Raw genomic sequence first — 71117 nt, forward strand, 5'->3', positions numbered from 1 at the left:
TGTACTGTACTTCTAGTCTAGTCTAGTATAGTGCACCAGTTTTGAACTCTTGAATCTCAGGGCCAACGAGCTACAGTTGGAAGTGGAGGGTACTACTGTTCTCTAGAACCATCGTTGTACTATCAATGCAGGGGAAGTACACCTGCGTAGTGGCCTAGTGGGTACTCTCGGTGCTCTATTCAGCCGCTCCTCTCACGTAGCTGGCCTACTCAGCCGCTCCTCTCACGCACACACTAGCAGCCTGTTTATCAGCGACGGTTACTGCGGGGGCAGAACATTTGAGTTATTTGATACAGCGAGACTAGGCTTTTCGCTTCCATTTGTGGAGGTGTAATGGATCTCATCGAACTTTGTTAGTAGTTCCTTCTTTATGAATGAGATGAAGCAAAGCTTTTGCCTCCATTTCAAAAAACAAAAAACACGTCAAGAGGAATTTCTTTTATAGCAGAGCCGATAATGGAGTGAAGTCCATGCGTGCAACGCCACAAGCTAGAGAGTAGTAGTAGAGCACTTTACGTACAGAGCCATATTGCACAGTTCTCAATGCCCCGCCAGGCTTTTCCGGCTCCTCGGGCTTAATTGGGAGGCGCTAGTTTAAATATGCTACTAGCTGATGAGGAAGCTGCAAGCGAGGTGCGGCTAGGGCGAGCACGCGAGCCAGGGATGCTGGGAAGGAAAACCCGTTCACGTGGCTAGGCTGTCCAGTGCACCCAGATTGTGGGGCCACACGTCCGTTTGACTTCAAAACTCAAACTACCCGTGTAAAATATTGGCTCGCAGCGAAGTATGGTAGTACTATTTTAAAAAAAATCCGCCGTGCGTTCGGCCGGGATCGAACCCACAAAACGAGGTATACACTCCCGCGACCACTAGTAGTACTCGTTGGAGTACAACACAACCTAGAAACGCCTTTTGTTGCTAGTAGTACATACATTGTTCCTTACAAGAAACCCCTAAGAGCATGGTTAATAGTATAGCCAGCTGTTGGCTATAAGCCAGTGCCATGTCATCTACAGCCCATCTTATAGCCAACATGTACAATAATAGATCAAAAGAGTGTACTACTTTTTTATTATGTGGCCCACTTCTCATTCTCACAAAGTGCCTAGGAGCACGTGCTAGAGCTGGCTCTTCAGGCTGCCCGTAATGGGAGTATCATAAGTAGTATCATGCATGCCAACTAAGCAATGTTGATGAGGTGGCATTGAATTAAATGAAGAAAGAGATGGTTGAGTATCATATCATGATACCGTATCATATTAAATGATGTGCTACTTTGTGTCATGCATGGTAATAAATGTAGTCATGCATGATACCAATATATGATACTAGGCATTACGGATGTAGTATCATACACTAGTATCATATGCATGATACTAGTACATGATACTCTCCATTACAATCAGCCTCACAAAGAGCCCGGTTACCTTGTCTCTCCTCTTCTCTTTCCTCCAACTAAGCAGAAATATACTAGTTTATTTCTTATAGCCCGCTGACTCAGCTCTATTGTACTTGCTCTAATAATGCAAGAAACCACTAAAATGCCAAGAAACTACTACCACTTGCATACGTGGCAGACTTAAGATAAGACTAACTTATCAACCATTGTACATGCTCTTACCAACAAAAATCCTCGAGTGACCTCCTACCTCCGGCCCGTCCACCTAGTCATCCTCGGCCATGGGACGCAGCTACCGCCGCCGGGAGAAGGCGAGGTTAAAACCGCAGGCGGTGCAGAGCCCATGTTGCGATAGCCCGGATGCCAGCTCCGTCCGGCGCTCGCGGCTGCTAGCTAGCCAAGATAGCTCCATCCAGCTGCTTGTCTGCAAGGTTTGCTAGCTAGATTGGCACGGCAGCGCGGCGGCTTGCTCGCGCGCGCCGCGCTAAGGCCAGCCATCTGGCCCGAGCGAAGGCTAGCGTGGCGGCTTGCTCGCTCGTGAGTCACGCTTGGGCCAGCATGCCAACCCGTGCGGAGGCCAGCGCGGCGTCCCGCCCGTCTGGCGGAGCGGCGGCCAACTCGCTCATCACCGGCGCCACCAACGAACACGCATCAGTACTGTTTGAAGTAATGTTCAGGAAAAATAATGATTTGAGAAGGAATAACAGGATAGAAGGTCAGATGTGGGTCCCTCGTGTCAACAGTCAAACAAAATGTGTTAGTTTAAGCCGCCTCATCAGCACGGATGTGTGGGCCAACCTTGTCATAAATGGGTTTAAACGAACCTAATCGGTAGGAGTACTAGGTAGTTTTTGGCATGGATTAAGAAATTTTGGGTATGTTTTTGCTATTTTTTGTACAATAGATTCTTCCTAGGGCTGGTTGAAAGTGGTAGTTTTTTGTTAAATACTCTACATGTTGTAAGTAGGAGTGAAAGTTAAGCTTTGGAAGCCAATAAGCAAGGCTAGTTACATAGTGCATATGTGTACATGATTGAAAGTAAATATCAACCATGAGTGACTAATATCTTGATGGAAAACTCGAAACTATGGAATACTAGGAAAAAATGCATGGTTGGAAATACTAGCAATGTTCATGTCCGTTGCAACGAATCATAATTAGAATAATACTTATTCACAAACTTGGTACAAAACACTCTAATTTTGATATACATATGTCACTAGAGATATATTATGTTTCAATTAGAATATATTCCTTGGGCTGTTTTGGTGAGGTCAGGGAGGGATGTGGTTGGTTTTAAGATACTAATTATGGGTTTTTCTGCAAATTGTAGACAAGTGGGATGTTGGTGAGAAAAGGCAACAACTTACCTCACAATCGTTAGATGTAGATCTAATGGTCAGAAACGATGGACGGCAGACACACCAGCATCACCAACTTAGTCTTGTGTAGGAGTACTAGCAAGATCCGTGCATTGCACGGAACATCAAGATGCATTTTTTTTATAAAAAACTTGTTGTGATTGACCCTTGCGGGAGTAATCCCATGTGTAAAAACTAATGATATCTCAAGAAATATGAGATAAGGTGAAGAGGAGTGGGGTGTGGTGGTGGTTGGTGGTCAGACTGAGCGGAGGCATGGGGATTGACGACGCCGGGAGTGGCCACCAGGCCAGTTTGTTCCAGAGGCTTCCTTTCTTAATTGCTCAACAATGAGGTTTGTTGGAGATAAGGATGAACGAGGGAAGGCCTTGTCTGCAAATGTGGAGAGGGGTGCGGGTATCTTTTAGTTTAATTTCCATCAGTCAGATATAAATCGGACGGTCTATATTGCAAGATGGCACACGTACCATCATCACCAACTCAGTTTTTTATAAGAGAAGAAATATAAGTATGGAGATACAAACGTATTATCGATACTTGCTTCCGTAAACTAGCATCTACATTCTATTCAACGCCTCGGCATGTGGGGCCTTAGCACAATGACTTCTCGACTGTGTAAAACAAAGATTTTCCCGTCGCCGATAAGGAGGGGGTGACGGCGGCGCACTTTTTGGCTTGCTCTAGTCCTAGTAATCATACTAGGTGGTCTAAGCACGTGTAGATTTATTCTTTTTCACGTCTCGTGTTCGCCGTACTGCCACGACTGTTGATGAATAGACGGTAAGTTTTTCACGGGGAAACCCTTGTTGAGCGTGTTTGCGAGAGAGAGAAACAATGTGCGTGTGTGATATGTTAGAGATTGAGGCAATGATAACAGATTCTTTGTGTCTATGTGTGTGGAGGATAGAGAGAGACATGTACATGGGGCTTTGTGTTGTGTAACATGGATACACATATACATAATTAGAGAGTGAGTGTGTGAGATACACATGCGGACATGAGGAGAGATGAGGATCCAGATAAATGGGTGTTTGTGCATGTCTATGTGTGTTTGTGCACGCGTTTGTGTGTGAGAGGGAGAGAGTGTATGTGGAGTAGAGAGACCACTGATGATGTAAACCTAGTATAAGGGAAGGGGGAATGGTGTGACATGTGTAGTAGCGAGATAGCACGGGTGCGGGCGGGGGGAGCAGACTATTTGGAAGAGACATCGAGTGTGTGTGTGGGAGAGGGGTGTGAGAGCGAGAGAAAGAGAGAGCTAGCGACGGAGAGAGAGAGAGAGAGAGGGAGAGAGAGAGAGAGAGGAAGAGAGGGGCGAGAGGGGTCGTTTGTGTTCATAAATGGCGTATAGATAGGGAGACAATGTTGATGTTGTCCAAAATTGGCCTATGAACGGAGACGCAAGGGAAGCGAGTCATCGTGTGTGTGATAGGGACTTCATGAGATATCTAAAATAGATGGTGTAGAGAACAATGTGCGAAATCGAGAACGATTATACATTAGGGAGCTATGCAAAGAGTCACGACATATATGTATACAGGGAAGGAGCTGGGGCGGGTCTACATGTGGGAGAGATAGAAAGAGGAGAGTGGTGCACCAGGAGACAAAGTGTGCTTGTCTGCAGTGGAGGTGGTGTGTGAGGTGAGTGTGCGAGAACCACATAACTAGGGAGATAGACGTTTGGGGCGACGTTTTGTGTGTATGGGAAATATACACTCTACATAGTGCGTGTGCTTGGGTAAGAGAGATAGAGAGAGACCTAGAGAGTGAGGGAAGAGATGTGTGCATGCCCGAGAGACAAAGTGATAGAGACCTATGTTGGGGTCCGGACTTTACAAGAGAGAGGGGTGTTAATGTGCTCGTGTGTTGGTGTTTGGGGGAGAGAACGACTTCTCTATGTGTGTGTGTGGTGGTGGGGGGGGTTGACTTCAGATAAAGAGTGAGGTGTCTATATTTGAGGGACTTTAGCGTAATTGACATATTGTGCACTCATGGTTGATCAATTTGTTTCACAGTTTGTACTACGAGATAATGATACTTTTGAACATGCGTGATATACCTTGATGTACCAGAATTACAAACCTAAGATTGGAATTTTGAAATTCGAATCCATCATTAGCTTTTGTAATTCATTTAAACGGAGGTACATTTTTTAAGCCGGGATTTCGTGATTTCAAATTCATATATCAAACCTAGAGATATACACATACGGGCATGTTCAAACTTTATAATCATCCACTTTATTCATACACATACACATTTTTGCTTTTGTCATCATATTTAGGATAAACACATTTGGAATTTCATTTGAATTGGACCGTATGATGGTATTTGCTTGTAGTAGCTCAATGATCCATATTTGAATTGAATGGACAATCTAAGTTTCGAGTTGGAGACATTGATTTTCAAAAATTGCACATTTTTTTTGCATGCAAAACAAACAAATTGTCGGCCATGATATCATAGTCGGCCATACGAGAGCAGAATACTTATAATTTTAGGCACCAAAAGCTTTCAAACTTCCCGCTCACATCGAAATATCACGCGCCCGAAAGTTTAGCCCTGCGATATTCCTGTTTTACCCCTGCCACATGAACGGAAAAGGGCTGCTTTGGTAACTCCATTGTTTTCCCCTCTTTGCCCCCAACATTCTTCCCTAGAGCCCCTCCCCTTCCCCTTCCCGACCCCCCAACCACGGCAAGCCGCCGAATCTAGTCCTCCGCTGCAGCGGTGGACCTCACACCCCGCCGGATCTACCTTCCGCACCTTGGAACCCCCAACTGCCAACTCACCACTTCACCGGAGCCGCTTCAGCGATTAGCTTGTCCACCGCTCTAGATCTCCTTGACCGCCATCATGGTCCACCGCACCGGATCTGCTTAACCGGCGCCCTCATCCACCACAGCATAGGCCCTTCACTGACTCCCTCTTCCGCCCCTTCGCTGGCCCTTCATACAAGCCCTCGTCCGCCGCAACAGATCCGCCTCACCGAAAGCACTGTACAACGCGCCCGCTGAAGCCTTCGTCCACTGCACCGGACCCGCTCCATGGACGCCATATTCAACTCCATCGGCCCTGCTTTACCGACGCCGCAGCCGCATCAGGTTATTTTGATTTGTACTCCTTCGGTTTTTCTCTTTATCGTGCAACTGTTCACTTACCACAGATGAGCTTTCTTGTATGTCGACAGGCGCCGCAACTGTAGCACCGGAGCCGCTTCAGCGACGGCGACAGCCGGCCCAAACTCAACCGCAACATGAGCACCATTGATGATCCTTAGCTATCAAGTATGACAATGATACCCATACGCCGCCGAGAATCCGGTACTATTATCCAACGGCCGGCGCCTACGTTCACTTTCCTAGCATAAGCACCGCACCTTTGAATTTCTTCAGGGCATCATTCAGTTTTTCATGAGAGGCGTTATTCTGCTTGCACCTGTAGGGCCGTACTTCTGACAGTGAACATGTTACATGTGCTAAATTACATACCAGTGCACATATAGTTAATATGCTTTAGTTTTGTTCTGATGCCACCTGTTGGTTCCATCAGACTGCTTAATGTTCTCTATGCTTAATTACACATCAGCAAACTAGCATGTGGTTCCGCTGCTTTTTGTTTGTTTTACCCTACATTTTCTGATGCTAGCTATTACATCACTGCTCCGAGCCTCTGTTCATTACTTGTTTGTGGTGGTGCAGAAACTACAACAACTAGATTTGCAACCAACCACGGGATGCTGACGATATCTTCAAAGAACATTGCAACAGCAGCTAGGCTTCACAGCAACATATGGTAAGCCAGTGTGTTTAAGTACATGTGAAATGTAATGCGAGTGGGCTGCTTTCTTGGCTTGTGCCCTGAACGTGCAATCCTACCGAATTACAAATAGTTCAGCTGTCTGCTTTGCTGTATTGCTTGATTCGAATGCTTATTTGTTGTTATGTTATACCTGAGTTGGCCAATATGTCAGTAGTGCATGCTGTACTATTGTAAAGAAATGCATGCCTATTTCATTTGAGTCCTTAACTTTTCCTCTCAACTTCATCACAAGACTGTCTTCGTAGTTTATATGAGGCCACACTGTTAAGTGCTTTCTCGGATTATTTCAAGTGCTTAGATGCCACGACAACTTAAATATAGTGGTTGTACAGTCCCTTTCAACTAGGGATGTCAACTGGGTCCCGTTTAATCCTGATTAAAGTCCACTAGTGGTATGATAGTTCAAAAGAGTTTTTGTTTTTTTGAGGAAAATGAACTAGGGAGGTAGCAAAAACTAACTAGATGGGACTGATGAATGCCATTTATTTGCCACTTACATCCCTAGTTTCATCTTACCATTTTAATTTCTTTTCGGCTCAAGCTGCTTCAAACCATTTAAATATAGTTTGCCATGCTCGGCAATAATTCGTCTGTCATTTAACATGTAAGCTTACTGCCTGGATCATACGATAACTATCTCTTACTGATGTCCAGCGGAAACCTTTCAGGATGCCGTTCACACTAGGACACAATGTACAACCCCAGAATCTATTTGTGGAAGCAGTGCGCCATCCATGTTACCAGATGGTAGCAGTGCGCCATCCATGTTACCAGATGGTAGCAGTTCAGAGGCAACACCACCGGAGAGCAGTCTGAGCATAGATATTATAGTGCTTGAGGCTCTACTAGAGGCAGAAAGAGATGGTGTGGCTGTCATGAATGAGGTAATCTTTATCTTGAGGCTGGAAATTACGGAATTAGCGGCACGCATTATGCAAGCAACCCAAGAATTGGAGGAAGTAAGAATGTTGCATTTGAAGACGGAGGAGGTCCTGCTGTTTCTGCTATCTAAAGCCCAAGGTAATCTCGGTTCTTCTTTAGATACCAGTTGAAATTGTCATTAGATTTTTGTACTTGCATGTTGTGTCATGTCTCTAAATAGATTATGTTGCAAGACCACCTATGTTCTCCACGTGTTGTAATGATCCGAATTTTTTAGGCGAGGTAATCCTCAGTACTTGTATGATTGACATAAGGTGAACTGTTTTTCGTGTGAGCATACTGTATTGGATGAAATAACTGTTTGACTCAGAGTGTATCCAACCTACTGAATTCGAAGATCATGGCATTTCTAAATCATAATCATATATAAAGGTGGAATAAATCTTTGTTGTGGTTTTGAAGAAATAAATAACAAAACATATAATTATCTGTGGATATTCATAATCTAATACGAATTGGATTTGAATTTAGTTTGCCAGGTCCCAGGGCAAACGTGAATGTTAATTCTCCCAAGTTTTGAACGAAGCGGCTAAACACCCACTATAAATTGTGGGCTGCCCGAAGCAAGTGTTTGCGAGATGGAAATTACTGTCTACCCCTGACACTTGACATCCTTATCGACCGAATTTACACTGCTGTCGATAGGGGTAGACTAGTAACTTCAATCAGACGTGACACAGCGGCCTCTGAGCCCATTCAGACACGGTGGGCGCCAAACGTGGGCGGCAAAACACATTTGATTCAAGCTCGTCCGAAAGACATGTGTCTCTTCCTCCATTTCCCCATTCATACACGGTGGGCGGCAAAACAAATTCTCCTCGTCCGAAATCGATGTAGGCTAATATTTTAAATAGGGGCAGATGTGTAACTTCCATTAGACGTGACACAACCGCCCTACCTGTCAGCCCCGTTCATACACCGTGGGCGCCAACCGTGGGCGGCAAAACACCCTCTCCTCGCCCGAAATAGTTACCGGCAAATATTTGGGAGATGCGAGATTACCGTCCTATCCCCAACCGACGCGATGTCCGAAATTTTAAACGGGGGATAAGTTCGTAATTTTCCCCCATTTCAGAGAAGTGCGTCCCAAAGTTTGAGATCCCCCCTCCCCTCCATTTCCCCATTCATACACCGTCGGCGGCACGACAACCTCCGCACTGCGGCCAGCCTCCTCCGTCCGCCACCCCATCCTCCACCTTGCCGGAGCCGCTACCCCTACCCCGTCGTCCACTGCAAGAGATGGACGTCTCTGATCCACGATGCTGGACCAGGATCCTTTCATTGCCTCCTCTCGCTTCATCGGCGCCGTCGTCCACCTTGTCATTGCCGCTCCTACGACCGCCTCGTCCACGGCAACATGATATATCCCCGACCTGGCCTTCTGCCGTCTAAAGTCTTCTTCCCCGCCGCCGACAGCCATCGCACCCGCAACACCCTCAACGTATCAGCACGGGCCTACACGGCGTCGCAAGAGAGGTGGTACTCTTTCATATGTGCTTAAGTTATTGATCTCACCCGGAAAATAGATCGTAATTTGTTTACTGTACTTTTCTTGTCCGTACCAAATCGTAGTGGCTAGTTGAAAGCAAACATTGGTTGCGAAGTAGCTTTGTCCAGTTTGCACCTTTAGATCCGCCATGGCACAAGCACTATACTCGTAAAGCTTATGGTTTCCCCCCTTTATATTCACTACCATCATCGTAGGTGCTTCGTGTCGTGCTAGCACTGCTCCTCAAGACCTCAACCCAAAGCTTACATGTTGAAATACGAATCTGATATGATGCTCATATCACTAAAACAGAGAACGTTTAATTGGTCACCTAATGTTCCTATATTCGTTTCGAAAAGCATGTGTGCCACCCACTGGTCCAGCTAGTTCCACTTTCCTGATTTTTCTCTTGATGCTTAGGGTTATCCCCTTTTATCTACTCTACTATGATCTGCGTAGGTGCTTTCTATCGTACTAGCATTACTCCACCCTTCAAGCTAAACAACACAACACTCAGAATTCGAAAGCTTAGTTGTTCAAATATGATTGTGATATGATATTGATATTAGTTAACCGACACATTTAATCGGTTACCTAAAGGTCCCACTTGAGTTTCCAAATGCATGTCGCGACATATAGAGAGACAGCATAATTGCATTTCTTTGTCACTTGTTGACCGTACTTTCTTGTCCATACCAAATCTTAGTTGTTATTTCAAAGCAAACATCGGTTGCTAACTACCCTTTGCGCGGTTTGCAGCTTCAGATCTGCCATCCCACTGCGACAGTCAACACTGTACTCATCATGCTCATGTTTTCCCCATTTTACGATGACCACAATCAGCCTACGTGGTTCGTGTCGTAATAGCACTGCTCCACCCATCGAGCTAAACAAGCTTAGTTGTACAAATTCATATCTGATATTAGTAAAACTGAGAGATGTTTAATTGGTTAGCTAAATGTTTCTACTTTAGCTTCGAAATGCATGTGAGACACATATGGAGAGACCGGAAAGAATAGTATTTCTCTGTGCGCTCTGGTTCATCATGGGTGGCCAACCGACATTGTATTGAAAGACTTGAATATCTTCAATCTGCTTGCTCTTCTACTCCTCTTTAAGATGATACTCTTCTCTTGCGGTCGACTGGTCAGGTCGAGTTGTTCTCCCTTAGTATATTTTGAATCTGTCAGGTCAGGTCGACTTGTTCTTCTTTACTATATGTTGAAGCTATCATCTGCGAAGTGTCATCACTTCTGGAGCTCTCATATTTTGAGTAGTAGGCCACATTATATTAATGCACACAACAAATTACAGCATGCATGGCATCTTTTAAAAGAATTGCAGAGATAGCACAAAGGGGTTTACAGGGAGGCAGTATTGGATTAGAATCACTTCTGCATTACAAAGAAAATCTCACTTGTTTTTATGTTTTCATGCATGTCAGATATTGAACATTATCAAAATGAATATGAGAATGGGCGCACGAGAGGAATATTGCGGACAATCCACTGGCTAACAAACTTGGCATGGTGGAGGATGGCCTATCTTATTCACCCATCAAGGTGCTTGCTCTAACTTTGCAAAGTTGTATTGGTCGCACATATTTTGCATCTGACCTCTTGCATTACTTCTACTTTGTTACACCATCTGCTTAGTTTAAGCATCATATATGAGTATATGCCATACCTATCCATTTTCTGTACCTATTTCATGTGTCGTCACACTATGTTTTTCCAGTCAAATGTTGTTCTTTCGTAATAGATGTCCAAAAGGAAGAGGGTGAGTGCAGGTCCTCAAGGAGTACAAACTAGGTATTTGGAAAAGGTAGTGATACCTGTTAAATCAGATAGATCAGCAGCCACAGAAAACACAGGCCCAACTGTACCACACTTTACCCCTACTCCAGTGGCCAAACCCCTATTAGAACTGCTGGGAGCCCAACGTCAGGTATTGTCTATGATATCAATTCAAAATTTGAACTCCTAAATTTCTGCTTGTGACTTACCTTCTCTCTTGTATGAAAACTAATTTCAGATGAATCTCCTTGCTCAAAGGATCATACGATCTCAAAACAATAATGGGCTCTGCATTGCTCTTGTCAGTACCTCTCTCCCTTTTGCCTTGTAACGCTGTACTTAATTAATTGCTATTTGATTATGTATCATCAGTCTGCACCTGAGCTTCATTATCCTCTGTTTCTTCCAATATTATTTGATCTATATTTACTCTTTGCAAAATGTAGAATAATGGCAACACTTATAAAGAATTTTCTTTGGGGAATTTATTGAATTATCCTTCCATCAACATGGAGAAGGGCTTTGTCCAGCCCGTGTTAACATGTAATGTAAGTTCATCCTTCTCAAGCCTTCAAACTTTGTTCTAGTATAGATTTGGATAGGCATCATTTCCTCCACTGCTATTTGCTTTGCTGTTTACATCTGATTGGATGTTTGCAACAACTACCAGTTTCAAATTGTAGTTGTAAAAACATGTTCCTTATGCAGAACAGATCCATTTATTTGCTTATATAATTGTGAAACCTGTTACGTGTCTCCTTGTTTCTCTTTCAGACTCGTATCTCTTACGCTAGGCAGAACTTTAGGGAAGATAGTGAGCCAAACCATCTTGAGGACAGCGAGATGACCCCAAGGTTCTGTCTTGATGAAGACAGTGAGTTGAAGCTACTCACCAGAAGGTGTGAGACAACCTCTGTGCAGTCGCTGCCTCAATCAGTTCGACTTCTTCAGTCTCAACTTAAAGCGGAAAGGCTTGCTTCAGCTCAGCTCCGACTTGAAGTCAAAGATGCAATGAAGATGTCAGAGGACTGCCGTGCGCACCATCATGCCTTAAATCTAGTGTTGATGCATCTATCGTTGACACAACTGAGGTCTACTCAGCTTCTTCAGCTGTTTGGGGGGCCCGACCTGGCCAGGCCTAGTGCCTTCTGAAGTGCTCTCAGTTTTGTATATTCTTTTGTCGGTGCGTTTATTTGCACTGGTGGCGAACTTTGATGCCCAGTGGACGTAATATGTGTGATAGCCGTGATAGCCTAGCGTAAGTTGCTTGCTTATTTATTTCCTTGTTGTCTTGTTTATTTGTTTGCTTGTAGTCATTGCAGCTCTTTTTCCGCGGTTTGCTAGTGGCTGCAATAACCTATTTTTTAAAACTAGGCCACAATAACCATGGGCTAATATTTACTATAGTGACACTGGGCCTCCTACGGGCCGTAGAAATAGTGGGCCTTCTACGGGCCGTAGAAACAGTGGGCCTTCTACGGGCCGTAGAAACAATGGGCCTTATACGGGTTGTAGAAACAATGGGCCTTCTACGGGCTGTATCATCAATGGGCCTTATACGGGCAGTATGATCGATTGGCCAAACATGGGCCAGTAACAAGCCGCATTATGGCCGTAAACGGGCTAGAGTTGGAATCGTCCGTTCATGGGCCGACCATAACGGCCATCGTTAATAGGCCGTATTTGATGACGCTATGAAAACGGCCCAACGTATTAACGGACAACAAACGGGCCGACTGTAACCATGGGCTGAATTTGGCCCACAAGCAGAAAATGATAGTAACGGGCCGTAAGTAAACAGGCTTTACATGGGCCGGCCCGCCACTTTTTGACCAAGTCAAACGGGCCGGCCTTTTCACAGGAATGGGCCTCTATTGGGTCGTGCCACCTGTCGACGTATCATAGGCGCCTTCTGTCCAATGAGTGGATGACATCTGTCCCAACGATGAGCCGACACGTGTTTCCTCCAGCCAATGATGATTTTACACGTGAAAAATCCCCATTGGTCGGGGCTGTTAATGGGTTATCGGATCCAAAACCCAACCCGATAGCTTAACGGTGTTCCGTTATGGTGGATGTCACGTGTCGGTCACCCTTGACGAAAGTACTCCTGTGACGCGCGATTTATCGTCATGGAAGTGGACACTTCCGTGATGATAATTTTGGTAATGTCATGGAACACTTCTACGACAACACAGGTATGACTATCTTGATTTTGTCATAAATTTGTCATGGATGTACATGCATGACAAAAAACGCGACCTACTATGACAAACACGTATCATCACGGAAGTGTATTTTTTTGTAGTGGTGACAGCTTTTAATTAGGTTCCACTGTACTCTAACTTTTTTCTTCAGTTATTGATTGAGCTCAGTGACTTTAAAAAGTTGTACAAAAGCCTTATTTGGGCCTTTCCGGTGTCGCTAAATGTGGGCTGAGTAGCCATGTAAGGTTGTACTGTACTGCACAGGCCTTTTTTTCAACATCAACAATGCAACTGGGCCGACAGTTGTACACACAATCCGGGTAAACTTGTTATTCTCCGCCCCGCTGGGCTGCAAATCTTTCCTAGGAGGGATGCATTAGGCTTAACAATAAAATGAGATTTAAGAAATAATAAATGGGATGTAATATAAAGACTGGACAGTAACTATAAAAAAATGCACCAAACACGTAATTAGTTTATAAAATATTACTTTTGGATTTTGAAAATTTTAATTTCATTAATTGTTGTGCGCGCAATGTTTCGTTGAATTTTTACGTAATACAAATTTATATTGTAATCGTATTTAATCTGACTATAAGTTTCGGGACAAAAATATTTTGGATCCTATCAAAATGTGGGAAATTTTATTGAATTCTGTTTTGAACGGTATTGAAATTATTAATCGTTGTCCTAGCTAGAAAATGGGCTGTACTTTTAACAAACTGTGCTATAAGTTCTCTGCCACACATTTGTGGTCCTACTAAGTTGACGCGTATGCAAGGCTTTGTCAACTTATAGTCAACACATGGTTCTAGCAGCAGTGTCCATTGGATGTCCATCCAACGGATGTCGTGCTTCTTCTTCAATCTCGGATATTCTAGCTTCAGCCGCCCAAAAAATGATTCCTCCCCCTGACATCTGGGGCGCACCATTTCGGAGGCTGACCTGTGGGCCTACTAAGTTGACGCATACCAAGGGCTTTGTCAACTTAGTCAGTATAAACGATTCTAGCTGCAGTGGTCGTACGATGTCCATCCAACGGCCGTTGTGATTCTTAAACCTCTGGTCTTCTTGCTCCAGCCGCCCAAAGCAGCGCCGCTCGTGCCGCCTGCTCCTGCCTCCCGTGGCTGGTTGTGCTGTCGCGGAGACCTCACAGCCCCTACTAGTCCCACCGCATGCCAGGCCCTGCGATGAGGGCATCCTCACACCGCAGCCAAACCAGTGAACCCTCGTACTCCCCTCCGCGTGGGCATCCATTGCCGCATCTTCCCGGCTCCGCGTCGTCCCCTTCCTAGGCCTCGCCGCCGTCCACCGCCTTGGTGCTCTCGGCGCGGTGTGGTCAATGTGGTCAATGATCAACTTCCATCTGAAGAGTACTATACGTGGAGAGGCTGACAGCTGGGTCCACGGCCGCAGCAAGGAAGTGCCTCCTTATTACGCGGAAAATAATTATTCCTCCACCTGACAGCAGGGACCCACCGGACGGGCCACCGTATTTCATGAAAAAATGTTTCCCCCCTGACTGCTGGGACCCACCAGCTACATCTTTGCACGCAAGGCAGTGCCTCCATATTACGGGCAAAAAAATGATTCGCCCCCTGACTGCTGGGACCCACCAGCTACATCTACGCACGCAAGGAAGTGCGTCCATATTACGGGCAAAAAAACGATTCGCCCCCTGACTGCTGGGACCCACCAGCTACATCTTCGCATTCAAGGAAGTGCCTGACAGTTGGGACCCACCTGGTCGAAGCATACGTAGCGTTGTCATTCTGGTCGCGAACGTGTATGTACATACTGGTCGATCGGTCTGTCTGCAGGCTGCGGCGATGAACCGTGGCCGTGCAAGGAAGTGCACATGTCGTAGTAGAGGCGCGCACGTGTCGTAGTAGAGGCGCGCACGTAGCATGTACATGTACGTACATCGGCCAGGGTGCAAGAAAGAAAATACGGACACGCACGTACGTACGGGCGGGGTCTCGAATGCCTACTCGCGCATACGTACGGCCAGGGCTCGTGTACATGGCTGGGTCGGAACGGAGAAACTGCGTCATCATCGTATTCATGGGGAGCCAACCGGCTGGGTCGGAACGGAATGCGTCGTCGTGTTCATCGGGAGCCAACTGGCTTGGACGGAACAACCGATGGAAACGAGGCCTGGTATACCGCAGAATGGAGGAAACGGCCTTGTGTTTGACCGGCCACGGTGGAAACGGGATCCTGTTCATCGGGAGGGGTCTGGCATACCGTAAAACAGAGGAAACGGACCTCCTACGGTCGAAATGGGGGTCCTGTTAATCGAGAGGGGTGTGGCGTACCGCAAAATGGAGGAAACGGACTTGTGTTGGAGCGCTACGGTCGAAACGGGGGTCCTGTTCATCGGGAAGGGTGTGGCGTACCACAAAACGGGACTCCACGGGATACTGTTCATCTCCACCGTCGACTGCCTCCACGGGCTACTGTTCATCCACCGTCGACTGCCTCCACGGGCTCCTGTTCATCCACTGTCGACCTCCTCCAGCCTCCACCTGCGACTGTTCATCCACGGGCTCCTGTTCATCCAGCCTCCACCACTCCTCCACCGGCTAATGTTCAACCAGCCCTCTCCACGGGGTCCTGTTCAACCACCCCTCCACGGGCTACTGTTCATCCAACCCTCCACCGGCTACTGTTCAACCAGCCCTCCATGAGGTCCTGTTCATCCAGCCCTCCACGGGGTCCTGTTCATCCACCGGCTCGATCGATCGGGGTATTGTTCATCCAGCAGCAATGACCTCTACTACCACGAGGTCCAGTTCATCCAACCCCCCACCGGGAACTATTCATCCAAACCCCCCCAACAAAGATCACTGTTCATCCAGAGGCAGCATCGATCGGCTTCAGTTAGCAGCAGCAGTAAAGGAATCACTCGGCTTCAATTAACAGCAAGGGATCGATCGATCGCTCGGGTTCAGTAACGCGCGCGTAGCCTGTAGTGCAATCGCTCGGGTTCAGTTAGAGCCCAACGCCTCGCTCGGGTTCAGTTAGAGCGCAACGCCTCGCACACATGCGCGTACGTACGAGAGAAACGCGCATCGCTCGGCCCGCGACCACCCACCGTAACCGGGAACTCCCCCGATATTTTCCTCGCCCTCGCTTCTACCACGGTTTTCTCTGTCATGGACGGCCCAAAGAATGTTATGCAACTGCGTAGCCCATTTTCTGTCATGATTTTTTGTCATAGAAGTAGGACCCCACCACATCTATGATGATACCGAGTTTTGTCACAATTATTGTCATAGAAGTGTCATAAGTATGACAAAAAAATTTCGTTCGGCCCAAAATGTCACGAATGTGTCTTTTTTGTAGTGCTCTGGGCCCTCTCGGTAATGCACATCATGATAAGCCTTGCAAGCAATGTGACTAATGAGTTAGTTATGGGATGATGCATTGCGAAACGAGTAAAGAGACTTGACGGTAACGGGATTGAACTAGGTATGAAGATACCGGCGATTGAATCTCAGGCAAGTAACATACCGATGACAAAGGGAATGACGTATGTTGTCATTGCGGTTCGACCGATAAAGATCTTCGTAGAATATGTAGGAACCAATATGAGCATCCAGGTTCCGCTGTTGGTTATTGATCAGAGATGTGTCTCGGTCATGTCTTGAACCCGTAGGGTCCGTGCGCTTAACGTTCGATGACGATTTGTATTATGAGTTATGTGTTTTGGTGACCGAAGATTGTTCGGAGTCCAGGATGAGATCACGGACATGACGAGGAGTCTCGAAATGGTCGAGAGGTAAATATTGATATATTGGACGATGGTATTCAGACACCGGAATGGTTTCAGAGTGGTTCGGGTATTTATCGGAGTACCGAGGGGTTACCGGAACCCCCCGGGGAAAGTAATGGGCCACTATGGGCCATAGGGGAGAGAAGACGCGGCCCACAAGGGGTGGCCGCCCCCCCCCCCCATGGGAGTCCGAATTGGACTAGGGGAGGGGCGGCGCCCCCCTTTCCATCTCCTCCCCCCTTTTCCCCCTCCATGAGAAGGAATAAGAGGGGGTCGAATCCTACTAGGACTGGGAGTCCTAGTAGGACCCCCCCCCCTCTATGGCGCGCCCCCGGCCGGCCTCCTCCATCTCCCTCCTTTATATACGTGGGCAGGGCACCCCTTGGAGACACAACAAACATTGTTAGCCGTGTGCGGCGCCCCCTCCATAGTTTACGCCTCCGGTCATATTCACGTAGTGCTTAGGCGAAGCCCTGCGTGGATCACTTCACCATCACCGTCACCACGCCGTCGTGATGACGAAACTCTCCCATTGTAGGTCAATAAATCTCTCCCATTTACCTTAAAAGAATATATAAATTTTGCGGGGTGCCTTATGAGCATGGTTAATCGTATAGCAACAATCGGCTATATGAAGTTGCCACATCATCTATAGCCAATCTAATAGCCAACATGTATAGTAGCTATTTACTACTAAGTAGTACTACTTCATTAATAGATGTCCCACCTTACAATCTCACATTGTTTCTTGAATCACGTGTTGCAGCCGGATGTTAATCTACATCCCACTTTCCTTCTCTCTCCTCTTCTTTTTCATCCAACTCAGCAAGCATACAATATTGTAATCCTTACAGCCTGCTGACTGTATCTTACTCCCTCCGTTCCTAAATATAAGTCTTTTAAGAGATTCCACTATAGAGACTATATTCAGACGTATATAGACGTCTTTTAGAGTATACATTCACTCATTTTGCTCCGTATGTAGTCTATAGTGAAATTCTTAAAAGACTTATATTTAGGAATAGAGGGAGTATTATACTTGCTCTTAAAAGAATTTGGGAATCGTTTGGGTTCGGCGCGCCGGCCCAACGCTCGGCCGGTCGCTTTCCCAGCTATGCTCATGGGGCCACACGCACAACTCATCGCTCACCCACCGCTTCCTTTCGAAAGTCTATCCTCCACGCACTTCTCTTTCCTCATGCCTCGCATCTCTCCTCCCCAATCCTAGTTCCCCATGAAATCCCTCCCTCTTTTTTTCTCTGACTCCACGCCAGCAAGCAAGCCACTCCGGTTAGCCAGGGCCACCCCTTGAACCTTCCCCTTAGTCTATCCCCCACGATCCATGGCCACAGACGGCGGCGCTCTGGACCTGACGATGTGTCGTGTTGCAAGGGGGCAGGTTCCCGTGCTGGAATCGTCGCCGTGCTAACCATCGACGCGCCGTACTGGAAGCTCTACGGCCGCCGTGCTGGAATCCGGCCACGCCCGTGCTGGAACCAGTGAAGAAAATTGCTGGAACCGGCTACTCGATTTGTTACAACCGAGGATTCAAGTCGCTGCATCCATGGCGGTGGAGGTATTCTTTTGCTGGAACCCCCGAGCTGATTTGCTGGAACCGGCTACTGGATTTGCTGGATCTGGCAAAGTTTTTTGTTGCGGCCGTCAGCAGCGACGCATGTGTTTTTGTTGTAACCGGTGTATGTTTTTCCTGCCATCGGTGATTTGATTTGCTACAACCGTTTCATTTTTTGCTACATTTATTTACAGCTGAGCTACGTCCTGCGACGGCGGCAACCTTTTTTGCTGCAACCATTGTAGTTTTTGCTACGTCCGTCGAAGATTTTTGCTACATCATTTTTTCATGGTGGAGCTGCAGGCTCGACGGCGGCGAAGATGATTTTGTGTTGCAACTGTCATTTCTTTTTGCTACGACCTATGGAGTTTTTGCTACATACATTCATTTTTTTTCTTTTTTTTGAGATGGCGTGCTTCATCTGATGACAGAAGACGGCGTGTGCGGGAGACCAACGCGAGCGCGGCGGTGTGGGGGAGGACGTGGGTGCTGCCGGGCCTCGCCGGGGGTGCACGCACGCGGTGGCTGGGGCAGAGACATCTCACATCGGACAAGTGGATCTGAAACTGAAGGAGACGGGGGAAGAAGACGATGACGTGGGGGTGAGGGGGCAAATCGAACGGTTGTTTAGCTGCTGGATCGCACGGCTGGGCAGCGACCAGCCCAAATTTGGGCCGGTGCACCGGCGCCTATCAGGCCCCAAAGAATTTAGCCACATTTTCCCTCTAAAACATCTGGCGCAATGTCCACCGACGTGTTGTCGAAGCCAACAACCCCTAACACGAACAACGTGCACCCCATCTCTCTTGTGTTGTTTATCTTTCTTTTATATTTTTTTTTTTGCGTATTGTGCAATACCGCACAACCCGTCGCCATCAGACCCATTTTGGTGTGCTCCGTTAGGGCACTAACTAATGCCAACACGCCCAAAGATTACAGCCACACTAAAACTAAACAAAGCAAAGAAGCGATCGAAAAAAAATATGTTGACCACACTTCTCTTCAGCGCAGAAAACAAACACGGTTTGCTCCTTTGACAATTGCGCTCTCCACAGACGCGCGCGCGCGAAGCTGCGGGGCAACGGCCGTGCGCGCGCGTGCCAGCGAGGTGGTGCGATCGCGCCGCGCTTCCGGAGACAGCGAGAATCCGAGGAGCACCACCAAGTGGCCAGCGGCCTAATGGCTTGCCTCGCGGCGCGGTCGTCGGCTCATGATGCGCCGCGGCCCGCGGTGGGCGGCTCCGCATTTCCCACCAGCTACGACCTCCGAGTTAGGCGCCACAGCAGCATCATCTTCGAGCACTATTCAACTGCAGATATTTCCCTTCCTTCCTTCCTTCACTTGCAAACCAAACCAAACCAAGCACCCGCTGCTGCTTCCTTTCCCGTGGCATTTAAAAGCGCCCCTCGCCCGCTCCTCCACCCCACACCGTCAACCCTGCCCCGCCTCCGACCCCAGACCAAACGCGGCAGCTCCACCGACAGCAACCCTTCCCAAGATGCAGCGGCAGCTCAACCTCTCGCCGGCGCCGAAGCAGCAGCAGCACGACGACGGCGACGGCGGCGACGCGGTGGAGGCGGTGCCGCTGTGGGTGCCCGAGCAGTCCGCGGAGGCCAAGGCCGACAAGGCGCCCGGCGGCCGCCCGGAGAGGTCCATCCACCTCATCCCGCTGCTCACCTTCCTCTGCTTCCTCCTCCTCTTCCTCTGCTCCCACGCCCCTTCCTCCTCCGGTAAGCATCATCGTCCATGGCCACAGATCCAGATTCATGTGAATAAATAGTCGTCGCGTGCTTTCCCTTCTCACAATTCGCGTTTTGACTTGGTCTTTCTTAGATATGTCGAGCTTCGGCGGTGGCGGCGGCGGCGCCGGCGGACGGAAGGCTGGCAACCGGAGGCTGATGATGCTATAAGCTTCTCGCATCAGCTAGTATACCAGACCTTAAATTTTTGTGGCTCCTTCCTTTGCCAGTTTCAATCCAACAGCGCGATGTAATTTGCACTCAGCTATGCAGCTGCGTATACTGTACTTGTGCAGCAGCAGTAATGAAATCTTGAATTGTATGCTTGCCTTGCCTCCTTGCTTCCAGGATTCTTGGTCGTTTGAGTTGCTTCTCAACAAAATTGATATGATAGTAGCATATCTGCTTATACATTGTCATGTTTGTCTGGTCCACACTTCAACTATTAGCACAATGCATGGTGTGGATGTTGCATATTCAAATGGTTTCAGAGAAACCAGAATTTGGATGCAGAATCCCATTTGTGGCAAGGCTCGGAAAAGAACAAATGAAAATACACCGCGCAGTAGGAATCTACGAGTAGAAAATAAACAGACACCATGGTTACTTTGTACAGACAATAAAGCTTATGGCACCACTTTCCTTCCGCAATAAAACAACAACACATCGACAACGCAAACTATAGAAGACAATATAATTCAGTTGCAGCTGCACTATCAAATAAATCATCAAATGCATCCCTAGGCAGGTCCGGGCTTCTTTGGGGAATTGCTAGAATTTGCATCATCAGTGGCCATGCAGACGGGGATGGTTACAGGGCTGCTTGGAATATCGCTGTTTGCAACTTCAGTGACCGGTTGCTTGTGTTCCTGCTCAGTTTGCTCAGTCATCAGAAAACTTTCAGGCGTGCTGGCCTTCGGTAACTCAGCCTCCCGATGCTTATGCTCCTCGGCTGTTATTCCAGTGTTTTCTTGAGTTTGGGCCTTTGCGATTTCAGCATCTTGACCTTTCTGCTCACCATTACCCATTTCAGTATCTTCTGGTTTGTTGGTCTTTGGACATTCGCCCTCCTGATCAGCCATTTGGCCCGTTTCAGTATTTTCTGGAACAGGCACCTTAGCTGGATCACTTTCCTGACACTTGCTCTCTTGTCCTGCCTCTTCAGAACTCTTCGCGAGTTCATCTTCCTGCTCAGCCATCGCCCTTTCCTTGTTGTAGGCCTCAGTCGCAGTCGTCGCAACTTTGCTGTAGGCACCAGTTACCCATGCTGCGCCGGTAAGGATATATCTGTGTCTCATGATCTTGGAACCAGCAGTAGAAACGGTCTGCTCCGCAGCTACCAATGCAGACTTGGTCTTCTCTGCAACCTGGTATTTCTCATCCATTTCCTTCATTTTCTCATTCACCACTATGGTGCTAGTGCTGATCTTCTCACTGAGGCCCAGACTCTTATCAATGGAAGATACTTTAGCACTTGCAGTCGACGTGAGCTGATGTGTTTCATCAAAAGTCTTTGCCTTTTCAACGGCGTCCTTGCCAAGAATAAATCCTTTGGCCAACATGGAACCAGCAACATCCTCTGCCTTTCGAAGGGCAGCTTCTATGCTACTAGGACTTTTTGACTGGGAGTGCAAAGAGTGTCAGGAGTTCCGAGACTACTGAAAGGAGTTGAGAAATCATAGATAAATGTAGAATTAGCATGGTCGTAGACTCCTACCTCTAAATCAGCTAAAACGGCTGCTGGCAGCTGGTAATTTGTGGCTGGGGTGATGATGATAGCCATATCCACTATAGTCGCGCCCTGCAGCAAAAAATGGATATTCACACAGCGAATAAATAGCTACAATGATTGTGTTAAGAGGTAGAGAAATCGTACTGTCAAAAGCATTGCCCTCTCCGCTTCTTGCTCATCTCTGAAGGTGATGTAGGCGAACTGAGAACGCTTATCACCACTGCAGAGCATCGCTAAGTTAACATAACACATGTTATGTATAAATCTAAATGATAACAGATATATAATGGAGATCATGTGGCACTAGCCTTTGCATTTCGACATGTACGATGTCACCAGAAAAGCTAAAGAACTCCTTGATAACTCGTTCTGATGCTTGAAGTGAGACATTGTGGACCTTTACTGTGCTAAACATGCTTGTCTTGAAAAATGGAATGAACATGAAGGAATTAATTAGCATAATATTTCAGCTTTAACATTCTTCACCAGTAAAACAAAAAGGTGTCGAATATACTTCTTTCAGCCAAATAAAGAACAAATAGCGAGATATTGTCCGGGGTTTTCTAAACGGAGTCCAGAAATGAACTTTATGCCAAATAGTTAGTGGAAGAAATATCTAGGAGTATACATGTTTCATTATCAGATATAGATGCATTTTAAATAACCATGTGTTCCAAGACCTCATCCAATTTCGCAAACTCTACGAGAAACAAGCATAACAGTCAAAAGACAGCCAGTTGCGAAGTTTAAAAACGGGGAACCGAATATAAAAGAAACAAAGGGTCCTAAGCTAGCCAAAGGAAAAGGCGAAACAGAAACTGAAGCTCAAAACAGAGAAACTGAAACTGGACACCAAGCTAGCCAAAGTCTACAGCCTACAGAGTCAGTTTTAAAATGCACTCTCGGGCGATGTTTACTGCTCATGTGAGCATATGATAGTATGGACTAAACAGGCATATATGAGAGCAAAATGGAAGCATGAAACATCACGTGATGCTTTTTATGCTTATAGTTATACAAATTGCACGATTTTCTAATGGTTGTTCATGTGAGCACATGCTTGAATGTTACACAAACATTACTTTGAAGTTTGAAGTAGGTCAAACACCACCGTTCCATATATGGTTCATATCCTGATAAGTGAAAGATCCGGATCCATATACAAAAATGATTCCAATGACCATTTGCCAGAATAAAGAACTTTCATTAGACTACGAAACTGTTAATGCCGAAATGGGTCAAAATTAATGAAATGTAAACCGGAAGAATTCTTCCTCTTGGAAGTATGCGAACCCAGACAAACGTTCAATAAATTACATATTCTCAGCAGTTCAAGCCATCGTGCATCATATTTATCGGCAAGAATACACATTGATCCTCTGGCAAAGGGAAATTTCGAGGATTCAGGCGTTTCAGATTTTCTCCAATGGCGATGGCAGCTCCGAAATACTAGTTAGACAAATACCACCGGGGACACAGCAAGCACGACGTGTAATGCCATCATCATGCAACCAAATAGAACAAGATTTCCTAAATACCAATGGATAGCCGAAAAGAAAAGGAACATTCCGATCTGGAATCCTCACATTACTCCAGGCCCATAAGAATGGAGGGACCTGGGGAGTGGAAGAAGAGGAACTGATTCTCACCTCCGGCGGCACGATCCACACGGCTCCCGACTCCGACGACGAGCTCGAGTTGGGGACGGGAAATGGGGAAGAGGCGACGGGGGTGGATCCACCGCGCGCATTTTGCCGCCGGTTTCGTCGGAGCAGGGGGTGGTGACTGGTGACGCGGAAACTTGGAGGGTGGCTGGCGACGGGGCTACGTTTTTTTTCTCTCTCTGAGGGAAGCGACGTGGCTTTGTGGCCCGCCTCTCCGGCCTTAAAGCCCAGTGACGGGCCCGCCGAAGCCCAGTTAGTTAGCCTTTCTCTCTCGCTGCTCCTCCCTTCCGCCTCCATCCTCCAGCCGCGACAGCGCGCGTCGGCGTCTCTCGTTCCAGCGCGATACAGCGGGGGCGCTCGGCGAGGCGAGGCCGTGGCGGAGGATGGCGAAGGCCGGCGGGGGCCTGATCTGGGCGACGGCGGAGGACCTGGCGCGGAACCGGCCGGTGGTGCTGTCCATGTACCGGCAGATCCTGCGGGCGCTCAACTCGCCGGCGCTGCCGCTGGGCCACGCGGCGCGGCTGGCCAAGAAGGCCGAGTGCCGCGCCATCTTCATCTTCGGCGCCGAGGAGAGGTCGCTGCACAACATCCAGGACCTCCTCGACGCCGCGCGCCATACCCTCGGCCTCCTCAACCGCGGCCGCCTCCCCTAGAGAGCAAGGAAGGCGCCTAGCCCTAACCTCGCGGGTACCTCGCCTCTTCCCTGTTCCCTTTAGCCTATGCTTGAGTCGATTGTAATGTAGTACGGGATTAATCTGGTGCCATTTAGTTCAATTGAAACAATCTGTTGCCTAGTCGTTCCTCTATGTATGCACTGCAAATCATAAATATGTTGTGAAGCCAATAAGAAACGAAGAATGTCGCCATGACCTCAAGTTGTGCGTTTGAATTTGCTATCACTGAATGCTGTTGATGAGCAGCTTGTGTTACTGTTCTCCAATTCAATTGAGATGCACAGTATACTGCTCTAAAAGGTATTTTTTTGCAACAAGTGTCAAAGTTTATAGGATTCCAGAACTAGCATGCATTTGTGTTCCCAAATGACTGATTGTCGCACATTGCGGCTGATAGTTATTGTCTTTTCTCTTTTGCGTGGACGACTACGGCCTTTACAGTTTACACGCATCTAGAAGCTTTGCTCTCTCTCTTTTGGTGGAGAAGTACAACAGAAATCTATGATCATGCTATTACACTCACACGACTGGAATGGATCATGACTAATCTTGTAGCTGTACCGTGAGGGTGAAAGAGTTTTAGCTTAGAACACAGGGCACACACTATCCGGGCCCAAGTCCACCCCTTTAGCAGTGGGGCATGAGGCCAGAGGACAGTGCTCACCTGCCGTGCCCCACCAGTTGACTGTCCGGTTCTCCATGGTCAGTGTGAAGTACAGCAGCACTGCCATGAACGCGACGCCTGCATCGAGCGCGGCAGAGAGGATGTAGTTGTACCTCTGCCACCACTTCTTCCGGTACCGGAACACGAAGAAGTTGAAGATGGTGCCTATCAGCAGCCATGAGTTGTAATTCACGGCTGTTGCTGGTGGCATGTTGGCTGTAGCGCCGATGAGCACCGGCAGGTTTATCATCAGTATCCACCTCTGACTGGGAAATATCCTGTGGAAGATGTACACGATGACAGGGCCTGCTGCGCCGATGAGGAAGAACCAGTTGACGGCTTCATAGTTACCATGTGGCCCGAAAATGCGCTTCGGGCCAACAAGGCCCCAGATGACCGATGCGTCAAAGAAGACACGGTCACCAGGGCATGTCCATGGGCTGTCTGGTGGCAGCAGTTGGTCCTGGCAGATGTTCTCGACAGACCCAAGTAGCCACCATGCCACGCTGAGGTTAACAGTCCCGGCCACCAGTGTACCGGCAAACTGGATAAATACAGCGCGCGGAATGTCAGTAAATTTATCTTCCTACATGCCGCTCCTTTGCTTACAAGTTACAATGTGAGGAGATTTAGTGGTTTAATTACCTGAACAATGAACATTGATCTTGGAGGTATCTTCATGTAGTGTCCGAGCTTGAAATCTGAGAGGAATGCAACTGCCTGCGACATGCTCATGTAGCCGTACACCTTGAAGCAGACATTGGCGATGGGGTATCCAGGCATTATTAGCCCCATGGCGTATTCAGTGATGACATTCAGGCCAGGAGTCTGTCCATAAAATTTTAAAGGCTTTGGTCAGTTTTTCTTGCAGAAATCATGAAAGAGCAGGGCAAATGGAGAAACATTAAAAATTCTGAAATAAACTTGCCTGGTTAGTGGTTGCAGTAATGATGCTTATGGGGAGCGTGAAGACGAAGGCCATGCCACAGGCGAAGAGGAGGCCCCACCAAGGGAGCTGAACCTGGTCCTTCAGGACGGTGCAGAGGATGAGGGACACTGTCATCGACAATACTGTCAGTGAGTAGAACCACCACGCTGGTATGTCGTCGTACTTCCTCATCAGCTTTGTGTGGATGTCAGGCTCCTCCTGCTGCGAAGCACGGAACCGGTGGTAGATCTCCCTGTGCATCGGTGTCCAATTGCAGATGTGAATTTTTCATCTTTCAGTTCAAAAACCACATGGATTCAAAGCTGAGCTGTGTCAGTTTATTCACATACAGAGTTGAGAGCACTTACTTCCCGTAGAAGATGCCGACGTGCGTGATGGTGGATGCAATGGTGGCGAAGCTGAGCCCATAAGACAGTGCGAAGAAGGTGCTGAGGTTTATCCTTCCGAGCCTTGCATACGCCTCCGTGTCAAGCTGGAACTGCTGGTTCACAATGTCAGTGATTTGATATGCCGATCCGTTAGACATGAACAGGTGCGATGAGAATATGGGGAATGTCTTGGCGTTGTAGAGGTTCATCCCCCAGTACGCCGTTGGCACGAGCACGTAAAGGAAGCAGAAGTAGCCGACGAAGATGTTGGCGGTGGCGAAGAAGGGCGAGATGAGCGGGCTGAAGAGGAAGGAGGAGACGGCCGACCAGTCGAGCGTGAAAGCTCCGATACCCAGGCCCTTCATGCCGGAGCCGAGCTGCTGCGCAGTCACGGACTTGGAGAAGACCCAGCAGACCCATGAGATGGAGGTGAGCGCCGGGAAGAGGTAGCCCGGCACGACGTACCACGCGAAGCTGCAGATGAGCGCCACCAGGAAGAACTTGGAGCGGGAGATCTGCCGCGAGCCCTTGGGAGATTCCTCCTTCTCGTGCAGTGCCCTGGTGCATACAAGGATGGTGTTAGTGCCAATGCTATGTAGGAGTAGTGCAGAACTTTCGCAGCTTCATGGATTCGAATTGTTGCCATGTAAACAAAGTGATCCATCAACCATCATTCACCAGTTCACCATTAAACGGCCTGATATATTTTCTTGATATACCTTTCCACATGAAGAGCTGGCGTCTCCAGGACTGGAAGCACCGCGCCTTGTTTTACCGTTTTACTTTTATATCGAAGGCAACCAACCCTTGGTCAGTTGTTTACCATGTTGTTAACTAAGCCATTGTTGCATGAAACAGTACGACCGGATAACAATTGATTTGGTGGCCAGTTGGCCACTAAAAGGATCGCGGGCATGTGCAAGGATCGCGCCTTTTGTGGGCATAACTTGGACCTGGACCACGAAAATACAACACTAATCCATCCAGTTGCACACAAATTTCAAACACGCGCCGTCTCCCTCCATCAGAGGTGTCAATACTGTGCAGTGCAAGTTAGGCCTTCAGCCGTCGTACCCGACCGGCCGTGCGCGTTCACATCACGCCCTTGGCGTGCCGCCACTCCTCCATCATACGGCGACTTCCGAAGGCCGCCTTGGCCTACTGCCGAATCCGGATGCACCGCAAGCAGAGCGACGCGTCTGCCCGGCGCTGACGAAGACAAAACACGCCCATGCACCCAAGCGTCGCCCTCCAGTCGACTCGACGGAATCTAAATCTGCTGACTGCTGAGACGTGCTCCCAACTGTCTCGAAAGCTACTGCTACTGCTGCTGCTGCTAGTATTTTTCTTTCTTTCGGTTCCTGAATAACCGTTTCTACTTGAACCAAGCACGGGATGCCGTCGGAAAGTTTGGAATGATGCCATTCAGGTGCAAGGTTGTCGCTTGTCAGCGACTGGTGTTTTGGTGTATCTCACTTCTGATGAAATCCCTCTAAGTGGGAAAAGAAACATGTGTACCGGTGGAGGCAAGAGGCTCGCGCCACATATTAAACGGCATGCCGACTAGATTCAGCCATTCAGGTATCTGTCTGTCTGTCTGGGTGTGAATGGTAGGTGGGTTGCAGGTTGGTTCAGGGAAGAAAACTAGTGTCAATTGGCGTAAGATGGGGCCTTGTGCTAGATCGTATCAAAACGATACTCTTGTACTGCATCATGGCAGGCAACGGTGATGTGGCCTGTAGGGCCTGACTAGTATATTCATCATATCTGTCATCATCATAGTATCATGCAATCACTGCATTGGTCTAAATCAAACCTCGACATCAACTTTTTTCTTAGTGGCATTTGTGATTCACATCTCAAAACGCATAAAAAGGAAAGACACGGGATTAGAAATGGCATGTCATCTTTAGTAATCCATACATGGTTGAAAGGCTGTTTGGTTATGCAAAGGAAAACGTAGGATTATTCAAAATGAGGTTTGAGAGGGAGGAAATTTCCTATCAAATCTAATACAAATGCATCCTACTACAGAAAAAATCGTTTGTGTTACGATCATACAAATCAGACAACTAATATTAAAAAAAAATCTTAAGGACGAAGTTCCTCTAAAATTTCTTTGAAGATCTTTTGAATGAAAGAGACCCTTCGATAATTGGAGGGCGAGAACTCAGGATGTGGCACTACGATCATATTTCCCTGTATATTTTTGTTTTGTACTCAAATAAACCCTTGGAGTGGAGGAGAGTAAAACCTTTCCACCCATAACCTACCACGCGAGCTTTCCACCCATGCGTGCGCCGCAATCAGTCGCCCTAGATAACGCCTAACAAAGTTCCATGGACAAAGCAACAGCGTGTTTGCATTTGCAATGCACTACTAGTACGTGGTTTAAAAAGCAAAACAAAACGTGCCCTCGGTGCTCGGAAAGGCCAAACATAGTCCAAGTTGCACAACTAAGCACTATGTTTTATGCAAGAATGCATTGGACAACGTAATGGTGGTTCGGGTTTAAATCAGCAGCAGCAGAAGCAGCTTATCCATCCACCAATCCAGCGGATGGGTGCACTCCCATGTTCGTGGTGGGGTCTTTCTTTCTGCTCCTGCGTCGGTGTCGAGCGGGACAATGATAATCAAGAGGAAAAAGGAAGGGGGACATCGGACTGAAATGCATGTCAGTGTCTCGCGAGATGTAGTAGTACTCATGCTCGTCAGATTTTCTCCTTGGTTATTTTCTCAATCGCCTTTTGTTTCCTTTACTAATGATGCCAGCCGGTTGGGTCAGATTCTCCAATCTGGAGCCAATGATATGCACCTGGTGACGAGTGATAATACAACAACATACGCAACTTATTTCTAGCCTGTTCTATGTATCGGGTTCGCCGAGAAACTGGGGAACACTATATCACAAAATGTTAAGTTGTACCCCACGTAGGATAGGCGCCAAGTGGAAAGTTACAACCACCCGAGGACAAACCAACCAACCCGTCGGAGCGTCAAGAAACGGGTGAAATTGTAGGGAAATTTTATGAGCGCAACGCCTTGTTCGCGGGTCACCGGAACGACCAATAAATCTGGTAGCATGCCAACCCGGCTGTAAGAAAATGCAGCAACGCAAGAAAGCAACCGGACCAAGGGGAGGACAGAGGAGGAGTGTAGAGTGGTGCTCACCGGAAGAGCGAGACCTGCACGAGCGTACTCGGCCACCACATGTGCGCCGGCTCCACCACGTACTTGCGCATCAGCCCCGCCCACCCGTACCCGAGCACCTAGATCCATTTGATTCCGATGCCAAGTGAGAAATCGGATAGAGTAGCAACGAAGGGAGCAGCTAATTAATACTCTTAGTCGGGAGAACAATGGAGCTTGCGAAGGGAGGGCAGTACCTGGGTGGTGGTGATGAGGAGCCAGGCGGCGATGAAGGAGATGGAGCGGCCGTAGAAGGCGCGGATGATGTCGACGATCATGACGGCGTAGGCGTTGCCGTTGCCGAAGGCGTAGCCGGCATTGGCGAAGATGGAGATGAGCACGTGCTCCTTCATGTTGAAGGGCCCAGGGTTGAGGCTCCACTCCCCGCCGCCGAGGGCCGCCGGCGCCCGGAACTTGCGGCGCGGCAGCACGCGGGCCAGGAAGTGGCCCATGGGCAGCGACGCCACCTGCACCGTGATCTGGGTCACGATCAGCGGCTCCGTCCGGTAGGAGAAGAACTGGTTGAGGAAGCTCATGAGCGCGCAGGAGAGCAGCCCGATGCTCCACATCCGGAACGTCCACACCGGCAGCGTCGGGTCGTCGCCGGGGGGCACCGTCAGCCGCACCTCCTCGATCGGGGACGTCTCCTCCTCCTCCTCCTCCGACCCCTTGCCGCCGGCGAGCCCGCGCTCGTCCGCCGCTATCTCACCCATTGCGCGTGAGGTGGTTTAATGGTGGCCAAGGCCGGGCGGCTTAGCGGTGACTACGCGTGCTCTGCTGTAGCCTGGACCGGCGAGGGGAGGTGGCTTTGAGAGCAGAGGCACGCGCGCGCGCGTGTTTATATGGGCGCCGCGGTATGGTGGCGGGGGAGCGTCCCCCGGCTGTGCGTATTCTGTCCGGATTGTTTGGGACGTAGCGTGTCCTCATTATTTGCTGCTGCCACTTGAAGTTGTATACCGATTGCAGGATATACGTAAGACAGGAATCTTGCTTAAAAAAAAATTCAGACAGGAATCTTGCTGTCCTACGAACGTATATGTACCGTGAATCTTCTTTTCAAATCTTCTTCGTTCAAGATACTTATACCCAGATAATCGAGAGTTGTACTCCCTCCGTTTTTTTTTAGTTGGACGCTGATAACGCCCACAGATTGCACTACGTCAACGAATGCATGCATGTGACAATCTTTTTGAATTTTTATTTTTTAAAATGTTTTATCTCTTAAATGAAAAATCCGATTGAAGATCGGTTTCACCATTAAGTCCATGGCGACGAGATCTTCGAAACTAGATCTCATATCAATATGTTTCGACGGCATTTTTTTGGGGGGTTAAAAGTTGTCATGTCTATTGCACATGAATTGCCATAGTGTTTACACTGAAGTTGCCATGATATGTTTTAGCTATTTTTTCTTGTACATTTAAAAGTAAATTTTGACATATTATAAAATGGGGAATTAAGAAACCAGACTTGCCATGAACAATAAACTAAAATTACCATGATACATGCACTTAAAATTGCCATGGTTCATACAAAAAATAATTTCCATGGTCAAAATACTGAAATTGTCATGGTCAAATTAAAATACTAAAATTGCCATGATCTATAAACTAAAATTGTCATATGGCAACTTTGTTGTAAACACTATGGAAACTACAGTGTAAACATAATGGCAAGTTTTGCCAATTTTTTTCGTCGAAATATATCTACATGAGATCTAGTTTTGAAGATCTTGTCGAGTCGGATTTTAGTGGTAAAAATGGATTTTTAATTGGATTTTCTAATTAGGAGATAAAACATTTTTAAGCCGAAAACCAAAAAGATTCTCGCTAATGTCATCTATTTTGACGTGGCAAAATGAATGGTAATGAAGGCGTTTGGGCCATGTTGCTACGTGCCACACATGTGGGCGTTATCATTTGGGTTTTAGTTTGCATATAAGATTTGGTCAAAGTCAAACTTTATAAAAATTTGACTAGCTTCGTAGGAAAACATATCAACACTCACGCTATGAAATCAATATTATTAGATGTATCACGAAATTAATTTTCATAACATATAACTTTAGTATTAAAGATATTAATATTTTTTTTCTGAGAAAGTTAGTCAAACTTTACAAAGTTTAACTTTGGTCAAATCTTATATACAGACTAAAAAACGAGGGAGTATCAAAAAAAGAAAGGGCGACGCTACGTGTCCGCCGACGGATAAAATTAAAAGATCGGCCGCCTCTTTGACCATTGGATGAAGTTGTAGAGGGCAGTGTGATCAACCAAGTGATCCAGTCATCTTTGCAAGAAATGTGTTGTTGCAATACTTTTGCAACAAAAGTCTAGTTACAGAAATTATTCGCAATAAAGATCATGTTGCAGAAATTTTAAAAATGTTTTTCCTTCAAACATGTTACAACAAGAGACTTTTCGCAAAAACACCATGGTTCTTAAGACAAAAAATCAAGTGTGGATCCCACTCCACGCCGTCCAGCAGCAACGACAAATGCAGGCGAGGTCGAGGACGCCGGAGAGGCGGAGGATGAAAGGGCAATGTGGCGTCGATCTTGCCGGAGCAGCGTAGACCTGGCGGAAGGTGGCTCAGAAGGTGGCGTCAATCTTGCTGTCCTACATACATATATTTACGTGAATCTTTTTTTTTTGCCTATCTTTTTCGTTCAGGATACTTATAACCATGTAATGGAGAGTTTTTTTACGGAAAAACTTTTAATCTATTCATCTTCAATCATGGCAGTACAACGAATACAAGAAATAAAAATTACATCCAAATTCGTAGACCACCTAGTGACGACTACAAGCACCGAAGCGAGCCGAAGGCGCGCCGCCGTTATCGCCCCTCCATCGCCAGAGCCGGGCACAACTTGTTGTAGTAGACAGTCGGGAAGTCGTCCTGCTAAGGCCCCATAGGACCAGCATCCCAGAACAACAACTGCCGCCGATGAAAAATGACGTAGATCGGAAGGATCCAAACCGAATACACACGAACGTATACGAACAACGACGAGATCCGAGCAAATCCACCAAAGATAGATCTGCCGGAGACACACCTTCACAGGCCCACCAATGATGCTAGACGCACCGCTAGAACGGGGGCTAGGCGAGGAGACCTTTATTCCATTTTCAGGGAGCCGCCGCCGTCTCGCCTTCCTGAGTAGGACACAAACCCTAACAAGATTGAAAAAAAACAACTAAAACGGAGCCCTCCCGCCGGCCCTTGCCAGGATCCACCGCGCCTCCATGGCCCTAGGGCCACCGGAGATGAGGCGGACCTGCGCCGGCGCCGGCGAGAGGCACGAACCCTAACTTTCTTTCTTGGAGGAGGAGGAGGAGGCGGAGCCCTGGCTCTAGGTACCTCATATAATGGAGAGTTGTAACAAAAAAGAAAGGGCGAGGCTACGCGTCCGCCCGCCGACGGATAAAATTAAAAAGATTGGATGCCTCTTTGACCATTGGATGAAGTTGTAGATGGATGTGTAATCAACCAACGTGATCCGTCATCTTTGCAACAAATGTGTTGTTGCAGTACTTTTTGCAACAAAAGTCTGGTTACAGAAATTATTCGCAACAAAGATCATGTTGCAGAAATTAAAAAAAGATTTTCCCTTCAAACCTATTACAACAAGAGTCCGTTTGCAAAAGCACCATGTTCCTTAAGACAAAAAAAATCAAGTGTGGATCCCACTCCACGCCGTCCAGCAGCAACGGCAGATGCGGGCGAGGTCGGCGACGACCAAGGGGCGGAGGATGAAAAGGCAATGTGGCGTCGATCTCGCCGGAGTGGCGTAGATATGTCGAAAGGTGGCTCAAATGAGATTTTTGGCCGGCCGATGGAGAGGCGACCAGCGGGCAAGGAGATGGAGCAGAAGAAAGGGTCGGGCCCGATGACGAAGGAGAGAAAGGCGGATGGCAGAGGGGAAGGAAGGTCGATGAAGGAGGAAAGGGAGGAGGAGAGCATGCTCATCCGCGCCGGCGCGCTGACGTGTCTAGTGGCGCGCGTATCTGGAGGCTTTGGAATTCAGATCTTGCAACAAGCTAGAAAATTGCAACAGTGATCCAGTTGCAAACCTAGGATGTGGAAAGAGGATGCTTCTGAGCCATCCGATTAAAGTAAGATTCAACGACCATAAAGGCGATGGATGCTCATATAAAGACCGATCGGGTGAACATAAGTGTTTCCCAAAACAAAAATATTGTTAATTTTTGCAGAACTTTCGTGTGAACGGACGTGAAAATGAAACCATGACACCGGCGACGCTAGGCGATCTCTGTCATCTAAAGTACCTAGCTAAGGCATCTTGTGCAAATCTACTACAACATGCACTGCAGAAACGGGAGACTCTATTCTCTTCTGGATAGATAAATGGCAAGATACTCCATCGATTTAGTAGTACCCCGAACTTCATTCATTGCAGAAGCTGTAAAATTCCTCTTTGGACAAGTTCATAGCCCTCTGGGCTGCTAGAGAACTTCCATACACCTCTATCTGCCCAGCCTATCACCAGTTCAATTATCTACTGCCAAAACTGAACTATTCCAATAACTTTGAAGACAAACGACCTTACATTTGGAAGTCGGATCAATTTTCAGTTTAAACAGATGTACAAGCAACTCATGGGGCCAACTAAAGCAAATGCTTTGTTTCAAGGATTGTGGAAAGCTGCTAGCAGAATTAGGCACAAGATCTGCCTTTGGTTACTCCAACAAGTATATTGGGTTGCAAGGCCCTTGCCTCAACCCATGACCTTACTGAATTATTCACACATGGAGATCAGATCACATGAAGAACTCATCGAAGAACACATCACGAAGACTGATTGATTGATAATAGGTCTTACAATGGATGTCGCATGCGATACATGATTACAAGTATGACTAGATTGTTGAGAAGTATGGTGGTGGTGAAGGTTGTGGATGTGGAGATGGGAAATGGTGACGGCTAGGTTGATGGAGATGGCTATGGTGAAGATGGCGATGACTGGCTTGTTCTGCAATGTTTTGTTGCTCATTTGGCGCAGGTCCATTTATAAAGGTTCAGGTGGATCAGACGCCTCGGTTGCCACGCCATACGACCATCCATACGAGCAGGGATGGTTGTATGGAAGGTCGTCTTTTGCACTGTTTCCTCTAGTGCTCCTCCCACTTTATCTCCTCTATCTTCGCTTTAATCATTTCCATGTATTGGCTTGATTTCATCCATAAATAGCCTATTTCTCGTGGAAACAAAATAAAGATGGGATATTTGGAACCCTTTGCATTATTAGTCATTAGTGGCAATATTGAAGCGAACATCTCAGTTTTAATGGACTGTTTTCGGTTTGAAGTTAGGTTAGAGGATTGTAAAAATAACACTCATCACCTCTTCAACAAATTATCGAATTGTCAACTAAGAAGGGTCTTCTTCTTGGGAGGGGCATCATGGTGAGAACTTCACTTTACACAGATGATGCGGTGATCTTCATGGTTAGTGAGTGGCATCTAAAGCTTCCTTCCCAATGAGATACTTGGGGCTTCCGCTTTTGTTTTCTAACTTAAAAAGGTGGATCTCCAATACCTTGAGGACAAGGTAGTGGGGAAGCTCTCCCCTTGGAAGGGCCAGAACATAATCACCATTGGGTGCATTGAGCTCGTCAAGTCCGTGATCACCTCACAAACGATATACTTCATAAGCTTGCTTGTTGTGCCACCGTGCATCCTCCACAATGTTAACAATCGTGAGCGTGCTCTTCTATGGTCCGGTTCGAATGAAATTACCAGGGAAAAATGGCAAGGAGAATTGGGAGGTGGTTTCTCGTACAAAGTAATATGGTGTCCTTGGTGTGCTCAGTATTGAAAATTTTGCACATGCCCTGAGATTAAGATGGTTGTGGTATGAGTGGAAGGATCCTTCCAGGTTGTGGGTGGGAATGCGCAACCGATGTGATGAGGATGATCTCAACTTGTTCTATACCTCCACCACCATCACCATGGGTAATGGCTCTAAGACACGTTTTGGGGACTCTCCATGGCTACTTAGTCGAGCCTAAGGATATTCGTCCCCTCATTTTGTGTCTTCAAGGAAAAATTGGAAGGTGCGGGAGGCACTTAGAGATAATGCTTGTATCTTCAAGATAAAACTGTCTACCATTGTCTCCATTCATCACATTCGAGAGTTCTTCTCCCTTTGGATGCTTCTTCATGATTTCCACCTCGATGGCCTTACTGAGGATGACATTGTGTGGAAACACACGACTAGTGATCGGCAGCCTCCGCTTGCAAGGCACAGTTCTTTGGGACGATTCTCCCTCAGATGGAGCATATGATTTGGAAGGTTTGGGCATCGCCAAAAGTTAAGTTCTTTCCTTGGTTGGCAATGCAAGATAGAATTTGGACCGTCTATATGTTGGCCAAGCATGGGTGGCCAAATTGTGGACTTTGGCCACTTTGCAATGGGATGCGAGAGCCTAGTGACCACCTCTTCTTCAAATGGTGTTACACACTTCGGCTTTGGAACTTGGTCGTTGACGAGCTACACCTTTTGGGCATCAACACATCTTCGTGGCACTTGGAGCGCACCATCATGGATTGGCGGGCTAATTGCTTTGGTGTTGGCACCGCAATAGGAAAGTCATGGCCTCTCTCACCATGCTCATATCTTAGACAATTTGGAATGAGAGAAATTATCTGTTCTTCCATGAAAAAGCTCCCCCCTCCAATCTTGCTAAAAATTATCACTGTGGAGATAAAGTTTTGGGTCACCCCGGGTGCAAAGAAACTAGGGACTTTAATTTTGGAAGAATAATCTTTTTAGTATTTTGAGGGTGAATTGTAAGTCAAACTCTATTCCCTTAATTAATGAATGAGACATATCTTATTTTAAAAAATACCCCCTCTGGTCTTTTTAGTCTGCATATAACTTTTACCAGAAGTAAAGGTATCTCTATTTCGACCAAACTTTTAGAAAAAAAATTAACAACATCAATATTGTTAGATTCGTTACGAAATGTAGTTTCATAGTATATATTTTGGTATTGTATATGTCAATATTTTTTAATATAAATTTGACTTAACCCCATTCTAATACGCGGAATAAAAATGACCAAAGGGGAAATAATTATGCCTCGGAATTACCCAGGTGAGACAAAATTCATTTGGATTTTGGTACGAGTAGAAAAAGAGCCCGTGCGTTGTAACAACAAAAAAAATTTCATGCAAATGTGTTTTTCGAAGGAGATGCATGATTTCAGATCATAACGTGTTTGTAACGTAAAAGAGAGGCCATTTTAAGAACATGTTGTTCTAAGACCACCAGACACGCCGCTAGTAAGACAAAAGAAATAGTAAATGATGATTTTTATATGTTCTCCTTGCCTTCTTAGAAAAATTCAGATTTTGTGTGGTATGAAATATACCTTTATTTTTCAAAGATAATTATGAAAAAGGAACCTACAACGGTGACAAATAGGAATAGTGAAGGCTCGAGACGCCTTTTGCCCTTTTGGGTAAGACATCTTTGAAGGAAATATGCCCTAGAGGCAATATTAAAGTTGTTATTTATATTTCCTTATATCATGATAAATGTTTATTATTCATGCTAGAATTGTATTAATCGGAAACTTAGTACATGTGTGAATACATAGACAAAACAAAGTGTCCCTAGTATGCCTCTACTTGACTAGCTCGTTAATCAAAGATGGTTATGTTTCCTGACCATAGACATGTGTTGTCATTTGGTGAACGGGATTACATCATTAGAGAATGATGTGATGGACAAGACCCATCTGTTAGCTTAGCATAATGATCATTAAGTTTTATTGCTACTGCTCTCTTCATGACTTATACATGTTTCTCTGACTATGAGATTATGCAACTCCCGAATACCAGAGGAACACCTTGTGTGCTATCAAATGTCACAACGTAACTGGGTGATTATAAAGATGCTTTATAGGTGTCTTTGAAGGTGTTTGTTGGGTTGGCATAGATCAAGAATATGATTTGTCACTCCATATATCGGAGAGGTATCTCTGGGCCCTCTCGGTAATGCTCATCACTATAAGCCTTGCAAGCAATGTGACTAATGAGTTAGTTGCGGGATGAAGCATTATGGAACGAGTAAAGAGACTTGCCAGTAACGAGATTGAACTAGGTATGATGATACCGACGATCGAATCTCAGGCAAGTAACATACCGATGACAAAAGGAACAACGTATGTTGTTGTGCGGTTTGACTGATAAAGATCTTCGTAGAATATGTAGGAGCCAATATGAGCATCCAGGTTCCGCTATTGGTTATTGATTGGAGCTGTGTCTCGATCATGTCTACATAGTTCTCGAACCCGTAGGGTCCGCACGCTTAACGTTCGATGACGATTTATATTATGAGTTATGTGTTTTGGTGAAGTTTGTTCGGAGTCCCGGATGAGATCACAGACATGACGAGGAGTCTCGAAATGGTCGAGAGGTAAAGATTGATATATTGAAAGGTTACATTCGGACACCGGAATGGTTTCGGGAAGTATTGGATAATTTTCGGAGTATCGGGAGGTTACCGGAACCCCCTGGGGGACTATTTGGCCTTCATGGGCCCTAGTGGAGAGAGGAGGCCGGCGGCCAGGTGCTGGCGTGCCCCCAAGCCCCAATCCAAATTGGACAAGGGGTGGGGGCGCGGCCCCCCTTTTCCTTCTCCCTCTCCACTTCTTTCTGCCTTTCCCACTCCAGAAAAGGAAAGGGGAATCCTACTAGGAGTAGGGAGTCCTAGTAGGACTCCCCACACTTGGCGCGCCCCTTGGCCGGCCGCCTCCTCCCCTCCTCCTTTATATACGGGGGAAGGGGGGCACCCCAAAGGCACAACATTGTCTTAGCCATGTGCGGTGCCCCCCTCCACCGTTTACTCCTCCGATAGTACCATCGTAGTGCTTAGGCGAAGCCCTGCGTGGATCACATCATCAACACCGTCATCATACCGCCGTGCTGACCAAACTCTCCCTCGACCCTCTGCTGGATCAAGAGTTCGAGGGACGTCATCGAGCTGAACGTGTGCTGAACACAGAGGTGTCGTACGTTCGGTAGTTGGATTGGTTGGTTCGTGAAGACGTTCAACTACATCAACCACGTTAACTAACGCTTCCGCTTTCGGTCTACGAGGGTACATGGACACAATATCCCCCTCTCGTTGCTATGCATCTCCTAGATAGATCTTGCGTGATCGTAGGATTTTTTTTAAATTGCATGCTACGTTCCCCAATAATCTTGGATTAAGTAGGTAATTATTAAATCTATGAAAAAAATATTGTATGAATTTATCAAATTGTAACCTAATCAAATGAACCAAGTATACAAAATATGTACAAGTTTGAACTTGTCGTAAACAGAACATAACTATGTACCTTCTATATAGAGCAGAGTGATACATGTAGCATACTTCCTCAGAGAAATGAAGCGGAACATATTTCAAGAGAACTAATAAAGTGGAACATATTTCAAGAGAACTAATAAAAAAGCCCGTGCGTTGCAACGGGATAAAAATATATTCATGCAAATGTGTTTTTCAAAGTAGATGCACGATTTCACATCATAACATGTTTCATAACGTAAAGAGAGGCCATTGTAAGAACATGTTGTTCTAAGATCACCGGACACGCTGCTAGTAAGACAAAAAAAAAGTACATGATGATTTTTATATGTTCTCCTTGCTTTCTTAGAAAAACTCGCATTTTGTTTGGTATGAAAAATACCTTTATTTGTCCAAGATAACTATGAAAAAGGAACCTACAATGGTGACAAATAGGAGTACTGAAAGCTTGGGCGCCTTTTGCCCTTTTGGGTAAGACGTCTTGGATTAAGTAGGTAATTATTAAATCTATTAAAAAATATTGTATGAATTTACCAAATTATAACCTAATCAAATGAACCAAGTATACAAAAATATGTACAAGTTTGAACTTGTTGTAAACAGAACCTAACTATGCACCTTCTATGAGCAGAGTGATACAGGCAGCATATTTCCTCAGAGAAATGAAGCGGAACATATTTCAAGAGAATTTAGAATTTGAGGTGGACTTTTCCTAATTTGCTCATACTATTATGAAAGATTCTATTTTTTTCCAAACACTTTGGCATTGACGTACATGTAAACACATCCGGGAAGAAACAACCTGATCAAATATGCCCAATGGAATGAAAGGAAAAGAGGTGAAATACATTATGCATTGACAAGGACCAATCATTATAAGATGGTTTCCCTGAAAAGGATGCAAACTGAAAGATGGTAACTCCAAAACTTACATTCCCAAAGAAATAGCATATCTCTATAAGAAAAGGAATATCAACATAACACCTGATTTTGAAAGTTCATTATTTGTCTAAGTAACATGAAGTATAGCATCCCTGAAATATGTTGTCGATAACACCAATGTCCATGCACCAAAAGCAACCGTTCTCAGGAGGCCGAATTGGAAATTGCCAATATCAGTTGTCATGACAGACTGAGACATTTTGAAGAGAAACAACTAACCGTTAAATGATTATGATGTGTTACTGTCATTGGACTCGTTCACTCTGCTTGATATATAAGGGTGGTGGTTGATGGGTCGTCTGAAGATTAGTATCTTAGTACTCTACTTGAGGTCCATGCCCTCGTTGTGCAGCATGCATGATGCTCGTGGGCCTGAGCATCTCCGGGAGCAGCAGCTGGTCTGGACATGGAAAAGATATAACCGCCCCTGATCAAAACTACAGAAAATACATACACCTCTCTCTATACGCAAACACGCATCCCTCTTCATTTACCGCTCGACTGCTCATCCGCCCTCCCTTAAAGTTGGTCCTTCGTCCCCAAAATCCCACATCCCAAGATCGCATGAGCTTATGCGGAGGATGAGCTCAGATGAGGCGTGGCGGCGGGGAGGGGAGGGTGTTGTGGCCTGGAAGATCTTTGATCATTATTTGTTTCCGAGCATGCGTCGTGTGGCATGCGTTTCCACTGCCTTCAAGATCACATTACTCACTTTCTCTGTCAATCCCGCACCATCATCAGAGCCACATCGTGTACTAGCATCAGCGCCGCATTAATCAGGCTCTCTTTTCATTAATTTCTTCATTTGCATGTCTAACGAATCCATTAATTCCCAATCCTGTTAATTATTTCCTTGTTTTCAAGAAATGTTTGTTCTTGGCCTCTTCTCTTCATTCCACATATGAATCACGAATCCCGGGTCTCTCCTCTTCAAAGGCATTTCTTATTGATTCTTAAGTTGGCTTAATTACCGAGTTCAACTCACATATGTATATAAATTGGTCAAATTGTGTGAAAGCGGATGAGGTGAGACTAAATATATACGGGCCCTCTCTTCTTTTTACACCAACGGGCTGGTGTATGCAAGTTTGACGCACATATAAGTTCTGCGGGCCTTCAAATTGAGCACAATTGGTATTTAGTTCGGTTGGTCACAGCGGAAGAAATAGCCTCGTATGTTGCGAGTTTGGGTATCTGCTCTGGCAAATATTTTTGCCTCCTTTTATGTAATTGTACTACTGGGCCGGCTTTGTTGGGCTGCCGCACACCACGGGCGAGGTCCAGCTGAACTGTTTTTCATTTAGTTTTTGAACTGTGACTTGAATAACGAATTATTGGTACCACCTCGCGTATAGTAGACGGATGAAAATGGGGGTGAACATACTAAAAAAATGGAGAAATGCATCGTCTTTTATTATTAGGTATAGATATAGATACATGGATGCGCCGTGAGGATGCAAAAAATATGCAACCAATGGTGTGCATTCAGCGTCGTACAAAAATCGGACATTTTATGCCGTACGTGAAGTAGGCTCTTTATGGATCGGTCTGCCTTAAATTGTCTTTTTCTTTCACCCGCAAAAAAATAAAAATTGTCTTCTTTTTGTCAAATCATGTCAAGTTCTTTTCGTGAAAAATGAAAAAAAAATGCCAGTTCTATTTTAGTTTGGTCGTTCTTCGGGAAATGTGTATCTTACTTTTTTTTCTTCAAAAAGGGACTCCCTAGCCTCTACATCAGAACGATGCATACGGTCACAAAATGTGTATCTTACTGTATGATGCGGGCATGAACTATTTGCGGTTGAATAGTTTTGATACGATATTTGATTCCATAAATTTTCTTTTACCAACAAATCAGAATTGCTTGGAGTGTGACAGTATGACACGAACACAATTGCAAAGGATCATGAGTTCATGACCAATCTTGAGGCATGGAAGACGAGGCATTTAGCTTAGAACACTGGGCACACACTATCCCGACCCAGGTCGACCCCTTTAGCGGTGGGGCATATGGCCAGAGGGCAGTGCTCGCCGGCCGTGCCCCACCAAACAATGCTCCGGTTCTGCATGGTGAGCGCGAAGTAGAGCAGCACCGCCATGAAGGCGACCCCTGCGTCCATCGCGGCGGAGAAGATGTAGTTGTACCTCTGCCACCACCTCTTCCGGTAGCGGAACACAAAGAAGTTGAAGATGGTCCCGACGAGCAGCCAAGAGTTGTAGTTCACGGCCGTCGCCGGCGGCATGCTGGCCGTCGCGTTGATGAGCACCGGCAGGTTGATCAGCAGTATCCATTTCTGGTCGGGGAATATCCTGTGGAAGATGTACACGACGAACGGAGACGCAGCGCCGATGAGGAAGAAGTAGTTGATGGCTGCGTAGTTGCCAAGCGGCCCGAAAATGCGCCGTGGACCAACAAGGCCCCAGATGACCGACGCGTCGAAGAAGACCCGGTCGTTGGGGCACGTCCATGGGCTATTTGCCGAGAGCTTTTCGATATGGCAGATGTTCTCGACGGAGCCCAGCAGCCACCATGCCACGCTGAGGTTGATTGTGCCGGCCACAATTGTACCGACAAACTGAGCGTGAACAGAGCGTGAAGGTCAGTAAATTTCATCTTTACACATATGTTACTGAACTCCTCTGCTTTGGAAGGTGGTCAGATTGAGGGGCTCTTTTACCTGAACAACAAACATTGATCTGGGGGGTATCTTCATGTAGTGGCCAAGCTTGAAGTCTGAGAGGAAGGCGACGGCCTGTGACATGCTCATGTAACCATACACCTTGAAGCAAACATTGGCGATGGGATAGCCGGGCCTTATCAGCCCCATGGCGTACTCCGAGATGACATTCAGACCAGGCGCCTGCCGTCCGTCAATTTATAAATGCCTTTCGTCAGTTTTCTTGCAAAATTGCAGGAGGTTACACTGCAGATTCTTAAATTAACTTGCCTGGTTCGTGGTGGCCGTGATAATGCTTATGGGGAGGGTGAAGACGAAGGACATGCCACAGGCGAAGACGAGGCCCCACCATGGGAGCTGAACCTGGTCGATGAGGACGGTGCAGAGGATGAGGGCCACTGCCATCGACAGTACCGTCAGCGAGTAGAACCACCATGCCGGTATGTCCTCGTACGTCCTCATCAGCTTCGTGTGGATGTCAGGATCCTCACGCCGCGAAACTCTGAACCGCTGGTAGATCTCCCTGCACATTGGTCCATGTCCCATTTCAGTTGAGATACCAGACGTGATCACGGCTGCGTCTGTTTGTCCATGTACGCACCGAGAGGAGAGCCCTTACTTCCCGTAGAAGAGGCCGACGTGCGAGATGGTGGCGGCGATGGTGGCGAAGCTGAGCCCGTAAGAGAGCGCAAAGAAGGTACTGATGTTGACCCTGCCGAGCTCACTGTAAGCGTCATAGTCGAGCTCGAACTGCTTGTTCACAATGGCGTTGATGTCGTAGTCCGTCCCGTTGGACATGAAGAGCTGCGTGGAGAAGAGGGGGAACGTCTTGGCGTGGTACAGGTTGGTCCCCCAGTACGCCGTGGGCACCAGCACCCAGACGAAGAAGACGTAGCCGACGAAGATGTTGGCGATGGCGAAGAAGGGCGTGATGAGCGGGCTGCCGAGGTAGGAGGCGACGGTCTCCCAGTCGAGGGTGAAGGCTCCGAGGCCCAGGCCTTTGAGGCCGGAGCCGAGCTGCTGCGCGGTCACCGACTTGGGGAACGCCCAGCACACCCATGCGATGGACGTCAGGCTCTGGAAGATGAAGCCTGGCAGGGCGTAATACGAGAAGCTGCAGATGAGCACCACCAGGAAGAACTTGAAGCGTGAGATTTGGCGCGAGCCCTTGGCGAACTCTTCCTTCTCGTGCAGTGCCCTGGTACAACAATGCAGGTGTTGTTACTTGTTAGTGTCGCGCTACATGTTGAGGCATGATTTCATGATAATTACTCCCTCCGATTTCAAAATAAGTTAGTCCAAAATTGGGCCATCTATTTTAGAACGGAGGGAATATATTAGATGACTATCACTTGCAACATCCTCAATCTAGTTGCTTACTAAAAATCATTATGTGTGGTGGTTTAATAATGGCTTGGTGTTTAGTAACCTGGAGTGGATCAATTAAAAACATGTGTGGTGGTTTCATTATTGTGAACCGTTGGCTCCTGCAAGCCTAGATATGGGCCCTTTGGGCCCCATCTGGGTCAGGGCGGGCCGTGGACTCCGGCGGGTCACTTCTGGCTGGTCTGGCGTGCTACAGGCGATGGGGGCGGTGGCTACCGTGCTGCGTCCGCTGCAGCGCGGCGGCGGGAGCTTAGCGGCCCGGTTTTGGGCCCAGTCGGACAGTTGGCCTGGTGTGCTCTTGCTGCTGCGTCCGGTCTGCTACCGCCTAAGCCGGTGGATGTTGTCCCCTCGCACGTGGCTACGGTATTGCCGGTCCCTGTATATGGTGGCTTCGTTTTGGTCCGGTCGGCCTTGCAGCGTTTGTCGTGGTGAGACAATGGTGGTGTCCTTGTGACTATGCTGGCGAATGTTGGTGGGCTGTAGGCATGGTGGAGCCGACGGTTGGTCCTGGGTTGTGGGTGTGAGGGGATGGGAGAAATCGCTGTCAGATTTGGTCGGCACCAACGTGGTGACATCTGTGGGCGCCACCCTTCTTGAAGGGCGTCGGGTGTACCTCTCCCCCACTCCCTTCCGTGTACCGGAAAAAAATCCTAGGACTTGTCCGGGCAGCAGCGTCGTCGTCGTTGCAGTTATTCTTGAAGGTGTTGCTTGGTACATGGTAATTCGATGGCATAAGAGCGTGGTGAAATTCTCTGGTGGGCGCAGGGTTGCGGGATACTGTACCTTTCATTGATTCGGTGCTGCTGGCATTTTTTCTCCTGTTTTCTATTTTAGGCATGATTGTGTTGTTTGCCCCAGTGAACTCACTGTTGTATCGGATGATTATCATATTAATATAGCGGGGCAAAAGTCTATTTCAAGAGAATGTAACTATTGTTGTGCCAGCGGATTGTATTTTGGTGTGGTGCTTTATATGCAAAGCCGGGTGAAAGCCTATTCCCTCTATGTCGGTGTGTAGCTAAATCCAATACTTATGCTTCACAGATTCTGCCGCTATTTTCCATCATCGTCCTTTGTATCTTTAATTAAGGAAAAAACTAACGCCCACACGTGTGGGCGTTTGCAGATCGCCCACACGTCTCCATCACCACTCATTTTGCCACGTATGAATAGATGACATCAGTAGAAATCTTTTTGGTTTCGGCTTAAAAATGTTTTATCTCCTAAATAAAAAAGCGAACTAAAAATCCGTTTTCACCATTAAATCCGTCTCGACGAGATCTTCAAAACTAGACCCCATGTTGATATGTTTCGACGAATTTTTTTTTGCACAGAAGTTGCCATGATGTTTACACTATAGTTGCCATAGCGCTTAAACTAAAGTTGCCATGTGGCAATTTTAGTTTGTAGATCATGGCAATTTTAGTTTTTTGATGATGACAATTCCAGTACTTTGATCATGAAATTAATTTTTTTATTGAACCATGGCAATTTTAAGTGCATGTATCATGGCAATTTTAGTTTATGGTGCATGGCAAGTCTAGTTTCTTAATTCTCCGTTCTATAATATGTTAAAATTTACTTTTAAATGTAAAATAAAATAGTTGGAACATATCATGACAACTTCAGTGTAAATATCATGGCAATTCATGTGCAATAGACATGGCAACTTTTAACAAAAAAAAATTCACCGAAATATATCGATATGAGATCTAGTTTTGAAGATCTCGTCGCGAGGGATTTAATGGTGAAAACGGATCTTCAATCGGATTTTTCATTTAAGAGATAAAACATTTTAAAAACTGAAAATCCGAAAAGATTCTCGCATGCATGCATGCGATGACGTGGCAATCTATTTGCATTAGAGACGTGTGGTGTGTTTTTTTTCCTACCACACGTGTGACAGTTATCGACGTCCTTAATTAATGACGGCCCGCCGCCTGGAGCCAATTTTAACACCTTGGGGCAAAGCGACGGCTACTGATAATACTATGTGCACAACTTGATTCTAGTATAAAAAACAGTGGCCTGTTCTCGGGAAAGATGGTTAACATACTTGACACTAAAATTATTAGCTCGGCCCAGCTTTTGGTTCTGTTAGTGGTTCTTGTCACTTTACCTAGGGGCAGTACCTTTCTCCATCGACTTCATCGACAAACTGGTGAAAATGCCAGTTGTAGTAGATGTACTACTATTTGTAGCTATGCGCGGTTTCTCTACCGAGTCGAGGACGAACCACAACGGACTGTTGAGCAACGGATACTCGTATAAATTTAGGCCTTCTTTGCTTCATAGGACAGGAATACTATAGGAATAGGAAAATTATAGAAGATGAGATGCCATGCATCTCAATTTTTATAGAGAAAAAAAATTCAATTAATTTATAGGATATGAATTTTTTCATTGAGTCTAGGCTAATATTTTTTCTCTTTGAAAAATAAAAGATTGATTTCTATCCTACATAGAAATATGTATCCACTCCTACAAATCAAAGGGCTCTAAAGAAATTTTCCTACAAAGTTTTTATCCTCTAAAATTCCTACAAAATTCCTCCAAACAAACCAAAGGAGGCTTTAATGGGGAAGTGCTTGGTTCGCCCGTCTCCAAAATGCAAAATCTAGTGGTAAAACCAACAAAAATCCAACCAACTCAAGCCATCAACGATGTGCGCTCTGTATATATATAGAGTAAAAAGAATGTAATAACGCAAGAAGGCGACCAAACGAACTCGAGTAGTGGGTATGGTGATCGTCAGAGGTGCTCACCGGAAGAGCGAAACCTGGACGAGCGTGCTCGGCCACCACATGTGCGCCGGCTCCACCACGTACTTGCGCATCAGCCCGGCCCAACCGTACCCAAGCACCTAGATCCATTTGATTTCGGTGCCACAGAGCACAAGTAAGAAAGAGTAGCATGAAAACTGTGCTCGGTGGCCATCAGAAAGAACACCAACGCATATAGTATGAACTACGTACCTGGGTGGTGATGATGAGGAGCCAGGCAGCGATGTAGGAGATGGAGCGGCCGTAGAAGGCGCGGATGATGTCGACGATCATGACGGCGTAGGCGTTGCCACCGCCGAAGGCGTAGCCGGCATTGGCGAAGATGGAGATGAGCACGTGCTCCTTCATGTTGAAGGGCCCCGGGTTGAGGCTCCACTCCCCGCCGCCGAGCAGCCCCGGCGCCCGGAACTTGCGGCGCGGCAGCACGCGCGCCAGGAAGTGGCCCATGGGCAGCGACGCCAGTTGCACCGTGAGCGAGGTGATGACGAGCGGCTCCGTCCGGTAGGAGAAGAACTGGTTGAGGAAGCTCAGGAGCGAGCAGGAGAAGAGCCCGATGCTCCACATCCGGAACGTCCACACTGGCAGCGTCGGGTCGTCAACAGTGGGGACCGTTAGCCGCACCTGCTCGATCGGGGAATTCTCCTCCTCCGACGACTCCTCCAGTTTGCCGGGGGCGGCGGCGAGGCCGCGCTCGTCCGCTGCTGTCTCGCCCATTGCTATGTACGTATACCGGAGCAGGGGTCTGATGGCCCGGCCATTTATAGGGTGCTGGGGTTTCAGGGCGAGCAGCTACTATTATGTCCACGTTCTTTGGGCGTAACGTTTGCTTACCACATTAGTGTTGTCAGGCTTCTCCTAACAAAAGACTCGGATTAAATAGGGAAATGTTAACGCCCACACGTGTGGGCGTTCAACATTTCGACCACACGCCTCCATCTTCGTTGGCTTCGGTATGCACGAATCTTGTAGCAAACAGGCCGGTTTTCGGTGCCACGTAGGACGAGTCTCGTGTGCGGTGTGCAAGTCAGTTCACCCGCACGGTGGTTGCCATCCCGTGGTCAGCGGTTGCCACTCAGAGGCGTGCGGTGGAACTGCCATGCGCCCGCACGCCACGCTCCGACCACGGTTGACGTCAAACACGTCGCACACCCCTCCACCCTCTCCCTCACGGTTCCATTTTACTCACCTGCGACGCATTTATTGGCACAACCCACTCGCACTTGAAACCACTGGAAGAGAAGGCGAGAGGAGAAGGCGACGGCGGAGGCGGAACAATCGACGGTGTTCGCGGCTGTCGGTGGTGCTCGCCGGAGCGGAGCGGCTTCGCCGGAAGCCGTGCGGGTTGAAGGTAATGCTCGCTTCATCTCTTGCAACCACTTCCTGCATTTTTCCCCTTTCCCTCCCTGTTCGATCCCTAGATCGATTCATAGAGATTCTGGCGATTCGGCGGTGCGTCCGAAGTTGTCTGGTAGCCGTTTTTTTGTGGCACTGGGCAGTTTCGTCGCCGCCGCGGCTGCGACATCGTCGGTGCCGTTATGCCTGTTCCGAGGCACGCACTAGTCTTGCGCATGGATTTGGGAGGTGCCCCCCGGTTTGTTTTGATGCGCATTGGTTCGATTTTGTGTTTACAGTCAGTTCATGCGAGAATTTTGAGGGTGATTTTGAAGTCGAAGTAGTTGCCATTGAAACCTAGATCTAGTTAGGTTTGGTTTTGAAACTGTAGAACGAGGCGAACTTGGCAGAATGGCTGAACTTGGCAGAACGAGGTGAATTTTGTGTGGCAACTAAACTCACTGAACAAATGTGATAGTTGCCACAAACGTGTTTTCCTTTGCGGCAACAAAATACTGAAAATGTCTGTCATAGTTGCCACTTCAAGCTTTCACATATGGCAACTAATTCTATTGAATGACTATGATAGTTGCCACACCCACGTTCTTCCATGTGGCAAACTGAATTTTGCTGAATTTATATGATAGTAACCACAAACATGCTTTTTCATTGTGAGATCTATTTTTTTTCTGAATTATTTGTTATACTTTCCACACTTTGATAGTTGCCACAATCGGTAGTCAATGCAGTTTCGGCATCCAGCTGCACTGGACGGCAACTAATGTGCACATCGACTTTGCGTGTTTGCCACTTGGATTGTATAATCATGTGGCAAATAGAATGTGAATACAATGTCTGTTGCCACAATGCAGATATGACAGTGTGGCAAACTGGCTGCATAATATGGCAACCACATTTGCGCACCTATTGTGCCAGATGCCATATCATATCTGTTGCCACATCATGTCTGTTGCCATGTTACAGTCAGTATAATGTGGCATTTTCATTGTACTACGGACGCAATTTTTTCGTTTTGCCACACTGGCTTTTGTGATATGTGAACACACTCTGCCTGTTTTTTCAGGTTATCGATTCAGATGTGGTTTCATTGCTTTTTTTGTACTACAGTGGGCTAACATGGCAACTTCAACATTTTGTTTTCAAGTGTATTAACCAACATGCTTACTTGTCACGTTTATGTTCTCGACAATCATATGGGGGAGGGGGGGCCGCGTGCGTGTTCATGCTATATTTTTGCATTCACTAGTTGACATTTTCTATTAGGTGGCAAATGCTTACCTCTTGCATTTACATTTCCCCCCTTAACAATTTGGTATGTTCCTACATCAGCAGAATGGCTCGTGGCGATCATCAAAATGATGACGACGATTTCATGGATCCACCACAGCGTAACCGGGTAACTGGACGGAGAAAAGAGGACGACGAGGTAACTGTCCACACACCCGCCCCATCTCCTCCCGATTTTTGTTATTGGTTGGCACCTATATCTTTTGTAGTCGTCTGTCATGAACTAAATTCTCATGACATTGCAAAACATGGCAACAGCTGATCACTTTTGTGTCTGTTTTTTGCAGAAAAAGAAACGAATTCGCAACAGAGCCTCCCAAGAACGACTGACTGCGTTGACTGACAAATTCAGCGATGATCAGAAGGGGGCTGCTGCTGAGATGGGCATGCAGTCTATGATTGCTGTCCGGTGCACGAACCTTGTCAACCCTGTATGCAACTGGCTTGGTGAGATCTACAAGCCTGCCTCCAGGGAATTCGTGATTCCTGGACGCGGAAGACTTCCGTTGAACGAGGAATCCGTGTTCTGCACTTTGGGTGTGCCTCGTGGACATATCAAAATCCCGTACGAGGTCAATAATGAGATCAAGGAAGCTATGTTCGCCCGTTTGTTTCCTGGATTGGAGTCCATGCCGAACACGTCTGTACTGGCAGATTCGCTGCGGGCCATGACGACGCACGGAGATGTTTTCAAGATGAAGTTACTCATATACCCCATCTCAGCTATTTTCGCGCCGACCACTTCCCTTCGCCCAAGCAACAAATGTTTCCCCATCCTGGTGAATGATCCATCCTTTCTACTTTATTTTCCTTCAATCTTATGGCTCCGATGTCATGTGTTAAGCTAATGACTGCAAGTGTTTTCGTTGTTATTTTTCGTTTGATTTCTGATGAGGCAAACTTTTTGCCCTGAAATTTTGTGTGGTGCAGGCGAATCTGAAAAATGTGAAGAACATGAACTGGTGTAAGTTTATTGCCGACTTTCTCCACGATGCTTTCAAAAACAAGATGTACCAGAAGGGTTGTCGACTGCATTTAATGGTATTTACTTTACCAGATCTCTGTGTGAACTCTTGTTTATAACACAGTTTTATTCATGCATGGCAACCCGATCATAACAAGATGGCAACTGCCATAATGACAATGTGGCAACTGCCATATTGACAATATGGCAACTGTCATACTGACAATGTGGCAACTGCCATCATATTATTAGCATGGCAACTGCTATCACAGTATGATGGCAACTGCCAGCACACTATGATGGCAACTAGCACATACATACTATCATTTGGACCATGCATTATCCTGCTCTTTTTCCCAACAACTACAGTACCCATGATGGCAACTAACATTTCTTTCTTTGTAAAACTGTTTTAAATCAGCTCATGTATGTCGACTGTCTTGATCTGTCCACCGTGGATTTCTCTGGGGTAGGAGGCCCGCCGCCTATGCACAAGTTTGCTGTTTCTGCGTGGACCATCAACGCTGTCAAGGCAGTGCTTGCCGTAGACAGGGCAACTGATACCACATATGGAAAACTACAGGTTAGTTTTTGTTTATCTCTTCACACGGCATGCTTACAAATTTGACATGAGGCAACCGTCCGTGGTTTATAAGGCATGCTTACAATTTCTTTTTGTTTTTCATAGCTGATGGCCAAGCATGCTATAGACTACATCGTGTTTGGGGGCCTCAAAAATTTGGAAAGTGGATGGACGTGCACTCAGCTCCGTCTTGCCCTTCTGAGGTAATCAAAATATCGACATCCATTGTTTGCCGTGGATTAGTTGTTGCTGTCCCGCAAGCAACTGCAATACGGGTTGTTGTTGATGCTTCTTGTTTTCGTGCACAGGCGAGGCCACCAGTTGAGCATCTAATTGGGCAGTTTGCATCCGGAATGACCGACTTGCTCGAGAAGTTGGTTGAGGGGTGGACGTCCCTCAGTGCCTCTGACAGCGATGCGGTTGCGAGGCAGTTCACTTCATTTGTCCCAGAACGTACACATCGACCAACCGGTTGCCGTGGCCGGTATGACTACAACAGTTCCCAAGAGCCCGGTGACACACAAGATGATGTAGATGGAGACGCTGGCCTCAGCAAGGATGACGACGATGACATGGATGATGTGCATCAGGACACGGATGGCGATGAACATGCTGAAGTTCGCACAGGCGCCAACAAGGGCAAGGATGCAACAGATGCCCCCCACTGGAGAAAGTGATAGAACATACGGCTGCGAGAGGCGAGGGGGTGTTGCCATCAAGGAGGGGGAGGGCTCCAGATGATGTTGGGCAGGGTTCGCATGGCAAGAGGTCTAGGACCGATCCCGTAGCTGCCAGGAGGAGGTTCGACTTTCAATTTTAGTTTTATGCTGTGTCTATTTTCTTGGAACAATCTCATCCATTTCTTTGCACTTGTTTTTTGTCAAGCGCGGCAATGGGTTTGTTGTCTGACAGTTGCCACCTTCCTTTTCCCCTCCATCTGTTACGTGTAGTGAGCCGACTGCTGGTGGACGAGCAGCTACGAAGAAACAGGCGCCAACACCAACCCGTGTTTCTGCTCGCTTGAACAAAGGTGCCCCCATTGTCGGTGACATCCCTTCCACCAGGTCTTCTCCTCGTACGACGACGACCAACACCGGGGATCCTGTCGTGTTGCCAGACCTGAGGAAGCCAGTCAAGAAGTATGTTCATCCATGTGCTTTCATTTACATAGTGGTATTTTTTCTTGAATTTCCAATGCTACTGATTCAGCTTGTCACATGTTCTTCTGTCATCGTCCCCTAGGCGGCAACCGCTGTTTTTCCAACTAATTTCTTCCTTCATTTTTTTAGTTTACGGCAACTCCTATTGGTCTTTACATGGCAACTGGCATCTAGGCCAACTGGCAACTAGCACTCTAGCTAATGGCAGCTGCCATCTTTTGCCTTTGGCTTTGTGAGCTCATCCCACACACAGGTTTCAAATTGCATTCCTGACAGAACATACACTTGTATCATTCTTTAAGTTTGCTAACATGGCAACTGCTGCTGGATGGCAACTGCCAACTATGACACATGGCAACTCATTTTCCCATTACATGGCAACTACCAGCTTTTCCACTTGTTTTTTCAATTCTTTTAAGATTTCTACCATGGCAAACATATTTTTTGTTCATTTTTTCATACCTTTCTCATGTGATTTTTTTCTTTTTGCAGGGTGAAGAAGACCACTATGCGCGGGGCCAAGCATAGCAGTAAGGACCCGTTCGAACGCCTACATTCAAAGTTGTCAACGTGGGACAACTCAGATGTACATGAGGCACCCGGCGTCAACACTGCTGCTGCATCGATGACAGCTCCCACCAACTCTGATGCAAGTGGCCGACCATCTCCGCCGGCTGTGGATGTCCAGGCTAGAACAACAGGCATCCGTACATCGGGGAGTGACGAATCGGTATCTGCCAGGACAGCTGAAATATTGCCAACTCTTCTAGCAATGAAGGATGCTGCTGTGAGCCATGCCACCCCATCAGTAAGTGTTGAAGTGGACGCTCCCGAGACGAACCTAGGCAAGGAAGATTCCCGCTCTTCTGACACTGATTCCAAGCGCGTGCGTGGTGGCACACCTGTGTCCACGACAGAAGCTGCTGAGGCGGCAGTTCATAAGGATATGCCATCTACAGGTGAGAGTCATGGCACAACAGCTCCAGCCCCTGTCGGTGCAGATACTGCTAAGGTGACCGTGGCTCGTGCTGGTCTTCCACCTAGGCGTCGCAGCCCCCGCAAGCAACCAACAATCATACCCAATGCACCGGCTGTATCTAGGAGCAGGAGAGACGAGCCTGGGTATGTTCCTGCGTCCACACTGTTCCTGCCACCCGCCAGAAGCAATGTGACGGAGAAACCGCAAGACTGGAGCACAATTGATGCAGGTGTGAAGACGGGCACGAGTGACGCAGGTGAACGGCCGGGGCAGACTGCGCCTTTACCCGCAGTGGAAATCCCCAGCATAAATCTGCGCACTTCCAGGCTCCCAGTAAATGTCGGTGTCCCCTACAGCCCAAACAAGAAGATTGCCATGAAAGCTGCTACTGATACCGCCGACAACACGCCCCGCCCTGCAAATAAGCCCGAACATTCTGTAGCGGCCGATTTAGATATGTTTGTCGATCTTTCACCATTGGATTCTGCCCCGCAAATCGTTTGTGGTCCGGCCAGTAGGAATGAGAGGCACCCAATGTCATTTACCCCACCGAGCTTCAGCCTTGGCACCAGTCAAGATCAATCGGTGGTGCACGATCCTTTGCCAGTTGCCTTTGCTTTCCCAGGAGGCATGCCCGCAATGATGGCGCAGCCAATGGTCGAGGGCAGGAAGGCTGTCAAGTTCGCGGAGCCAATTGTGCAAGGTACACTTGTCATGTCCTTATGATTTTCCTGGATACATCTTTGTGGTTTGAATTTTGTCCCAATCATATTCTTTTGGGTGTTCTCACTTGTGATGGCAACTGCCGTGTGGTGGCATGGCAAGTGGATTTGATGCACCATGGCCTACATTTTTTTTGGTTGCCATGCTGCATTTTTGACATTCGGGTAAACACGTGGCAACTGAAGTTGATTCATCATGGCAACTGTATTTGCTGGTACATGGCAAATATAGTGCATTCCACATGGCAACTGGATTTGCCACACCATGTCATCTGCATTTTTTTGTTACCATTCTGCATTTTTTCTGTACGGCAATCACCTGGCAAGTGGAGTTGACACAGCATGGCAACTGCATTTCATGTGACATGGCAACCACAATCCTCCTAGATGGTAATTCAGCACAACTGCATGGCAACTGCAGTTGCCATGACGTGGCCACTGTAGTTGCACCACACATGTCAATTTCCCCACTATTTTTCTACCTACATGTCACATCATACACCCTATTCCCTCACAACCCATCTGTTTCTGACTTTCTCCTTGTCCTAACACACTTTTTATTTTTTGAGCTATTTGCAGGCACCCCTGAAATTTCACCGTCACTTGACGAAGCTTACCGCAAAATCGAGGAGGCAGCATTGCAGAGGAGGACCTCGCGAGGGCAAGGGCAATCAAGTTCCAACTTGCCCGCAGAGATGGCATCTGAGGATACCATCAGAAGTGCCACCCCTGGTTCTGTGAGACAGCAGAGGGTAGTTCACCCACCTCCCGCGGAAGACTACGAGCCCGAATTCAGGGCCACTAAGGAACAGACCCAGCTGTACGACATCATCAAGCGGTTTGGAAATGCGAGTGCCAGCAGCAAGCACATGAAGGAGTTGAAAGCGTAAATGACCACACCCTATAATCTCTCATTTTGCTTTGTTCCTTTCTTAACATTCACCTTATTCGTACTCTCTGTACATGATGCGCTTACGTTCTAGTTCTTTCATATATTTTTTTACTTAGCAGGCATGATTCTTCCATGTTATGTCGTTTTCATACAGCTCATGTTTGGACAGAACCAAAGTCATTCAATGCGGAGCGACGTACGTCGACCTAGGTGATCTCGCCGAGTCCGTGAGGCCAAACGGTAAAATGTCGACAAATGTAGTTGCATGCGGGATCGACTACATCAACAATCACATCGATGTGTGTGCGACAAGATCATCATGCATTACAGTGTGACATGCAAAATATGGGATGGTGACTTCAACCACAAAATCCTGAGGAAGAATTTTGCTCAACACGGTGAATTCAAGCTAACACTAAAGAAATATGTGAGTTCTCCTCCCCTGTATGCACTATTTTTTCAAATGTTGTGGTTTTTGCCATCTGCTGCACTTGTGATTATGTGGCAGATGTTTTCATGTGGCAACAGCTGCCGTGCACACTGTCACCTTGATTTTTGCATCCCGTGCGAACTATGTGGCAATTTGATTGTAAAATGCATGACACATTTTGCTCACCCATAACCAAATCTACGTGATTCTATTTTTTTGTCCCTCCGCTGTTCTTTTTGTGTAATCTGCTTTCTCATTCATTCACTTTTCAAATGCAGGTAATGTTCCCCATGTTCCAGGAGCTTGCACCACATGACCAGCAAGACAAGTGTGGTCACCACTATGCCATCTGCCTTGACCTGAAGAACCAACGTTTTGAGGTGCTTGATTCAATCCGTTCGGGAGCTGATTCAGACCTTACTACGCATGCCGAATTCTTCATCAACAACCTCAAAGAGACATGGAACCGTCACTATGAACATTCAAAGGTCCAGATCAGGCATTTCCCGATTGAGTATGTGGCGATTGTGAAGCAAGGGAACACGTAATTTCTCAACCCCCTCCTTCATGTGCCGTTTACATCAATCCAACCCCTATTTTTGCTGTCACATCTGAATTAAAGTCTATCTTTGATACGTCTGTCCTTTTTTGCGTGTTCATTTGAGTCTTTTTCTCGTGCAGTACGGACTGTGGCTTTCATGCGCTGGAATACTTTGCAAAGTGGGAAGGCATAGTTGTCCCCGCTATCTCAGCTGCAAATGTCGTTGAGCTCCGGAAAATCCACACATGGAACTGGCTGACGAATGAAGATTTCAACAAGCGGTCCAGAGCACGCGAGTTCGTGGAGGAAGCTGTCAAGAAAATCAACAAGAAGTACAAGTGATCACGTGGTGTTACACACCGAACGCATACCTTACATTCTGTTGCTGAGGAGGAATGTAAGGTACTTATCCCTTTTGTTATCGTTGCAAACTATGTCAGTGTGCTATGTTACGACTGCGACCCCGCGCATGCTACTTTGTAGTGGTGGTGTGTGAGCGACAATTTAGTAGTTTCTCTAATATATGTGTGGACGTGAACCATTTTTAGGCGTACATGCACATATGTTTTTATGTTTTATCATTATTACAACGGTTTCATCGCTTACAGCTCCAGTTTGCTGTTTTGATTGCGTCTATGATGTTCTAAAACAGATGGCAAATGTAGTTCAACATACACGGACAGCGAAAGTCATCGTCGGTTTTCATTTTGTCGGTTTTGATTCTTCTTTTTCGTCGCTAAGTGCACCGGCTAGCATGGGGTAGGGTTGGTCATGCATCCACAACCTTGGCTATGGTTTATGCACGTTACGCCTTTTTCCAACTTGTTTCCCATACATCGCCCACAACACACTATTGTTTCTCTAAACCGCGTGGTATTTGCCATGGAAATATGTGTCACGCAAAGTCATTTCAAATACCATGGTATATTTTCAGCAGAGCTAACATGGCAGATACAGTTCAAACAACATGGCAGATCAAGCATAATTAACATGGCAGATATAGTACAACTAACATGGCAGATCCAGTACAACTAAAATGGCAGATCCAGTACATCTAGCATGGCATATTTAGTACAAAGTAGCATGGCACATATTTTAGTACAAAATAGCATGGCATGGCAGATTTAGTACACATAACATGGCAGATTTAATACACATAACATGGCAGATTAAATACCCATAACATGGCCGATTAAGTACCCATAAATGGCAACTGCATTTCTCCACTCAGTGAATTTTCCTTCCACTTCTGATGATCCTCAAGAGTTATTCTCCCAATTTTTTTTTAAAAAAACTTGTCGTCTAGGGTACAGAATAAAATGTCCACAAGGACCATTTCACATTGCGACAATTTCTGCTCATGGATTGCCCGCCCCTTTCTTCGTTTTCTTGTGTTTTGCTTGAATCTCCAATCCTGACTTGTACCTTATCTCTCTGGGGCGACCCTTTGTGATTGAACGGGGTGGGTTCCTGACGTGGGTTTGTGTGCTTGCTGTTCCAGATCCTATCTCCGAGTTTTCAGACGATGGCCCCGTCGATGAAGGCACACTTGATGTGCGGGGGAACCGGTGTAAGGCTTCCTCAGCTTTCCTCTTCTTGATCTCCTCAAGCTCTCTTTTAAGTGCCTTCCTGTGTTTTTCTGCGACTCTCGCTGTCTCATCACTATTGCATGCTTCATCAATTAGCTCAGCATAGTTCTTTGTGAGCACAACGTGCCTCACGACTTCCATGGTTGACTCAGGTCTCTCGTCATGCACACAGCCAGAACCGCGTGTGTTGTCTGCGGCGCCAATGCGTCGTCAGCGTCCCAAGTCCATCGTCGCCTTATGAAATGGCGGGGCATCCGTGTCACAGCGTTCATGTCCATTACCTTTAGTATGTGACAACACACAATGTCGTCCCGTTCGAACTTGCAACATTGGTAGTAGTATTCGCCTTGCTCGATCGAGGTTTTCACGAAGTAGTTCCTTCCTTTGTCTGGGTCTTCAGGTTCTGAATCTGACCTGCCCAAAATAGAACACACCTTGAACGTATGTTCGTCCACCTGGAAAGCCGTGAACATGCTGGCACGCTTTATTTTTTCCTGGAATCTGCAAATTTTGTGTGTTTTGTGTTAATCTATCGTGCGATCTTTTTTTTGTAGGACATTACGCTGTCATGGAAATAGAACTAGATTTTTGTTTGAATATGGCAAACATAGTACACTGAACATGGCAAACATAGTACACTGAACATGGCAACTGTAGTATACCAGACATGGCAACTGCAGTATACCAGACATGGCAACTGCAGTACATCAGACATGGCAACTGTAGTACACTGAACATGGCAACTGTAGTATACTAGACATGGCAACTGCAGTACATCAGACATGGCAACTGGAGTACACTAAACATGGCAACTGTACTACATTTTCAATTGGCCATCGTCATTTCCACACCAATATTTTCCCCCAATGGAAGCACAGTGCATAAAACATGGCATCTTCATTTGAGTAAACATAGCAATTGCATTTTCAACAAACATGGCAGTTGCATTTCAGTAAACATGGCAATTGCATTTCAGCATATGCGTTGACAATATAACATTTTTCAGTTGATATTGGCATTTGCATACCAACATGCCCCCATGGAAGTACAGTTCATTAAACATGGCATCTGCACTTCATTTGAACATGGAAAATGTATCTGAGTAAGCATTGTAAACAAATTTTTCATTGAACATGGCAACTGCAGCTGAGTAAGCATGGCAAACAGTTTTTCATTAAACATGGCAACTGCATATCATGGCAACTGCATTGCATTCTATTAGGCACCTACTGACTTAGTACTTTTGCGCAAATAAGACCGTAACGCAACTGACTTACTTGTTAAATATCTTGTTTGTGTATATCTTGCTCATTTGCCTCTCCATCGGTAAATACGTCAGCAATTTTGGCTGCTTCAGTGCGGTGTTCGCTTCTTGCTGTAGCTCAGATCCTAGTATTTTTTGTTGCAAAGCTGTATATTGCTTGGCAAACTGTAGCAATGAGTTGCCAGGACTCACGTATCGCTTCAAAACAGCATTGAACCCCTCGCTGCGCTGCGTAGTCTGCAGAAAGGGGAAGAAGCACTGCATGAAGTAGGCGGGCACCCAGTACATTCGCTTCTCCCACAGGCTAGCAAGCGTCTCGTTGTCTTGGACTTCATGTGTTTCAACCATGGCCATCCAGCTCCTTTCAAACTCCTCGACCGTCAAGCTGTGGTCCACGCACAGCTCGAATGCCTTGTGCAGCTCTGGACGGTCAGCAAAGAACGGTCCTAGCGTCTCCTCAGCCTTCTTTATAATGTGCCACCTGCAGTGCCTGTGCACTGCCAACGGAAAGACCTCCTCTATGCCTGCACGCATGCTGAAATCCTGGTCTGTTATTATGTTCATCGGCGCAAGTCCATCCATACACTCCAAGAAGGTCTTGAACAACCAGACGTACCCATCCGTGTCTTCGTTCCGAACGAGCCCGCAGCCGAACTGCAACGACTGATTGTGGTTATTTATTCCTATGAACGAAATGCATGGCATCTTGTACATATTGGTGAGGTACGTCGCGTTGAATGAAATGCAATCTTGGAAATGTTTGTAGGCTCTCCTTGCAGCACCATCCACCCAATACATGTTCCTGACACGGTCCTCATCGTCCAACCTTATCTTGTAGAAGAAATCTGGATCTTCTTTTGCTTTCTCATCGAAGTAGGCAATTGTAGCCTCTATGTCAGCCAGCTTGCTCTCTCTATGGTACTTGGCCTGTAGGTTTGTGACGTTAGCCGGTATGTATGACATGCTACTCAGTTTCCCCTTTTTGCTGTGGATGAGTGATAGTATCTGGACCATTCTTGATGGACCGACGTTACAATCATGTAGCAGCTTTACGAATTGCCTTTCGACTAGGGTGAATCCTCTGTGGGCGGTCAGAAATTTGACCAGGTCGAACTTCTTTATGAGTTTGTGGTTGTGTTCGTCAAAATATTCAGTGACCACATACTGTGTTCCATCTACGTTCAGCTTACACCGGACAGGGCATCCCGTCTTGAGAATGATTCCTCTTTTTCATTCCGGAACGACAGGCGCATCACCTTTCCCCTTCTTGTTCCTCCATGCCTTCTGGCACCTCATTTCACCTCTGCTGTACTCATTAGTTTTCTTAATTTTCCTATGGTACTCGGTGTTGACCGCAAATCCATGGAACTTTGCATATGTCTGGTAGTATTCCTTTGCTTCTTCGAACGATTCAAATCTCTGCCCAATGTACGGTGGCTGAGGTACCATGATCTCTGATTGCCCACCATCTTCATCCCCTTCTGCCTCGTCGTCAGTTTCATCATTCACTTCAGTATCGGCGGCAATTCCATCCACTTGAGTGTTGGCAGTGCTTGTGTTCAAAGGGGTGCTTGTCGGTATTGCTGGAATGATTGCCATTCTCGACTGTGACTCGAAATTGTCTGGGGCATGATTGTCTGCTGGCTGGTGGTACGCGTCTTCCGTGCGTTTAGAGCTCCCCGCAGTAGATGTCCCCGCGCCGCTGTTAACTGTAGTTGTAGGCCCTGTAATAGGAAAAACAGGTACGAGAGTAAGTTTTTTGTTTGAATAACATGTGTATCGCAACGGATCACACCATCTACGAGTGATTTTGCACGACATCATTTCAAACAGCAAGCCGTGATTCTGCACGTGACATGTACGGCAGCTACAACTATCCAGTGATGGCAGCTACTATTCAACAAACATGGCAACTATTGTTTTTGCCTACAAATAACTTGAAATAACAAATGTAGTGCTGTTTTTGTGGTTCAGTTTTTTTCCCTTACCTTGTTGTGTTGCATTTGACCTTCTTGTGTCGTTTGTGACACCAAAATGACGTGCTCCACCTGCAGTTTCTGAAGCTTGCCACGAGACGTTTGCCGGGTTACCACCAGCGTAATAACCTGTACGCAAAGTAGTGGTTGGTCAATTCATGGCAAATGCATTTTGTGTTAGCACGGCAACCGCAGTTGCCCCTTTTGTGGCAGCTGCAGTTTTACTGGTATGGCAACTGTATTTGCATCGGCGTGGCAACTGCAGTTGTTCCTTCATGGCAGCTACAGTTGCCATGGCATGGCAAATGCAGTCGCACTGGCATGGCAACTGTAGTTGTTCTTCCATGGCAACTACAGGTGTCCATGGATGGCAACAACAATTGTGCAGAGATGTCAAGTGTATTTTCTAATTCACGGCAACTATGGTTGTCCAGTCCTGGCAATTGTAGTTGTCAACTATGCTCCTTCTGCTAATTGATCATCCGCAACTTCACTTTTTTATGGACTCACCTGTGTATATCGTCGATGGCAGGTACATTGATGCTGCCTGATGCCACGCGCTGCATGAAGGCTCTGCATTTTCACACGTGTTAACTCGTGAGTCCTTTTTGCCAGTTTTTTTGCATGTTTTTTCATGTCCACTGCAGTATGTTCTCTTTTCTCGGTTTGCATTACCTTGATTATCCATACAAGCTAGTTGAAGTTGGCTGCCTATACATTCGTCAGTGTTAGCGCCTTGTGAGTGAACTTGCCACGGGGGCCCCCTAATTGTGTTTTGGTCATAAGAACCTGCGAAAAAATGGCAGTGCACGACATAAGTAGAATGTCATCTTCATCGTTGCGAATATGGCAACTATTCTATTCTTTTGTTATCACGCATCATACCTACGCCTGCATACTGCTCTAGTAGTGGCAACAACGGCCCTGAAGAGATGAGCTGACTGTACTCTGTTGCATCCCAAGGGGGCGTTTCTGGCCTTTGAGAACCCCAAGCATCGGCGCCATCTTCGTGATTCATTCTTTCCGTGTCTCGCTTCTTTCCAATGTGTTCTCAATAACTGTATGAACAAGAAGGCATAAAAAATCCACAAGAATTGTATTCTTCTGCTGCTTGCACATAGAAGAAATGGATGACAAGCGAAGGGTCAAAATAGGTGGCAGCTACTGACAAGGAAAGGTGGCAACTGTCGTTATAGACAAGTGGCAACTAATTTCTTCCAACCCTCTTCATTCCAACATTTGCCTCTACTGTCCTTCTTTAGTGATTCCTACTCATCCATTTTTCATACCCAACTACTTGCGTCAATTAAGCTAGGAAGTTAAGTCATTTTCAAACGTAGTACATGGCAGATCTGGTGTACTCTGCCTGGCAATTGCGACTACACACTAAACCATGTAGTGTTCTACCCCTACAGCATAGATCCAGCACAAGATCGGGATATTTTCAGCCTTAAGGATGAGAAGGTCGAGATCGGGAGATTCTCACCTGGTTTTTAGGTTTTCGTCTCTGGAGGGCTGGGTTGGAGTTTGGGGCTGGGGGTGGGGAGGATTGGGGTGTGGTTTTGAGGTGGGAGTGCCCTATGGATGTGCTCTGATTGCCATGGCAACCAGAGAAGGCCGGCGACGGAGGTCGGGGTTCGAGAGGTGGGGGACGATGGTGGCAGACGAGAGAGGGGATTGATCGGAGGCCGTGAACTGCCTGGTCATGCGGGCAGCGGGTCGGCTTGCCCGGACGAGGCAGTGCGGGCGGGGTTGGCACGCAATGGACGTGCGGGCCGTGCTTTTGTGCGCGCGGATGTGGTCGTGCGGGCCGGTTCCCGTCCGTGCCACACGAGGCGTGCGGGCTGGTTCTCACTGACGCCACACGTGTGGCAGTTATTCGGACCCATTAAATATTATTTTTGCCATCGATGGACTCAGATTCATTTTTTCAAAAGAGAGAGAGAGAGAAGTGCATATTTCGACGGGAAATACACATGAGCACCCCGGTGTCCCACCCCTATACAAATATTAAATTCAAAAAATACCAGGAATTTTATTTAAAAATCTGAAAATTTTGGGATATCAAACACGGGTGCCCAATCTACTCTTGTGTGAAGTTTTATGAAAAAAATACGAGGAAATGTATCCGTGAGGAAGAAAATGAAGTCCTACGATCCATCAAAACAGTATTTTTTTCTATACATAGGAATTATTATTATTTTGCCACGGATATGGTTCCTGGTATTTTTTCACGAAATTTCACACGAAAGTAGATTGGGTACCTAGGTTTGATATTTCAAAATCCCCTTTTTTCCAAATTTCCTCGTATTTTTTTGAAATAAATGTTCATATCTGGGGGCAAAGCACCCAGGTGCTACAAATCATATTTCAACCCCTAAATCTTGCCCGAGTCTAATTTGCATCCCCCAACTACAATACCTTCCACATTACAATCTCAAACTCTTAAAATCGACCAGGATTCAACCCTCGCCTTCCCATTGACCGGATTTGACCCAGTTGACCATCCAGTCAACATGTCCAATATACAAGATACGTTAGCAAACAAAAACAAAACTTCCAGGAAAAACAAAAAAAATATGTACAATAAAATATTAATATTTTCTAGAAAAAAATTTAAAACAAAAAACTTAAAATCAAATTAAAATTTCAGAAATATCTATAAAATCAAGAAAACATTGCTAAGCACCAAGAAAAGTTTTTTTTTACAGATTTTTCAGAATTTTGAAATTATTATCCAAAATTTTCAAAAAACAACCCAAACTTAAAAAAAATCTGTTTTTTTAGAATTTTGAACTTTTTACAGAATTTTTAGAAAACAACCCCATTTTTTTATTTGCTAGAAATTTGAAATGTTCTAGATTTTTTTTTAATTCTTTGGAATTTTTTTCAATTTTTTCTAGAAACTTTTTTACATTTTCCTAAGGTGGCGTAGCTTGCTAACTGGATGGTCAATGGGTCAAAACCGGCCAACAGGGAGGGGAGGGTTGAATCCTAGCCAGTATTAAGAGTTCGGGATTGTGATGTAGACTGTATGGAGTTGGGAGCTGTTAATTAGACTAGGGTAAAAGTTGGGGTTGAAATATGCACTTTCTCTTTTTCAAAACACTCTCAAGACAACCGCGATTGTTGTGAACCTTAGTCAAACTTCGTAATGTGGGATCTATATGCGATTGAAGGTACCAGCTACACACCTCTCGGCATGAACGGTTGTCTATCTTGCAAACCAACAAGGAGGTATCAACTGCACGACACTGAGGCAAAAGGCTACAACATGGAGCAAAGGCGCGAGTGAAGTTGAGCAAAGGTTGGACATGAGATAGAGGGAATTCACGATACATGGCTTAGGATTGCAAGTGGAAGCACAAATGTGGAGAAGAACTTGTACATCTTAGAGCTAAGGGGATGCCTATTAGAGAGATGACAAGAGCAAGGGTGGTCATGGTTAGGTCAAGTCAGTCAAAATAGCATTTTAGCACCCTCAGTCGTGGGCAACAAAGAGAATCGACCGGGAAGGGGTGGGTCGAAAAGACAATGGAAGGCGATGATATTGTCAAGGATGAAGTGAGAAGTGAGAAGTGGCGCAGGAAAAATGGGTCGGAGTGAGTGACGGAGGCGCATGGGTGAGAGGCGACGGGAATTAGGGTTAGGGATTAAAGCGGCGTGGGCTTTTGGATGGATTGAGATCCAATGCTACAAAAATGATTGGGATCTCGAACATACTGAGTAACCTTTTATTTCAGAGAGTACCAAATGACAAGTGTAATAGTAAAACTCTGGTGGTGGAGCTGGCTGCCATGGATTCATGATTTGACAACTAGCTCTTCTTCGAGGCGGAATGGGCCAGGAGATATGGGGATGAAGATCAAGTTCAACAACTTCTTAGGGTCGAAGAGGAGTACTGGCCTCAAAGGGGTAGGCAAAAGTGAATCACACATGATGATGACAATACGGCAAATGCGAGACGTCACAAGTGTTGCCTCATGTGCCTCATGTCGGGTTAATGGCTCCTCTTGGGCTAGGGCGAGATCAAGAGGAATGTTTACTATTTTTCACATAAAGTTGTTGGGATGAGGGAAGCACCATCTTACTGGCCTTGCCCCCAATATTCGGGACCCCGCGGAAATGATTTCACCTCACGAAAATGACATGCTTGCCCTTTCATTCCTTCTAGAAGAAACCTACTACGCCTTATTTAGCATGAAACCCATACAACCCTGGGCTCAATGGGTGGCTTGTTTCCTTTTTGTAAATTTTGGGGTTTGCTTAAAGAGGATGTTTACGAAATGATTAACGGCTTTGCCTTTGGTATCATGGATATTGTGTCTTAAGTTTGGCATTCTCTCTCATCCCTAAAGTCAAATGCATAGATCCATCAGGCAATTTAGATTAGTCGTTTGTATTAACATCCTGTTTGAAATTGCAACTGAAGTTTATGCGAATAGGGTATCGTCGATTGCTCATAGTATTATTCATAAATATCAATCTATGTTCATTAAGGAATGTTTCATTCATGAAGTTTGTGTTACCATGTAAGAAATTGTCCATGTATCAAATCAGGTAAAATCGCATGTCATTCCTTCAGCAAGTGTTGTTGCACAAAAGATTCAAGGCAGTCTCTGTGCATGTATCATGCATTTGGTCTTGGGGGCCAAACTGCAATCTCCCTCAATGGCAAAGTGGGTCCATTCTTTCACATCCGGTGGGGACTTAGACACGGAGACCCTATGTCCCATCTATTATTTAATTTTCTTGCATAGACCCTAACAACCATGGTGTAAAAAGCACGAGCTGTGGACATATCCGTGGGATGGTCTCTCACCTGATTCCGGGAGTGGTATCCCAACTTCAATATGTGGATGATAGGATGTTGCACTTTGTACGATATCAACACAACATTGCTACTGTTAATTTGTTCCTACACTATTTTGAAGTGATGTTGAGGCTAAAAAATCAACTTTCACAAATGTGAGGTTATCGCCATGGGGATGGACGGCAATGAGGCCAGGCAGGTTGCTAACCTCCTTGGTTGTAACTTGGGAAAGTTTTCGATTACATATATCGGCCTTACCAGTAGATATGGAAAGCTTACTATCGATGAATGGGAAGCCCCCTACACCAAGGTCGTAGGTCATGTGGCGTTGTGGTGAGGCAAGTTCATGTCCTTGGTTGCCTGACTTGTCCTCACCAACTCATGCCTTTCGTCCTACCACTACTAGGGTAAACCCTAGTAGTAGCGCTTGTTTTATAGCTAGCAGTAGCCTTGTACGAGTGCTACCACTAAGGCGCTACAGCTAACTAGTAGCAGTATCGCTGGAAAGGGAGCGCTACTGCTATACCTAGTTAGCAGAAGCGCTTTTGTTGGGAAAGCGCTACCGATAGTAGTAAGTAGCAGTAGCGTTTCTTCTAAAAAACGCTAGTGCTAACTTTTCCTGTATTTTTAAAAATACAGCTTATTTTTGTTGTGGTTTTATATACAATACTTTCATCATATGATTTTATGACCATGATTAGTTATTATATATAATAGTGGGTGAAATTAACATGGAGTAGATTCAAGTGGAGGCGACATGTGATGCATGTCGAAAGTACTACTAATCCAAGCTTGATCTAGTTTGGATTAGTAGTACTTTTGATGTGCATCACATGTTGCCTCCACTTGAATCTAATGCATGTTCATTTCACCTACTGATATATATAATAACTGATCATGCTCATATAACAACTTATCATCATGCATCATCGATCATAATAATAAATAACTCATCATTGGTATCATAATAACAAGTCATACTCATCATCATCGATCATACAACTTATACTCGATACCATAATAACAAGTCATACTCATCATCATCATAGTCATCTAATCAATCCTACTTAGTTGTTCTTAGCACATGATCATGAGTATTAGCTAGGACCTACTACCATCTCTGAGGTAAAATAGCATAAAACAAGATAGGCCCTGACTCTCCATTATGGGGAATGGAGATTATTCTGTCTCCAATTCTTGTCTTTCTCATAATGTTGCTTTCAAGTAGCTCCCTACGACTGATCATACATTTTTTCCATTCTTTGATTGTCATGTCTTCACCGGTTTTAGAAATCTGATATGGACAGATGTGACGTAGGATGACCTGGCCGTATGTTCAAAACATCAAGGCGACCATTCTGAAACATCAAATGAGGCACACAATCCTTCGGGATTTTCTGTTGAAAAACATAGTAATAACTTCATAGTTAGCAATGTCGTTCAGTTTTAGAAGAATTTATGCAAAACATGCACGGATGTTGTAATAGTAAAAAATCTTACCATGTCATCTCCATGGATGTTACCGTAGTTCAACACGTGCACTAGTGGCATGTATTAACCATAATGTGGAGGAGTTTGATAATAGATATTGTAATTCTCAAGATCAGTACAAAATGCGATCAGATGATTTTTCTCCTGATAAGTTAATTCTGAGCCATCAATGTAGTAGGTTCTGTCTACCATCTTCCTCACATTCTTAATTTGAAGAATGAAAATAAGCTGTCAATGGAAATAATCTGTCAACTATTTTAAAATAACCAATATAAATTACTTAATAACTATGTTTGAGTAACTCACATAGCGGTGGAATTGGAAGCGTGTTAACAAGGACCCAAATGTCCAAATTGTCTTTGGCGATGTCAGGCTCACCAAGATCCATGGTGACAAGCATACCCTCATAAAAAAATCGTGCATCTTGCAAAGTGCTTCCCAATTCATGCAACCAAAATGGGTTACGCTCTCAGAATTGTACAGATTTACTTCCAAATCCATACCATGATGGGTCCTTAGATAAATTTTCTTTGTTTCCATAGTTTCATGATCTTCAAAATCCAGCCTCTCCAAGACATAGCGTCTTGGATGGCATGGGATAAGCTAGTCGTATTGTAAAAGATGAAAATTACACATTGAAGTAGTAGAAGTCGTGCTTAATTATGAAAAAAAACTTGTTGTCGTTGCGTACCGTTTGAACATCGAAGGTCTCCTGGAGCTTAATGCTGCAGCGCCGACCTTCGTCCGGGTGAGGCCCATCGCACAGACCCCGGTCGTCATTGCACCAGTCGCATTCCCCGGGGAGACTTTCGTAGTCCGATGACGACATTTCCTAGGTTCATATATTTCAAAGATTAAACTTGTACACTTAAAAATATGTACTAAAAAAACTAAATTAGATCATTATTATTCATCAAGGGTTGACTATTGGTCTCCCGAGTCTTTTCTTGAAAACTCTCACCTCACGTGGTGTATATTTTGACCGTCGGTGATGGTCGCTCCTCCCTTCGTCCCCGAGTGCATTACACCAAAATGCCTAGCACACTGATGACCCACAAGTATAGGGGATCTATCATAGTCCTTTCGATAAGTAAGAGTGTTGAACCCAACGAGGAGCAGAAGGAAATGACAAGCGGTTTTGAGTAAGGTATTCTGTGCAAGCACTGAAATTGTAGGTAACAGATAGTTTGTGATAAGATAATTTGTAATGGGTAACAAGCAATGAAAGTAAATAAGGTGCAGCAAGGTGGCCCAATCCTTTTTGTAGCAAAGGACAAGCCTGGACAATTTCTTATAATGAGAAAAGCGCTCCCGAGGACACATGGGAATTATCGTCAAACTAGTTTTCATCACGCTCATATGATTCGTGTTCGTTACTTTGATAATTTGATATGTGGGTGGACCGGTGCTTGGGTTACTGCCCTTTCTTGGTCAAGCATACCATTTATGATTAACCCCTATTGCAAGCATCCTCAACTACAAAAGAAGTATTAAGGTAAACCTAATCATAGCATGAAACTAGTGGATCCAAATCAGCCCCTTACGAAGCAACGCATAAACTAGGGTTTAAGCTTCTGTCACTCTACCAACCCATCATCTACTTATTACTTCCCAATGCCTTCCTCTAGGCCCAAATAATGGTGAAGTGTCATGTAGTCGACGTTCACATAACACCACTAGAGGAGAGACAACATACATCTCAACAAAATATCGAACGAATACCAAATTCACATGACTACTAATAGCAATACTTCACCCATGTCCCCAGGAACAAACATAACTACTCATGGCGGCGGAGTTTTGTCCCATAAGCTTGCTTATGATTTTTTTCCAGGGTAGAAGCCTTCATATAGCAGAAGATGGGCATCGGAGGGCCACCAGGGGGCCCAGGAGACAGGGGCGCGCCCAGTAGGGGGCGCCCCCACCCTCCTGGCCAGGGTGTGGGCCCCATCTGGTACTTTCTTTGCTCAATAATTCTTATTAATTCCAAAAAATGACTTTCGTGGAGTTTCAGGACTTTTGGAGCTGTGCAGAATAGTTTCCAATATTTGCTCCTTTTCCAGCCAGAATCCCAGTTGTCGGCATTCTCCCTCTTCATGATAAACCTTGTAAAATAAGAGAGAATAGCCATAAGTATTGTGACATAACGTGTAATAACAGCCCATAATGCAATAAATATTGATATAAAAGCATGATGCAAAATGGACGTATCAACTCCCCCAAGCTTAGACCTCGCTTGTCCTCAAGCGGAAGCCGATATCGAAAAATATGTCCACATGTTTAGAGATAGAGGTGCCGATAAAAATAAAATACAGACATGAGGGCATCATGATCATTCTTATAACAACAATATATATATTTTGTCATATGATTTCTTATGCTCAAGTTACAATCTATTCACAATGTCAAGTATGGATCATAAACTTCATTGAGAACTAACAAACTAAAATCTTAGTCATTGAGGCAATTGCAATTTATCATAACATCAGAAAGAGTCAAGAATAGAGCTTTTTAGCAAGTCCACATACTCAACTATCATATAGTCTTCAACAATTGCTAACACTCACGCAATACTTATGGTTATGGAGTTTTAATCGGACACTGAGAAAGATAGGGGCTTATAATTTCACCTCCCAACATATTGACCTTTGGGTGATGTCAACAATAATAGTTCATGCTAACTTACATCCAATTGGATATATATATATATATATATATATATATATATATATATATATATATATATATATATATATATATATATATCAGGATCTTTCCAACACGAGGTGCTTGACAAAGGATAAAATGAAAAAGGGAAAGGTGAAGATCACCTTGACTCTTGCATAAAGTAAAAGACATACAGTAAAAGATAGGCCCTTCGCACAGGGAAGCAGAGGTTGTCCTGTGCTTTTAGGGTTGGATGCACAAAATCTTAATGCAAAAGAACGTCACTTTATATTGCCACTTGTGATATGAACCTTTATTATGCAGTCCGTTGCTTTTATTACTTCCATATCACACGATCGTATAAAGCTTATTTTCTCCGCACTAATAACTCATACATATTTAGAGAGCAATTTTTATTGCTTGCAACATGACAACTTACTTGAAGGATCTTAGTCAATCCATAGGTAGGTATGGTGGACTCTCATGGCAAAACTGGGTTTAAGGATATTTGGAAGCACAAGTAGTATCTCTACTTGGTGCAAGGAATTTGGCTAGCATGAGCGGGAAAGACAAGCTCAACATGTTGGACGATCCATGAAAATATACTTTAACTAAGATGTGAGAAAACATAACCCATTACATTGTCTTCCTTGTCCAACATCAACTCTTTAGCATGTCATACTTAATGAGTGCTCACAATTATAAAAGATGTCGAAGATAGTATATTTATATGTGAAAACCTCTCTTTCTTTATTACGTCCTATTAATTGCAACGATGACCAAAACTAGGTTTGTCAACTCTCAACAAATTTTATGCCTCATACTCTTTATATGTGAAGTCATTACTATCCATAAGATCAATATGAACTCTTTATTATTTTGGGATAATTAGATTTATGCCCCTAGTTGTGTCCCACTCATCTGTTTTACCCCTAATTCCCAAAAGTCACCGGTTCTGTCCAACTCACTTTGCTCCTCTTATGCTTTTGCCCTTTGACCGTTTGACCGTCAGTTTGAAAACTTCATAACTAATTCATACTAAATAAAAAAAATGCAAATAAGATACCAAAATGTTCAGAAAAACATCACCTATATGTCAGTGTCATTTGCATTCATGAAAAAAATGTTGGAAAGTGCACATCTAATTTTTAGCTCTTTTGATACCACCATGAATAGTAAACCCTAAAAAAATCAAAAAAAAAATCAAAAAAATATGGTGGCAAAGAACGACAAATGTTCTAAGTGCTTGCCAAGTTTCATTAAGGAATGACATTTGTGGAAGTCGTGGCAAAAAAATAATCTATTTTGGAGTGTTGATTGTTTTTTTCACGGCACACATGAATGTTATTCCCTGATGAAACTTGGCAGGCACTTAAAACATTTGTCAATCTTTGCCACCGATTTTTTTTAATTTTTTTGAACTTTTCTAGATTTTACTATTCATGGTGGTAGCATAAGAGCTAAAACTCGGATGTGCACTTTCTAACACTTTTTTCATGAATGCAAATGACACTGACATATAGGTGATGTTTTTCTGAACATTTGGTATCTTATTTGCATTTTTTTGATTTAGTATGAATTAGTTATGAAGTTTTCAAACTAACGGTCAAATGGTCAAAGGGCAAAAGCATAAGAGGAGAAAAGTGACTTGGACAGAACCGGTGACTTTTGGGAATTAGGTGTCCGCGTTCTGGGAACGGGGTCCCCAGACTTGCCTGCCTGCGGCCTGCGGCATGGCTCAAAAGGGGGCCTAGCACGGCCCATCTTCATCAACACGAGCTCAAGACCCTCACGAGGGGCCAAGCCTCGCGGGGCGGACGACAAGGAGCTTCCTCAGGCGTGGCCTCATCAGGCTGGCTCACGAGGAGGCGGAGAGATCAAGGCAGGGTACCTCACAAGGTGCCCGTGACG

The 71117-nt window shown here is 45.8% G+C and overlaps 5 protein-coding genes across 5 annotated transcripts; 2 read left to right on the forward strand and 3 right to left on the reverse strand.

Annotated features, from left to right (window-relative positions):
- Window positions 1-19638: 19638 nt before the first annotated feature.
- LOC119322259 lies at window positions 19639-20449 on the forward strand. Its single transcript, XM_037595749.1, has 2 exons — window positions 19639-20118; window positions 20222-20449. Exons 1-2 carry the CDS (start codon window positions 19887-19889, stop codon window positions 20296-20298), a joined length of 309 nt encoding a protein of 102 aa, XP_037451646.1. The 5' UTR covers window positions 19639-19886; the 3' UTR covers window positions 20299-20449.
- Window positions 20450-20562: 113 nt separating this feature from the next.
- On the reverse strand, window positions 20563-23820 carry LOC119322258. The gene is made up of 5 exons (XM_037595748.1): window positions 23509-23820; window positions 22168-22280; window positions 22004-22079; window positions 21845-21928; window positions 20563-21749 (listed from the first exon to the last, which is right to left on the reverse strand). Exons 1-5 carry the CDS (start codon window positions 23818-23820, stop codon window positions 20868-20870), a joined length of 1467 nt encoding a protein of 488 aa, XP_037451645.1. The 3' UTR covers window positions 20563-20867.
- On the forward strand, window positions 23792-24398 carry LOC119322261. The gene has a single exon (XM_037595750.1). It carries the CDS (start codon window positions 23907-23909, stop codon window positions 24174-24176), a length of 270 nt encoding a protein of 89 aa, XP_037451647.1. The 5' UTR covers window positions 23792-23906; the 3' UTR covers window positions 24177-24398.
- An 85-nt stretch (window positions 24399-24483) lies between these two features.
- LOC119322257 (oligopeptide transporter 4-like) lies at window positions 24484-30251 on the reverse strand. Its single transcript, XM_037595747.1, has 6 exons — window positions 29565-30251; window positions 29350-29447; window positions 26158-26736; window positions 25790-26042; window positions 25507-25689; window positions 24484-25405 (listed from the first exon to the last, which is right to left on the reverse strand). The coding sequence occupies exons 1-6, from the start codon at window positions 30078-30080 to the stop codon at window positions 24782-24784; spliced, it is 2253 nt and encodes a 750-aa protein (XP_037451644.1). The 5' UTR covers window positions 30081-30251; the 3' UTR covers window positions 24484-24781.
- An 11349-nt stretch (window positions 30252-41600) lies between these two features.
- LOC119326760 (oligopeptide transporter 4-like) lies at window positions 41601-47209 on the reverse strand. Its single transcript, XM_037600375.1, has 6 exons — window positions 46688-47209; window positions 46478-46575; window positions 42946-43524; window positions 42597-42849; window positions 42327-42509; window positions 41601-42224 (listed from the first exon to the last, which is right to left on the reverse strand). Exons 1-6 carry the CDS (start codon window positions 47207-47209, stop codon window positions 41601-41603), a joined length of 2259 nt encoding a protein of 752 aa, XP_037456272.1.
- Between the last annotated feature and the right edge of the window lie 23908 nt (window positions 47210-71117).

This window comes from Triticum dicoccoides, chromosome 6B, assembly GCF_002162155.2.
Source record: "Triticum dicoccoides isolate Atlit2015 ecotype Zavitan chromosome 6B, WEW_v2.0, whole genome shotgun sequence".
Classification (NCBI taxonomy): domain Eukaryota; kingdom Viridiplantae; phylum Streptophyta; class Magnoliopsida; order Poales; family Poaceae; genus Triticum; species Triticum dicoccoides.

What these genes read in the sequence shown, in the direction of transcription:
- LOC119322259 (XM_037595749.1), top strand. Translation starts at nt 19,887, where the DNA reads ATGCAGCGGCAGCTCAACCTCTCGCCGGCGCCGAAGCAGCAGCAGCAC. An exon ending in CCACGCCCCTTCCTCCTCCG is followed by an intron (nt 20,119 to 20,221) that starts GTAAGCATCATC and finishes GGTCTTTCTTAG; the next exon opens with ATATGTCGAGCTTCGGCGGT.
- LOC119322258 (XM_037595748.1), bottom strand. Translation starts at nt 23,820, where the DNA reads ATGGAGGCGGAAGGGAGGAGCAGCGAGAGAGAAAGGCTAACTAACTGG. An exon ending in TGTGGATCGTGCCGCCGGAG is followed by an intron (nt 22,281 to 23,508) that starts GTGAGAATCAGT and finishes CCATTTTTCAAG; the next exon opens with ACAAGCATGTTTAGCACAGT. An exon ending in CCGTTTTAGCTGATTTAGAG is followed by an intron (nt 21,750 to 21,844) that starts GTAGGAGTCTAC and finishes TTGCACTCCCAG; the next exon opens with TCAAAAAGTCCTAGTAGCAT.
- LOC119322261 (XM_037595750.1), top strand. Translation starts at nt 23,907, where the DNA reads ATGGCGAAGGCCGGCGGGGGCCTGATCTGGGCGACGGCGGAGGACCTG.
- LOC119322257 (XM_037595747.1), bottom strand. Translation starts at nt 30,080, where the DNA reads ATGGGTGAGATAGCGGCGGACGAGCGCGGGCTCGCCGGCGGCAAGGGG. An exon ending in GTGCAGGTCTCGCTCTTCCG is followed by an intron (nt 26,737 to 29,349) that starts GTGAGCACCACT and finishes TGTATGCACCAG; the next exon opens with GGCACTGCACGAGAAGGAGG. An exon ending in GTCGGCATCTTCTACGGGAA is followed by an intron (nt 26,043 to 26,157) that starts GTAAGTGCTCTC and finishes ACCGATGCACAG; the next exon opens with GGAGATCTACCACCGGTTCC.
- LOC119326760 (XM_037600375.1), bottom strand. Translation starts at nt 47,209, where the DNA reads ATGGGCGAGACAGCAGCGGACGAGCGCGGCCTCGCCGCCGCCCCCGGC. An exon ending in GTCGGCCTCTTCTACGGGAA is followed by an intron (nt 42,850 to 42,945) that starts GTAAGGGCTCTC and finishes ACCAATGTGCAG; the next exon opens with GGAGATCTACCAGCGGTTCA. An exon ending in GATCAATGTTTGTTGTTCAG is followed by an intron (nt 42,225 to 42,326) that starts GTAAAAGAGCCC and finishes GTTCACGCTCAG; the next exon opens with TTTGTCGGTACAATTGTGGC.